We start from the raw sequence: 72,089 nt of genomic DNA, 5'->3' as shown, positions 1-72,089 counted from the left end.
TGGAGAATGAAGTAGTTGACTCGGAGACTCGGGTCCTCAATTTAAAAAAAGGAAACTATGATGGTCTGAGGAGCGAGTTGGGTAGGATTGATTGGGGAATGGCACTCAAAGGGTTGATGGTGGATAGGCAATGGCAAACATTCAAAGACCGAATGGATGAACTACAGAATTTGTTTATCCCAGTTTGGCATAAAAATAAAACAAAAAAGGTGACCCAACCGTGGCTAACAAGGGAAATTAGGGATAGCATAAGGTCCAAGGAGAGGGCATATAAATTGGCCAGAAAAAGCAATAATCCTGAGGATTGGGAGTAGTTTAGGATTCAACAAAGGAGGACAAAGGGATTAATTAAGAAAGGGAAAATAGAATATGAAAGTAAGCTTGCAGAGAACATAAAAACTGACTGTAAAAGCTTTTATAGATATGTGAAGAGAAAAAGATTGGTGAAGTCAAGCGTAGGTCCCTTGCAGTCAGAATTGGGGGAATTTATAATGGGGAACAAAGAAATGGCAGACCAACTAAATACATATTTTGGTTCTGTCTTCACAAAGGAGGACACAAATAACCTCCCAGAAATGCGGGGGAACATAGGGTCTGATGAAAGGGTGGAACTGAAAGAAATCAGTATTTGTAGGGAAATGGTGTTAGGAAAATTGATGGGACTGAATGCCAATAAATCCCCACGGCCTGATAATCTACATCCCAGGGTACTTAAGGAAGTGGCCCTAGAAATAGTAGATGCATTGCTGGTCATCTTCCAGAACTCGATAGACTCTGGAACGGTACCCATGGATTGGCGGGTAGCTAATGTTACCCCACTATTCAAAAAAGTTGGTAGAGAAAAGGCGGGGAATTATAGACCGGTAAGCTTGACATCGGTAGTGGGGAAAATGCTAGAGTCCATTATAAAAGACGTAATAGCAGAGCACTTGGAAAGCAGTGACTGGATCGGACAAAGTCAACATGGATTTACAAAAGGTAAATCATGCTTGACTAATCTACTGGAATTTTTTGAGGATGTAACTGGTAAAATAGATAAGGGAGAACCAGTGGATGTGGTGTATTTGGACTTTCAGAAGGCTTTCGATAAGGTCCCGCATAAGAGATTAGCGTGCAAAATTAAGGCACATGGGATTGGGGGCACGGTATTGACTTGGATAGAGAACTGGTTGGCGGACAGAAAGCAAAGAGTTGGAATAAACGGGTCGTTTTCCGAGTGGCAGGCAGTGACTAGTGGGGTACCGCAAGGATCAGTCCTAGGACCCCAGCTGTTCACAATATATATTAATGATCTGGACAAGGGAATTGGATGTAATATCTCCAAATTTGCAGACGACACAAAGCTGGGGGGGAGGGTATGCTGTGAGGAGGATGTCGTGAAGCTCCAGCACGATTTGGACAGGTTGGGTGATTGGGCAGAAACATGGCAAATGCACTATAATGTGGATAAATGTGAGGTTATCCACTTTGGTGGCAAAAACAGGAAGGCAGATTATTATTTGAATGGTAATAGATTGGGAGAAGGGGAAGTGCAAAGAGACCTGGGTGTTCTTGTACACCAGTCGCTGAAGGTAAGCATGCAGGTGCAGCAGGCGGTTAAGAAGGCAAATGGTATGTTGGCCTTCGTAGCAAGAGGGTTCGAGTACAAGAACAAGGATGTCTTGCTGCAGTTCTACAGGGCCTTGGTGAGACCACACCTTGAGTATTGTGTGCAGTTTTGGTTGCCTTACTTGAGGAAGGACGTTCTTGCCATGGAAGGAGTGCAGCGAAGATTCACCAGGCTGATACCTGGGATGGCAGGAATGACGTATGAGGAGAGATTGTGTCGATTGGGCTTATACTCACTGGAGTTTAGAAGATTGAGAGGGGATCTCATCGAAACCTATAAAATTCTGTCAGGCCTGGACAGACTAGATGCAGGAAGGATGTTTCTGATGGCCGGGGAGTCCAGAACCCGGGGTCATAGTCTAAGGATAAGGGGTAAACCATTTAGGACAGAAATGAGGAGGAATTTCTTCACCCAGAGAGTGGTGAACCTGTGGAATTCTCTGCCACAGAAGGCGGTGGAGGCCAGTTCATTAAGTATATTCAAGAAAGAGTTGGATATATTTCTTAAGGCTAAAGGGATCAAGGGCTATGGGGAGAAGGCAGGGACCGTGTACTGAATTTGGATGATCAGCCATGATCTCATTGAATGGAGGAGCAGGCTCGAAGGGCCATATGGCCTACTCCTGCTCCTATCTTCTATGTATCTATGTAAGATCCCCCGGCACATTGACAGCTGTTCTCTCCTTGGCGAGAATGCTGGCAACAGTGAGTCGCCATGAGCTGGCCATCCCTTCACCGTCAAATCATAGACCCGAGAGAGTGTCGGGTCATTTCGGGTTTCCTTCTCTATACTTGAGTTTGTAATGGGCAGACATTTGGCTATGGTCGCATAGAATATCTCAACAGGGTCCACTGCAGGTGCTTCCTCTACTGTAGGCAACGGTAGGTGCGACAGCCCATCAGCGTTTCCATGCTGCTTCATACCCTTGTATTCTATGTCGTACTGATGTGCCCCTAGAAAATGTGACTATCTTTGCAGCCGTTGCGCCGTCATCACCGGAACGCCCTTCTTTGGGTTAAAAATGGAGACCAGGGGCTGATGATCAGTCAGTAGGGTGAATTTCTGCCCGTGCAGATAGTGATTGAACTTCTTCACCCCCCACACCAGGCTGAGGGCCTCCCTGTCAATCTGGGCGTAATTATGCTCGGCTGAGGTTAACGAGCGCGACGCAAAGGCTATTGGCCTCTCTGAACCGTCAAGGAATTTGTGTGACAGCACCGCTCCAATGCCGTAGGGAGAGGCATCACATGCCAACCGAATCGGTAGTGTTGGGTTGTAGTGGGCCAATACTTCTTTTGAAGTGATTAGGCATTTACATTTCTGAAAGGCACGCTTACACTCATCACTCCATTTCCATGTTACTCCAGTTTGCAGCAGGGCATTCAGTGGGTGCAGAGTTGTAGATAAATTTGGCAAGAACTTATGGTAGTAGTTCACCAGCCCGAGAAACGACCTCAGTTGCGACACATTTTCCGGTGCTGGAGCCTTGACTACAGCCTTAATCTTGTCTGGCGACTTGTGCAACCCTTCCTCATTAATCATGTGGCCACAATACAAGATTTGTCTCCTGAAGAACTCGCATTTGGGGCGGTTGGCTCGTAGCCCATATTCCTGCAATCTAGTGAACACCTGCACCAGGTTGGCAAGGTGTTCACTGTCATTTTCGCCCGTCACCAGGATGTCATCCAAATAACACTGGGTCCCTGGGATCCCTTGCAGGACTTGTTCCATTGCCCTCTGCCAAATAGCCGGGGCTGATGCTACCCCGAATACCAGTCGATTGTACTGGTAAAGGCCTTTGTGAGTGTTTATCGTGAGGTATTTCCTAGATGCTTCTTCCACCTCCATTTGTAGATACGCTTGGGCCAGATCAATCTTCGTAAAGCGTTTCCCTCCAGATAGTGAGGCGAAAATATCTTCTATCCGTGGAAGTGGATATTGTACTGTGTGCAGGACTGGGTTCACAGTTACCTTGAGGTCCCCACAGATGCGAACCTTCTTCGGCTCCCCAGGCGTGCTGCTCAATGATTTCTTCGTTACAGGAATGATTGTTGTGGCCCACTCGCTCCAATCCACCTTGGACAGCACACCCGAACATTCCAGACTCTCCAGTTCTGCTTCGACGGCTGGGCGGATCGCGTACGGCACCGGTCTGGCCTTAAAAAATGTTGGGGTTGCGTTATCTTTGATTTTTATCATTGCCTTTACTCCTTTTAGAGTCCCAAGTCCTTGTTGGAACACCTCTTTCGCGTCAATTAGAATTTGTGACAGACGTCCAGGTGCGACGTCATCATCCTTTTCGTCAGTCACAGTTAGCGCCTGAAAGGAATGCCAATCCAATTGTATATTTTGGATCCATTCACGTCCCAATAATGGTGGTCCTCCATCTTGTAGCATATATAGATACAGTTTCTGGCCTAGAAGTTCATTGACGCCACTTTTGGGGCGCTAAAGTGGGGCGTCCGCTAAAGTTAGCGTCCGCCTCCAAATCTAGGCCACTTCTCCGATATTCATTAGCTTCGCCCTACTAGTTCGGGCGATCGCTAAAACCGCTGTTGGACGCCTTCTTTGGGCGCTAAGCCGGAGACGGTGATCGATAGTGCCTAGGCCGGGCGCAGCGCAGGTGCGGCCATCTCGTGACTGACAGCAGACACCCTGGCGCCGGCCAGCTCTTAAGGGGGAAGGGTCGACTGTGTCTGCTGCCACGCCCTGGATAGTGGAGCCCTCCAGCTAGACCTGAACACTGCTGCTGGACCCAAATAGCACCTGAAGACATGGAGAAGGCCCGTGAACGTGCGCAGCGCTTCTCAGAGCGTGATCTGAGTGTGCTGCTTGCTGCTGTGGAGAAGAGGCGCCATGTTTTGTACCCGGACAATGGCAAGAAGGCGACGGTCCGCGTCTACAGGAGAGCCTGGAGGCATGTCGCCAGCAAGCTGTCAGCCAACAGCGACGTCCCCAGGACCGGTGCCCAATGCCGCAAAAAGATAAATGACCTCACACGCATTGTCAGGGTGAGTACCCTTTCCAATGACCTCCTCATCCTTGCATCTGCACCTCACATTATGGGCAAAGGGACCTGAAAGCTCTAATGGCCAGCCTTCATCCAGCAGCTATGGCACAGGCATGAGCATCAATTGCACATTCTGCGCTGAACACACTGGCCAAGCTATTCCACCATGGGAGGCAGTGCACAGCAGATCATGGCGACACACTGGCCAGGCTATTCCACCATGGGAGGCAGTGCACAGCAGATCATGGCGACACACTGGCCAGGCTATTCCACCATGGGAGGCAGTGCACAGCAGATCATGGTGACACACTGGCCAGGCTATTCCACCATGGGAGGCAGTGCACACCAGATCATGGCGACACACTGTACTTAGAGGCCGTCCTTTCTCTTGCAGGCCAAGCTGGCGAATAATCGCAGGAGCCGGACTGTGACCGGGGGAGGACGACCCCATTTCCAGCCACTCACTGACCTGCAACATCGCGTGGAGCGCCTCATGGGTCGCCGGGTGATTGGGCCCGTTGCATGTGGAGACGCCGACCCTGTTCTGGGAAGCAATGGTAAGGACATCACCTTTTGCACCTCTCTCGTCCCACTTGCGCATCAGATCTACATCCTTTGCCACTGTCCGACCAATGCGCTGAATGCCACCACTCATGCATCCCGCACTGACGCCCTCTCCTCACTCTAAAGCTACTCTTGTGCCTTCCTGCTTTCAGATGGTCAAGAGGAGGCCCCTCAACTTGCCAGTGACAGACCCTCCGAGGAGGAGCAGGAGGAGGAGCAAGAGGAAGGCGGCCCATCAGGGGAACCCTCAGCCGCGGCCACCCAGGCCAATGTAGGGGACACGTCTTCCCTGGAGGGCAGCGTGGCGGAAGTGTCGAAGGGGAGGGGAGCACCTGGGACCTGCGTGTTGCAGAAAAGCGGGAGGGGGGTGGAAGCTCGGCTGTCTTCTCCCCAGAGGGGGGATGCGTCGGAGGGGAGTCCAATTGCTGGGCCCAGCGGCCTCCAGCAACGTAGGAAGGGTCGGCCAGCTCGGCGGCCTTCTCCCCAGAGGGAGAGTCCGGCCTCCAGTCAGGAGATGCTCTTCGCCAAGGAGATGGAAGGCCTCGAAGACTTGTCCGCGGACTCGGAGCGCCGGCACACGGAGCTCATGGCGGTAGTGTCACGGTTGCCTGAGTCCATCGATTCCCTCTCTCGGAGTGTGGCCGAGTTCGGGCCCTTCGAGGCCACCAGTCGGGCGGAATACCGGGCAGATCTTGCAGCGACTGGCCAGGTGATTAGTGGTGCCGTCCAGTCACTGGCTGCTCTGCTGCGGGCAGTGAACAGGTCCACACGGGCACTCACTGCTGCCACACTCGCTGTGTCAGCCAGGCATCGCCAGGGCACCCGGCGCGCTGCAGCAGCACATCGGTCTGTCCCTCGGCAGATTGGTGCGCATGCTGCAGTGCTGGCCCGGGCGAGTGCCAGTGTCTCAGGCGACCAGCGAGCGCCTGCCATCTGCCAGCTTGCCGCCATTCCTCCAGCCGCCACTGCCACTCCCCCAGTGGAGCTGCCAGGAGCTGCTGCAGCGACTGATGCTGGCCAGCCACAGCTGCAGCAATCAACAGCCGGCCGCTCGACGGCCAGACCTCGACTAGGCCGACCCCCAAGGGCATCTGCCGTCACGACATGTGCCCCTCAGGAGCCTGCCCCCAGCCTTGCAGCAGCCAATGGCCTTACTTTGAGGCGGAGCAGCAGGGCGGGCAGTGGCCAGCCAAAGTTGGCCAAGGCATCGCACTAGCGGGCCAAATATTCGAATGTGTGGCCATTTGTGTTTGTTTCTTGAGGCCGAGAATTGGATGTTAGTTTTTTGAAGGCCGATGATGTGATGTTTGTTTTGGACGAAGGCCGACAATGACGGCCATTTTAGTTGCCCTATTTTGTTAATCCTCCCCAGGTTGTGGGAGCGAATAATGAGTTTGAGTGTTTTTTGTGGGTTTCCTCTGTTTTTGGTTTTCATGTGGGAAGGGCCCAGAGTTTGTACAATAAAGCATTTTATTTATTCACATTGTCCATGTTTGATCTTTGAAGTGTTTGTTGCCTTAACCGGCTGCGGGCTTGCGGAGCGGCTGCAATCATGTTCTATCATTGGCGCAAGCCATTCCCTGACAGGGGGCCTAGAAGTGACGTTCAATAAGCCGACGACGGGCGGCCCTTGGACCTTGTGCGTCCCTCCTGGGCTGGTACTCCTCATCCTCGTTGTCCTCATGCTCCTCCTGCTCCTCCTCCTGAGGCGGTGGTCCAACGTGAGGTGGCAGTGCCTGAGTCTTGCGGATAGCCAGGTTGTGCAGCATGCAGCAAACGACGACGAATTGGGAGACTCGATCCTGCGAATACTGGAGGGCTCCCCCGGAGCGATCGAGACAGCGGAACCGTTGCTTGAGCACGCCGATTGTTTGTTCTATGAGGTTCCTCGTCGCTTGATGGCTCTCGTTGTATACCTCTTCAGCAGGGGTCGTGGGCGCGCGGAGCGGGGTCATGAGCCAGGTACACAAAGGATAACCTTTGTCCCCGATAAGCCATCCTCTTGGGGGAGGCTGTGCCTGGAACATGTCAGCCACAGTTGTCTGTCGCAGGATAAAGGCATCGTGGCTGCTGCCTGGAAAGCGGGCATTGACAGCTAGGATGCGCTGCCTGTGGTCACACACCAGCTGTACATTGAGGGAATGGTTGCCCTTCCAGTTGCGGTAATCCTCGGCATGCTCAAGAGGTGCCCGCAAAGCCACATGCGTGCAGTCAATGGCGCCCTGCACCATGGGGAAGCCCGCTATTCTTGCATACCCCAGTGCACGCTGCTGCTGCTTGTCCAGGGTCATGGGGAAGGAGATGAATTGATGTCTCCTTCTGAAAAGGGCTTCGGTCACCTGGCGGATGCAGCAATGCACGGTGAACTGGGAGATGTCAGCGATGTCCCCAGTAGCGGATTGGAAGGAGCCGGAGGCATAGAAGTTGAGAGCCACCGTCACCTTCACTGCCACCGACAGAGACGTCCTGCGCATCAGCTGTGGCTGCAGATCTCTCTGAAGCAGCCGACAGATGTCTGCAACCACCTCCTTTCGGAATCGCAGCCTCCTAACACACATCGCGGCAGACATGGTCAGATAGGAGGTCTGCTGGCGGTACACCCTGCATGGGTAAGGCCTCAGTTGGCGACGCCTGTTGCCCCCTCTGCGTCTAGCCAGGGCTGCCACTCTCTCACGGCGTCTGTAAGCCCTTCTGGCATAAGGCTGAAATTCAGCGTTGCCACCCAATGCAGCCCCCATTATATGCTGGCAAACACTGAGCTCTGAATGAAGGCTAAGATAATTGGTAAGCTCTGGCCTGAGCCAAAAATACCTGTCCAAGTGTTGGTCCAAACCAGTAAACTCTCCTCCTTGGTCTCTGTCCAAAAAACCGTTGCACAAGAGTGAATGCTGCAAAATGGCTGGCCTTTATACTGCTGGGTAAGTGCCCTTTAATTAGCGCTCCCCCCGGCCCGGCTGGCCTGTGTACCATTCCACTTCACAGTCGCTCGGGACGCCCGGCGCACAATGGGCCGGCGCGAGTGAAGTTCCGGTTTGGGGCGCACAAAGGGCGTTGCACTATTATATGACGTCATGATCGGCGCGCGCAGCAGGGCGCGCGCTAAGACTTTGCGCCGGCGCTAAATGTGTCCTGAAGTTGGGGAGAGGCGCAGATCGCGCTGCGCCCGGGCGATAAGCGCCTAGCGCTCGAGATCTACTCCCCCTAAGGCGCTAACGGCTGGCGCGCCCAACTGAATTTCTAGGCCTCTGTGTTCCCTTGCCGTTATATTTAACTGGTACCCTTATTTTTCCTCTGGGGTAGACTTTTTGCCCCGTGTATGTCTTCAATACAATGAACGTGTCCTTTAAGGGTGTGTGTGAGAATAGCCGCTCATAGTCTCGTCGATTCATGACAGTTATGGCTGATCCTGTATCCAATTCCATCTCTACTTGGGACACTGCTATCATGAGGGTGACCCAAATGGTTCGGTGATCCTCCTTTGCGATCACGTTGTGTAACTTTAGACAACTTAATCTCCTGCTCCCGGACTTGTTATCACTCTCCTGATCTTCCGAACTACTGTCTGTCATTTTTTTTACTTTCTTGTACTTTTCCTTAGTAGTTCTTGTAGTGTTGGTTTTCTTTCCCGACCTGCAGACTCTTGCTATATGTCCCATTTTCCCGCATTGCCTGCATACTTTGTCCTTAAACCAGCAGTCCTTCTGATCATGGGTTGTTCTGCCGCAGCGATAGCACTTTTCTGCTCCATACGCCATTTCGTTAGCGCTGTATTCTTGTGGTTTCTGTTGTATTTCCGCAGCTCCCCGTGCTGCTGCTTCATCGGATACTGCCACGCTGAAAGCCTGTTCTAGTGTCAGGTCCTTTTCCGAAAGTCGTCGTTTCTGGGTTCCTTCACTCTGGAGCCCACAGACAAACTTATCCCGTAAAGTGTCTGCCAGTCCTGCTCCGAACTGGCAGTGCTTTGATAACTTGCGTAGTTCCGTAAGATAGTCAGCATTGCTCTCATCTTTGTGCTGGTTTCTTTTATGGAACTTGAATCTTTCTGCTATCAGCAGCAGTGTAGGGATTAGGTGTTCCTGTAAGATATTAGCAATCTCCTCAAAACTTTTCTCCATTGGTTTAGCTGGGGTAATTAAATTCCGCAATAGGCCGTACGTTCTCGCGCCCATCAAATTTAATAATACCGATGCCTTCTTTCCATCGGCCACCTCATTTGCCTTGCAGTACACTTCAATTCTTTCCACATACGTGGTCCAGTCTTCTACCTCATTGTCGAAAGCAGTGATACTGCCACTTTTCGGCATCTTGGGTGATTTAAAATGGCACCTCCCGCGCTTTTTCTTCTTCCCCAATGGAATAAAATGGCGCCTCCCGCGCTTTTCCTTCTTCCCCAATGGAATAAAATGGCGCCTCCCGCGCTTTTCCTTCTTCCCCTTGCTGCCACGCTGCTCCTAGCATTCTACAGGGTAATGGCAGCGACCCGCGGCTTCAGCGCGTCTCACTTTTCCTTCCCCTCGTTTATTTTTTCTCCGCTGCCCGGTTCTTGAGCACCGACCGCGCCCTGTGCGCTCCACCCTCTCTCTCTCTCTTTCCTCCCGGCGACGCTGCACGGCCCCTTTTGCAGAGCCGCTCGATCGAGCTCGAGCCTGCCGCAGTCCGGAAGGGTCAGCGCACTACCTGCTACCAGCACGATTTGCTGGAACAGCTTGACTGGGGAGCCAAGCTCAGCTCTCCACAGCCTCTCCCGCAATTCTCCGAACACCGATGGATCCTTGGGCGGTTGCCCGCGGTCGACGCCCGTTGCTCTGACTTCGACCTCCAAGAAATTTCTTCTCAGGGAAAGGTCCCCGTGAGGTGATGCAGTACTGCAGGTGAGTTCAAACTTGCTTGTCGCCACTGTAAAGTTCGCACCTCAATAATACACGGACTTCGGGAGAACAATTAAACAGTTATTTTACTGAACTGAGGATAACGTCAGACTGAAGTACAGAAGCCTGCTAGGGCCTTTTATACAGGGGTGGTCACTGCCGGTACTGCAGTATAAAATCAGTTCTTCTCTTAAAGGTACATACACAACAGTACCGACACCATTAAACCGGAAGTGGGCGGGTTGGACGCGTGATCATGTCGGGAATCCCATTTTTAACAATTTAACTGCCCCCACACTCCAACTCCCCCACACTCCACCCTGATTTTTTAGGGGAAATTTCTGGCCTTAGTTTCAAATAACACTGACCTCAGGAAACCAGACTGGATCAGGGGCAAAGGCCAAGGGCTTGTGACAGTCCCACTCCCACTGAAATGCCACCCCCATTGTGGGCAAGAAAACACTCTGTCCCTATACGTTGCTGCGAACACATATTGGAAATCTAGGAAAACATTGTGCAGAATGTTTCAATTAAAGTTTGGAAAATTGTCCTGCGGGGGTGTCCAAATATCCGTTAGCCATGGTCGGCAGTGAAGGTGCCCTGCTGAGAGGGCAAAGTTAGAAAATTACTTCTCAAAATGGTGTCAGCTGTAGTTCAGTCGTAGCTTCTCTCAGCCCTGAAGGTTGTGGTTTCAAGTGTCCCCTCCAGGTACTTGAGCACATAATCCAGGTTGACACTTTAGTGTCAAATTGAGTGAGTGCTGCACTGTCAGAGGTGCTGTCTTCTGGATTAGATGTTAAACCAAGGCCCTGCCTATCCTCTCAAGTGGCAGTAAAAGATCCCATGGCACGATTCAAATAAGAGATGGGGAGTTCTCCCTGGTGTCCTGGCCAATATTTATTCCTCAATCAATGCCTAAAACAGATGATCTCATTTCTGTTTGTGGGACCTTGCTGTGCGCAAATTAGCTGCCACGTTTCCTACATTACAAACAGTGACTACACTTCATAAGTACTGCATTGACTGCAATGTGCTTTGGGATGTCCTGAGGTCATGAATGCTGCTGTATAAATCCATGTTCTTTCTTTCTTTTTACCACCCCATTGTTCCTATTTCTTCCTCTCTTTAGCTGTTCCAAGCATACATGAGTTATGTTTTTCCATTTAATCTATATGCTGCCAGTAGCAGAGAATTGTAGGTGGAAGATACATTGCAATTTTTATTCTCAAAAGGTATTTTTACATTGATTAATTGTCATCGACTGCAATGGTGTCCGTACCCTCTAATATAAATGACCTGACCTACGACAACAGGGGCCTACATTCTCCTGGGTCCCATAAGAGGGAGGTCACAGCTGTGGAATGCAAATGGCTTTTTCTCTCACTGGCTCTTCCCTCGCAAAAAATTGTGGCATGTTGATTCAAGTAAAGAAGATCAAGGGACTCCACATCAATGCTACTCTTCCAAAACCCAAGCAGATGTGAAAGTACCACAAGATAGCATGCTGGAAAAATATAACTGCAACAGAAGGAATCAATAGGAAAAAAATTAGCTAGATATAGCAATACCAATGGAAGTGATCCTAGAGCTTATATTTTTCTCGGGGTTTTCATATTATGCTGTCATTCATTTGTATCTCTATTATCTCTTTGTTGAATCCTGCCCACCTGGCAGGAATGGTGTGAGTGGTGGGAGGGTTTAAGATGGAGGGACGGGTGTTGCATCATGTTCCCCGATGAATTTCCACCTCCCACCATCTTAACTTACCTCCAATCAGGCGCTTGAATGGCGTCCACCCCAGGCAGATGGAAGTCTACTTTACACAGAAAACTCACGGCCCAATGACATCATTTGCACCATCACCCCATTTTAACTTGAAATCCCAGGAGGCCCATCTGGCAACAGAGTGGCCAGAAGAGGCCATGGTAAGTCTTATTTCTTTTTCATTTTTTATGAGGATTCCTTGTGGATCAAAACATAAGAAACATAGGAAATAGGAGCAGGAGTAGGCCATTTGGCCCTTTGAGCCTGCTCCGCCATTCAATAAGATCATGGCTGACCTTCTACCTCATCTCTACTTTCCTGCACTATCCCCATATCCCTTGATTCACTTAATATCCAAAAATCTATCGATCTCTGTCTTGAATATACTCAACGACTGAGCCTCCACAGCCCTCTGGGGTAGAGAATTCCAAAGATTCACCCCCCTTTGAGCGAAGACATTTCTCCTCATCTCAGTCCTAAATGGCCGACCCCTTATTCTGAGACTGTGACCCCTGGTTCTAGACTCCCCAGCCAGGGGAAACATCCTCCCTGCATCTACCCTGTCAAGCCCAGTAAAAATTTTGTATGCTTCAATGAGATCACCTCTCATTCTTCTAAACTCTCGAGAATATAGGCCTAGTCTACTCAATCTCCCCTCATAGGACAATCCCCCCATCCCAGGAACCAGTCTGTTGAACCTTCATTGCATCTATGGCAAGTATATCCTTCCTTAAGTAAGGAGACCAAAACTGTACACAATACTCCCGGTGTGGTCTCAGCAGGGCCCTATATAATTGCAGTAAGACGTCTTTACTCTTATAATCAAATCCTCTTGTAATAAAGGCCAACATAACATTTGCTTTCCTAATTGCTTCCTGGACCTGCGTGTTAACTTTCAGTGATTCATGTACAAGGACACCCAGGTCCCTCTGAACACCAACATTTCCCAATCTCTCACCATTTAAAAGATACCCTGCTTTTCTATTTTTCCTACCAAAGTGGATAACTTCATATTTCTCCACATTATATTCCATTTGCCATGTTCTTGCCCTCTCACTTAGCCTGTCTATATCCCCTTGAAGCCTCCTTGCATCCTCCTCACAACTTACATTCCCACCCAGCTTTGTATCATCAGCAAACTTCGATATCATTTGGCCCCCTCATCCAAATCATTGATGTAGATTGTGAATAAAAAGGAGCAGGAGTGGTCCTCTGGGCCCTGCAAAGAATCATTGGGCTTCCCCCAACCCTGGCTTTTCCTCTCCCTCACACCACTGGCAGTTCTTTGGAAATCTCCCCTCTCCCAATACTAATTTTATGCTGGGGGTCATTCCCTTGGGTCGTCAGCAGTGTTGGCCTCCCGCCTGATTTCCTATACCCATCCCTCAGCTCTTATGTCATTCGCATTGGCTTTGGGTGAGAGGCAGTGCAGAATCATTTAAATCAGGACCTCCAGTTACAATGGCCCAGGCCTCACACTAACAAGTCCCTGGAAGGACTCTCACCCGCCCCGCACCCTTCCTGCCCCAAATGCTCCCCGAGTTAAAATTGACTCTTTGTTTCTTGCATTCATCCCGCTTCAAGACCTCTCCCATGCAATAAATATTTGGCACTTAGCAACACTGGGCACGAGGATTTGATCGTATTCAGTAGGATGCAAAACCCTGGAAGAAAACGTGCATCTTCAGCTGATGCCACCGGTCACGTTACACTGCCGCACGTTGCTCAGACTTTTCCTTCCCCCACTGCCTGAGATGGGCTGCCCGGCGGTTGTTGGGACAACTCCAGAGCCCACCCAAATTATTCAATGACCCCAACCCCAGGAAATTGACCATGATTAGGGCATAGGTCTAGGGCAGGCAGAAGTCCAGTATCCGCTGAAATTCCACTGCTATTGAGTCCAAAAAAGATCATCAGCCCCTACGTTTGAGCCACAGTGTAAACATAACAACAGTTTATCGTATGTTTTCTGTTTCTGGCAAGATTGTTACTGCTTGGTTGTTTTCCTGGAGGTCCTACCATTTCAACCGCTAGAGTTCCTGCAGGAAATGGGTCGAACCCCGCACAATTTCAGGGCCAATATGTATTGACAGATTGTTGTAGTAAGTGGTGCAAATCATGGAAAATAAGATTAATATGGTACATCTGTGCATCTTTACAGTCTCCTCATGGCCAATTAATTCTATAATTCTAAGCTCCAATGAAGTTAAAGGTTTCTTTTAGAAGGTCTGCCACTTGATGCACACAGTGCATAGGTGCTTTGGGGGACAGTTTTTCCCTGAGTTATAAAAGCAGTCAGGATTAAGTCAGAGTAATTCAGTACTTAAAAATGGCTTCCTTATTTTCCATGATGGCATTGTATAACATAATTTATATTAGTAAGCTGTTCATACTTATAGATCATTTGTCGGTACATCCTTCTTAACATTGCTCAGTGTAACTGCAGACTTTTTTCCCAGATATCTTTAACAACTTCATCTCCAACCCTGCCCATGTTACTACTTTACAATAATATTCTTGCCTTTAATGGTATACTTTTTCATGCAGTGAAACTCCCTCAGGACCTCTTTCTATCTCTTCACAGTAGTCAACACCAATTTCACACAATCTGCTTTGTGCTGCCACCCTCTCTACCTGTGGAAATGATTGTGGCCTGCCCTCCTGTCCAAGACATTTGATCATATATCTCCATAATCCAATCTGCTGGTATCTCCAGGGCCTGGTCACTGAAAAAGGATGTTGGAACTTGACCCTGATTAATTACTGAAAAGTTCTACACACTGCACAACTGGATGCTGGAATGTTTTGTCACATTGGGTAAGTGGTTGGTTAGCTGCTTGAGAAGTACTAAAGGATTATAGAGTAAGCTGTGGCTCAGTAGTAGCACTTTTACCTCTTAGTCAGGAGGTTGTGGGTTCAAATCCCACTGCAGCAGCACAATTTTGCTCACCTAGGCTTCAAGGCAGGAGAGCTCGGCGGCGGGGGGTTGGGGGGAGCGACCCTGCTGCTGTGTGGATCACATTGTTAAATCGAATCTAGCCCTAATGGGCCTTGTTAGGCCCTGCGCATTTCTCAGCCCTACTAAAGGGTGCGGGTCTGGTGACGTCACCGGATGACGCGATTATTGCCGATTTATTTAAAGGGCCATGGCCCCAGTTACTGTCAGTTGCAAATTGATAGCATTCAGTCCTGTCAGTGGTTGAGTCTCTGCACTCTGAGCTTGCAGCGCCAACGAGCAGCACCTCGCTTCACAGGTGAGTCCCTCCATCACCTTGTGGAGGGAGAGAGAGCACGTAGGGAGGTTCTTTTCCCTGCAGACGGCAGGAAGAGGCCTCCCCAGCAGTCAAAGGCAGCGTAGCTGCAGATATCGCAGGAGGTTACGGTGCTGTCAGTGGTGTTTCGCACCTGGGTGCAGTGCCACAAGAGGTTCAATGATATAGTGAGAACAGGAAAAGTGAGTATTAAGCCACAATTACCTTGATGCTGCCGTGCGTCTCATCACATTCGCACCACTCTAAATTGCACCCCCCCTCCCAACTCCTGCACAACGCTACACACCCCAACACCCCTTGTACCTTCATCCATCCCTCTAACTCTATCTACATTATCAGGTCGCCATCTTACTATGCAGCCCTCACACTGAGCCTCATCATTATGCAATGACAGCAACTAACAACACAAAAGGAGGCAACTTGGTATTGCCAACCCACTCCATCAAATTGTCAGTGTAAAGCTCTATGCCATTCCATTCCCTACACTCATACCATCACTCTTACTGAACCTTCTCTTCTTTCCCGCCTTGCAGGAAAAGATAGCCCACAATAAGAGGGAGAGGGAGAGAACTGTAGGAACAAGTGCAGGAGGCTCTGACTGGTTTCGCGACCGCGGTGACTGCGAGTGTGCAGAGAATGGAGGAGTCCATCTCCAGCATGAGCAACACCGTGACGCACTCACTGGCAACTATAGCTTCCTCCATGGATAGGATGGCCACCTGCATGGAGGAGACATGGCGCCAGTCGCATGAGAACATAGTTTCTCTACAAAATAGGTGCTCATCTATGGAGGAGAGATGAGGAAAAATGGAGGAGAGATGGGCATCTATGGAGGAGAGAAACCAGAGGCTCGTATACATCCTTTGTAGGAGGTGTTATGTTCATTAATAAATAGACATTCTTATTATGAACACAGCTAGCTTCTAGCTCGTCATTTATTCAGTACACGCTCTCTAGGTACAGTATCTGTAGAGATGCAGCATGTGTGCTCCTGTGTGCAGGCTGCCATCTTGACTGTTGCCTTGTGGGTAGCCTAGCCTCATGGGTAATGTAGTCTTAATATATGTACAGCTGGGTAGAGTAGTCTTATACATACAGCTATGTACAGCTCTACACAGCTCTACGGCTCCACCTAGTGTCCACTATAGAATGACATGTTATTGATCATTACATCCCCCTTTCTTTGAGGTTTAACAAAATCAATATCAGTCAACTTTCAAGAAAACAATAAAGATAATATCAGTAACACTTTTGTTAGTGCTCTATAAACATGAACATTTTCAAAACAGTCAACACATTTTCAAAGCTTTACATTGTACTCAAAGATTAAGTCAATCAGGCTCTTTTACTTCACGTGTGGATCTTCTCAACACGGGTAAGTCTGATGTTTCTTCATGAGATTGTTCTGGCGGTGAATGACAAGATGCAGTTGTGGCATTGTCATCAATCTGCTCTTGTATAGATCGAGGTCTCCTTGCGATCTTTGCTTGGAGAGGGTTTCAGTGTTTCCTTCACTCTTCATGCCATAACTCTCAAAGTAGTCAATGCACTCTCGAAAAACTGCTAGCAGCTGGATCCCATCATACAGCATAGTCCTCTCAGCAGCCTCGGCTAATGGAACACCAAAGATTGGCCTGAGGAAAGAAGTAGTATCCACCGGAAATGCTTCCTGCTCTGGTGCAGGCTTCTTCTTTTTCTTTTTCTCTTTCCACTGCTTAACAACATCTGCTGCGGTTATATCTTTGGACTTTTTCTCCTTGTGTTTTCTCTCTTTGTGCTTTTCTTTGACCTTAAAGTCTTTTTCTTTCTTCTTGGAGAAACTAGGCTTTTTGAAGACATGGATACCCTTTGGCCTTTTCATCCTTGATGGGCTCTCTGCTTCATCACCTGAGTCATCTGGTCTGCTTATGGCACAGTTTATACGGTAGACTCTCTTGACCAGTTCTAAGTCTTCACAATCTTTGTCACCTAGTATCGAATCAAGTCTTTCAGCCACAACAGAAAACATGAGATGATGCACTTTGTCTTTGACTGTCACTTTAAGTCTGCATACACCTAAGCTATCTATTTTCTGTCCATTATAGTCCTTCAGTAGTACTGACTTTTTCTGTATTTTGGGCTTTTCTTTCATATTTTTTATGTCACTCATACTGATTAAGTTTGCTTTTGCCCCAGTGTCCAGTTTCAATGTAACTAATGCTCCATTTATCTGCAGTGGGATCATCCATTTGTCCACTTTTACTGCATTGACTTTATATTCAGCATTGTCCATTTCTGAGGGCTGCACATTTTCTGTATCTTTTTTGATATCGTCACATGACACCATTCCTACAAAAAATGTCTCACTTAAATCAGTGTCCTCAATTACATTAACTCGTTGCCCTTTCTTAGTTTTTACTTTTGAAAAGCATTGTTTGGCAAAGTGATTCTTTCCATTACACTTTGTGCACATTTTTTCAAACGCTGGGCATTGTCTTAACTGGTGTTTGTAACCACAGCGTTTACAATTAATAATTTCATCCTCCGATTGCTTTTCATTTCTGTTCTGCCCACGTTTCTTCCCCTTGTAGGACACAGCACCGACAGCAGCATTATCACTCATTACAATCGCATCATTATTGATTTCACTGAAAGTCTTCGCGTGCTTTCGAGCTAGCTTGCTGGCTTGGCATATTTTCATCGCATTTTCCAAATTTAGTTCGGTTTCTCTCAACAGACGTTCCCTGACTTTTTTATCATGAATACCAAACACAATCTGGTCACGAATCATGGACGCTTTGAGCTCAGAGAAATTACATGTCTGTGCTTTCAGTTTCAGATCAGTTATAAAGCTATCAAAAGTCTCATTTTGTTGCTGTGTCCGAGAACGGAAGATGTATCTTTCATACGTCTCATTCTTTTTGGGAGAGCAATGAGCATCAAATTTTTTTAGCACATCTACTAATTTTCCTCTGTTCTCCTCTGGATTAAATACAAATGTATTAAATACCTCTATCGCCTGTGGGCCTGCAACCGTAAGCAGCAACGCTATCTTCCTTGCGTCTGGCTTCGTACCGAATCCGATGGCTGCAATGTAGAGTTCGAATTGTTGTTTAAAAGTCTGCCAATTGTAGTCGATTTTTTCTGTGAGATTCCAGCGCTCTGGTGGCTTCAAATTCTCCATGTCGCTTTTCACAATTTACAGCAGATCTTCACCACCCTGGTACCATGTTATGTTCATTAATAAATAGACATTCTTATTATGAACACAGCTAGCTTCTAGCTAGTCATTTATTCAGTACATGTTCTCTAGGTACAGTATCTGTAGAGATGCAGCATGTGTGCTCCTGTGTGCAGGCTGCCATCTTGACTGTTGCCTTGTGGGTAGCCTAGCCTCATGGGTAATGTAGTCTTAATATATATACAGCTGGGTAGTGTAGTCATATACATACAGCTATGTACAGCTCTACACAGCTCTACGGCTCCACCTCGTGTCCACTATAGAATGACATGTTATTGATCATTACAGGAGGGATGTCAGTATAGAGTTGGGCCCTCATGGCCCCACTGAAGTGCAGCAAGGTGCTCTCCAGCTACTTGCTAGCAGGGAAGTGCGGGTGACCCATGAGAGGGATGATGGTGGGAGGGGAGATGGAAGTTTGGGCTCTGTTCCTAATGCTCTGACTTCCACCCCCTTGCCAACCCCTCAGTCAGAGCACCAGATGTCTCCCCAGACAGTGATGTCTGAGTCTGCGCATGCACAGTTGCAGGAGGAGCGGTCTTTGGCGGAGCCATCAGTGGCTCCAAAATCCAGAGGACGACCACTAAAGGCATCTAAGCAGGTGCAGCACAGAGATCAGGAGGCTGCCTCTACTTCTGCTGAAGCTGCAGGGGTAGCACGATGTAGAAACACCCAGAAAAGAAAGATCCCACATCTCTGTTTCTCTCTCCACGGATACTGCCTGGCCTGCTAAGTTTTTCCAGCATTTTCTGTTGTTATTTCGGATTTCCAGCATCCGCAGTATTTTGCTATTGTATTAGTGTTTGGTTCACTGCCACCTCTCTTCTAGGAATGCCCACCTTGAAGAAGTTCTGCTCTTCTCTTCGATGGGATTTCCATTTGTCTCTTCAACTTTGTTCTCTCAATGTCTTTTAATCTCTCCTGCTTTCTATCCTATCACTGACCTTCCCTTTTGTTCTTTCATCCCCTCCCCCTTTTCCCAGCCCCTAAACTTGCTTTCCATTCCCTGCTTTTTTCCAGTTCTGACGAAAGGTCTTCGACCTGAAACATTAACTCTGTTTCTCTCTCCATGGATGCTGCCTGGCCTGCTGAGTTTTTCCAGCGTTTTCTGTTGTTATTTCGGAGTTCCAGCATCTGCAGTATTTTGCTATTGTATCATAAAGATTTGTTTGCCCAGGAAAATACCTGTTGCAATAAAAGGCAGGAACTTGACAGCGGAAGGTAATTGATCTAGCAAGTACATCAACACTTGGAGTATCAAGCCTAGTAGTCATCAATATCCTGGTAAGTATGAATCTAGAGATTTCAACAGGAAAAGTCACTATCCAATAATTACCATTGAAGAAATATTATCAGGTTTAAGGAAAATGAAATTATCCACTGCCTTAGATTCAAATAACCAATTTTAGCACAAAGATCTTGATGAAAAAAATCTCCTAATTTATACTTATAATAGATTCATACTCTATTTGGCAGGTGCAGATGGTTGCATATACCTTTCGGTATATCTAGCACACCAGAAGAATTTCAGTGTAGGCAGGACCAAGTAATTGCCAGTAGTAAAGAATGTTGCAGATAACATATAGTGAAGGTGGCACAGTTGAAAATGGCAATGGTCATGATGGAACATTCATGGTCTTCATGGAAGGATGCATGAGAAAAATCTAAAATCAACAATGATGAGACTACGTATGGCTCCAATAAGTTTTGATCTTATTACAAATCAAGATTTTTTTAATTTGTTTATGGGATGTGGGCATTACTGGCGAGGCCAGCATTTATTGCCCATCCCTAATTGCCATCGAGAAGTTGGTGGTGAGCTGCCTTCTTGAACCGCTGCAGTCGGTGTGGTGAAAATACTCCCACGGTGCTATTAGGGAGAGAGTTCCAGAATTTTGACCCAGCGAGGATGAAGGAATGGTGATATATTTCCAAGTCAGGATGGTGTGTGACTTGGAGGGGAAATTGGAGGCAGTGGTGTTCCCATGCACCTGCTGCCCTTGTCCTTCTTAGCAGAAGAGGTCGCGGGTTTGGGAGGTGCTGGCAAAGAAGCCTTGGGGAGTTGCTGCAGTGCATCTTGTAGATGGTACGTACTGCAGCCGAGGCACGCTGGTGGTGGAGGGAGTGAATGTTTAAGGTGGCAGATGGGGTGCCAATAAAATGGGCTGCTTTGTCCTGGATGGTGTTGAGCTGCTTTGTCCTGGATGGTGTTGAGCTGCTTTGTCCTGGATGGTGTTGAGCTGCTTTGTCCTGGATGGTGTTGAGCTGCTTTGTCCTGGATGGTTGTTGAAGCTGCACTCATCCAGGCAAGTGGAGCGTATTCCATCATGCTCCTGACATATGCCTTGTAGTTGGTGGAAAGGCTTTTGGAAGTCAGGAGTTGAGTCACTCGCTGCAGAATATCCAGCCTCTGACCTGCTCTTGCAGCCATAGTATTTATGTGGCTGGTTCAATTAAGTTTCTGGTCAATGGTGACCCCCCAGGATGTTAATGATGGGACATTCGGCAATGGTAATGCCGTTGAATGGCAAGGGGCAGTGGTTAGGCTCTTGTTGGAGATGGTCATTGCCTGGCACTTGTGTGGTGTGAATATTACTTAACACTTCTCAGCCCAAGCCTGAATGTTGTCCAGGTTTTGCTGCATGTGGGCATGAACTGCTTCATTGTCTGGGGAGTTGTGAATGGAACTGATTACTGTACAGTCATCAGCAAACATCCCCACTTCTTACCTTATGATGGAGGGAAGGTCATTGCTGAAGCAGCTGAAGATGTTTGAGCTTAGGACACTGCCCTGAGGAACTCCTGCAGTGATGCCCTGGGGCTATAACCAGATCCAGATGAGATCAGAGTAGTTTTAGAGATTCCCCAATCTATGAATGTTACAGAAATACAATACTTATTTTACTAGAACTTTGCCTATAGGGTGTCAACCTTGTCTCATTGGTAGCACTCTCATCTCTGAGTTAGAAGGATGTTGGTTGAAATCCGACTCCAGAGTCCTGAGCACATAATCTAGGTTGACACTCCAGTGTAGTACTGAGGGGATGCTGCACTGTCGGAGGTGCAACTTTTCAGGTGAGACATTAAACCGAGGCCCCATCTACCCTCTCGGGTGGATGTAAAAAATCTCATGGCACTAATTTGAAGAAGAGCAGGGGAGTTCTTGCTGTTGTTCTGGTCAATATTTATCCCTCAACTAGCAACAATAAAACAGATTATCTGGTCATATATCTCATTGCTGTTTGTGGGACACTGCTGTTCGCAAATTGGCTGCCGTGTTTACCTACTGTACAACAGTGTCTACTCAATTTGCTGCAGTGCTTCCTGCATAAAAGTACTTCATTGGCTGTAAAGCACTTTGGGATGTCCTGAGGTCTTGAAAGGTGCTATATAAATGCAAGTTGTTTCTTTCTTTCTTTACTCCAAGATTTCCATGTGAAATGTTGATGTAAAATTGTAACCAAAAATTGTGGCAACAGGAAATTGGACAGGAAGTGCATGTATTTATTTTTATTCATTCTCTGGATGTGGGCGTCACTGGTAAGGCCGACATTTATTCGTCATCCTTAGTTGCTCTAGAGAAGGTGATAGTGGGCCTTCTTCCTGAGCCGCTGAAGTCCTTGTGGTGAAGGCACCCCCACATGGGAGTTTCAGGTTTCTGACCCAGTAACAATGAAGGAACGGTGATATATATGCAAGTCAGGATAATGTGTGACTTGGAAGGGAACTTGAAGTTGATGGTGTTTCCATGCACCTACTGCCCTTATCCTTCTGGTTGGTGGAGGTCATGTGTTTCTGAGGTGAAGCCTTGGCAATTTGCTGCAGTGCTTCCTGTAGGTAGTACACACTGCAGCCACAGTACGTTAGTAGTGGATGTTTAGGCTTACACAAGATTTTTAATATATAGATATATACACAAATGGTTGGCCACAGAGCAAGGGAGAAGTTCCAGCTCTACCTGTTCAATTCTGTCATTTTACAGATGAACTTAGTATTCAGACAAAAATTAGAGTAGAATGAGCAATCATTCTAAAGACACCAAGAAAGGATATGATGCAGCATATTCCTCCATCCCACAGGAATGTGCTGCATCATATCCTTCAGTGAAGTAAAGGGTTGCTTGGGAAAGGGATACAAATATGTTTATTGGAAAGTGTAGTGGCGCTTCTTAGTTTCCAAACAGGCAGGCCACTGGGCTGTGGGGCTTCTAACATCGAGTAGACGCGTGTCGAAATAAAACGTTCCCAAACGTAGCTTTGTCTTTTAAACGGTTTACTATAACACTTAACAAACAGGATTACAAAGCAAACACGTATAAATGAACACGGTCAAAAACTGTACTGCTCCAAACCTCACAGCTTCTGCCTCTTTCACCACGTGCAGTTTAAAACTGTAAGATGGCTGCACCCATGTGTGGCTTAGGGACTGTTCCATTGTGGCAAGAATGAAGGGGGTGTCGGACTATACTACTGGAGCAAGAAAATAGGGGGTTTCTTAATACAATAAGTCGTTCAGGTAAATTAACTGTATTATGCCATTTAGCCACTATTTTAAAGTATTTTCTTAAGCTTTTATGGCTCTTACATTCCGGCCCCTAATTGACTAGGCACATGAAGCATATCAATTACTCAAACATTAAGAGTCATAAACTAATGAGTTCAACATATTTACAATACAAGTGTCCACTTTTTTCTTTCGTTCAGGAGCTTTTCACGCTGCTTCTTGTAGCAGGCAGAGCTTTGTGATCGGTCTCTCCAGGGTACTGGTCTTGGTTTGCAAACAGACGCGATGAACGACGCCTCTGGAGTCTGGCATGGTCTTAATTATTTTTCCCATCAACCAAGAATTTCTAGGGGCTGAATCATCCACAATTAAGACGATGTCTCCGACGATGAAGTTCCTCTTTATTTTGGACCATTTTTGACGCTCCTGTAGCAGAGGTAAGTATTCTCTTGTCCATCTGGTCCAGAAGAGGTCTGACATATACTGAACCTGCCTCCACTTCCGACGGGCATACAGATCTTCCTTTTTGAAGACTCCCGGGGGCATGGCTGGCTGTGTTTTCAACAACAACAGGTGGTTCGGAGTCAGGGCTTCGAGGTCATTGGGATCATCTGATGTCTTAGTTATCGGTCGGTCATTAATGATGGCTTCGACCTCGCACAGAACGGTTTGGAGTCCCTCGTCGTCCAGCGCTTGCTGCTTCAGTACAGAACTGAGTAGTTTTCTTACGGTGCATATCTGTCTTTCCCAGACACCTCCGTGGTGGGATGCAGCCGGAGGATTGAAGATCCACTTAATTCCTGTTTGCATCATGGCTTCCTGTATTTTAAGCTGATTCCAACCTTCAATAGCTTCCCGTAGTTCTCTCTCCGCTCCGACGAAATTAGTGCCATTATCAGAACGCATAATGGACACCTGTCCTCTTCTACAGACAAAGCGCCGCAAGGCGTTAATACAGGAATCAGTGTCAAGCATGTGTGCCACCTCAATATGAACTGCTCTGATGGTCAAACAAGTGAAAAGCACACCATATCTCTTGACAAGGCTCCGTCCTCGCTTTACCTCGAAAGGCCCGAAATAGTCCACCCCTACGTTTGTAAATGGGGGCTTGTCTGGTAACAAACGGTCTTCAGGCAGGTCTGCCATTTTCTGCTCCCCAGCTCTAGCGTGTAACCGTCTGCAAACAATACATTCGGAGAGTATTTTTCTTATTACGGAATTAGCTCCTGGAATCCAGTATCTTTGTCTTAGCTTCGCAAGCACGTGATTCCTCCCACTGTGTCAAATACTCTGGTGTATATGCTGAAGAATGAGAGTAGCAACCCGGAGGTCCTTAGAAAGGATAGCAGGATGCTTGGCCTCCTCTGGCATAGCAGATTTGTTTAGTCTCCCTCCCACCCTCAGTACTCCATCTTGCAGTGTAGGGTCCAGCTTGTAGATATGACTACCTTTCTTGATTGGAGTATTTTGCTGTAGAGCTTCGGTTTCTTCTGGGTATCTTTGTCTTTGACTGAAGCAAACTATCTCCTTCTCAGCCTTGGCCAAATCCTCCACGGTCAATGAATTCTTGCTCAATGTGGTCTTGTGCTGATGCATATACTGCTGTAGAAGCATTCTCTGCTTATCAGGGTTACTTTCAGACTGACTGATAGTGGCTCGGTACTCTTTTCTCTTACCGCTCAGGTGTAGCAGCAACTCTTTCAACCTTAGAAACCATGCAACTGCTTTCCTCAACTGGTGCCATCCTGAGAAATGGTTAACAAGCTTGTTCACTGTGTCAAAGTTCTGTTTCGTAGTTATGAAATTTACTGTGACTGATCTCTTGACTTCGACGTCGTCTTCAGTAATCTGACTTGGCATATCTGGTCTTTCTGGCCATGATCTCTCTGTTTCCAGCAGATAACTTGGGCCTTGTATCCAAGTTTCACTCCTCATGAAGTTTTCAGCCTTCAATCCCCGTGAGGCTTGATCTGCTGGGTTTAATGAGGTGTTTACATACCTCCATTGAGATGGTTGTGTAGCTTCTCTAATGGATGAGATTCTGTTTGCTACAAAGGTCTTGAAGCGTATCTTCTCATTCTCTATATACTTCAGCACCATCGTGCTATCCGTCCAGAAGACAGATTCTTCTAATGGGAGCTGTAACTCTTTACGCATCACCTGGTCAACTTTAACTGCAACAGCCGCTGCCGTCAATTCCAGTCTCGGGATGGTGACCTGCTTCAGCGGAGCCACCCTGGATTTTCCCATGAGGAAGGCACAATGTTTCTGGCCCTGTTGATTTGTCAGCAAGAGGTAGGTAGCCGTGCCATAGCCGTCCTCACTGGCGTCCGAGAAATGATGCAGTTGAGCCGTCTTTGTAACTCCAAAACTCGCGGGCTTGATGCATCTACTGACGTTGAAGCTAGAAAGTTGTTGCAAATCTGTCAGCCATCTGTGCCATCTCTGAGCTTGACCTTCTGGGATATCTTCATCCCATCCTCTCTTGTCTCTACACAGCTCTCGTAGCATCAGCTTCACCGGCAGAATGAGTGGTGCCAGGAATCCGAGAGGGTCGTAGATGGAACTGACCACGGAGAGAATCCCTCGTCTTGTGGATGGTCTTTCGTTCACCATTATCCTGAAGTTGAACGTGTCTGACTCGATGCACCATTGTACACCAAGAGCTCTCTCGATAGGAAGGACATCGTGGCTCAGGTCCAGATCTTTGACTTCAGTGGCTCTTTCCTTTTCTGGGATAGAAGCTAGAACTGCTCTGCTGTTGCTTATCCACTTAGTCAGATGGAATCCTCCATTCGAACACAGAGTTCTAAGGTCTCTTGACAGTGCGATGGCATCGTCTTCTGTTGACACGGACTTCAGACAGTCATCGACATAAAAGTTTCTGAAGATTGTCTCCACAGCCTCGGATGGTGCTTTGCCCTTGCCATCTTCTGCAGTTTTTCTGAGAGCGTAGCTTGCACAGCTGGGAGATGATGTGGCTCCAAACAGGTGTACGGCCATTCTACATTCCACCATCGCTTCACTAACGTCGCCATCTGGCCACCAAAGGAAACGCAGAAGATCAGCATCTTCATCAGGGATTCTGACTTGGTAGAACATTGATTCTATGTCTGCCATCATGGCAACGAGCTCTTGTCTAAACCTAGTCAAGACGCCAATGAGGGTATTAGTAAGATCAGGACCTTGAAGCAGCTGGTCATTCAATGAAGTTCCTCTGAATGAGGCGGCGCAGTCAAACACTACACGGATCTTTTTCTTCTTTGGGTGATACACCCCGTGATGAGGAATGTACCAGACCCTTCCATCGTCTCTGTTCAACTGTTCTTCGGGCACTTTTACAGCATAGCCTTTCGCTATGATGTTTCTCATGAAGTCTTTGTAGTCTTCGTGAAAGTCGGGGTTCTTGTTCAGCTTTCTCTTTAGACTGATGGCGCGTTGCTCTGCTATGCAGCGATTGTTCGGCATCTTCGCGGTCTGTCTTCTCAGTGGCAAACCAATGTGATAGTGGCCATCAATGAACTGTGTAGGCCTTGTCATCAAACCCATGAACTGATGGTCTTCTTGTGACATCTCTGTCTTTTCCTCACAGCTGCGTTCTGAGAAGTCTGCGTTGAACTGCTGTATCAACAGCTCTTCAATGCTTGCGATAGAGATGCGATTAACTGTGACGTTTTGTCGTTCCTCCTTGTTCGACTTGTGGCCATCATCTCTCCTTACCGGTCCATTGATTACCCATCCACGGGCTGTCCTGACGGCGTAGGGTCCGTCATCCTTGCTGTTTATCACCTGCCATGGCTCCATAGTTTTGTAGGCATTGGTTCCAATTAATAGGCCAATTTCTGCTTCAATGTATGGGAGACGCACCTTTTCTAGGTAGGGCCATCTATCCACATCCTTCTGCAGGGCTAGGTTCCCTATTCTAGCAGGAATCTCCCTCTGTGTGAAAACATTAGGCAGGTCTATGAAGTCCTTCTCTTCAAGTCCACACACTTCTAGGTCTGACAGGATATAACTTTGCATTGACTTCTCATGACCCATGGTGCGTAATAGGATTTCTGTTCTTCTGCCTCTAACGTTCAGCTGTCGCATGAGTGATTCTGTGCAGAACGTTGCTGAACTACCTGGATCCATGAAGGCGTAAGTCTCCACAACCTTCTCACTCCTCTTAGACTTGATCCTTACTGGTACGATGGCAAGAATACAGTCACTGTCACCGGCCCCAGTGAGTCCACAAGTCTCTGGTTCTAGCGACACCAGAGCACTTGAAACAACCTTCTTGTCGGTATTGTTTTCTTCACTCTTCTTAGAGACTTGTTCTTCTTTATGGATATGCAGCAGACTGGGATGTTTCCGAGTGCACTCTCTGCATGTTGTTCTTTGCTTACAGTTTCTACTCAGGTGCCCCTGAGAGAGACATCCAAAACATAGGCCGTTGTACTTCAGGAATTCGATTCTGTCCTTATGTGGCTGTGCTTTGATGTCGCTGCAGAAATCCAATGTATGATTCTTCTGGCAGAATAAGCATGGCTTCTGAAAGGCATTAGCAGGCGTCACTGTGCTGCTCTTTTTGGGAGATGAGTTCTGGGGCCTTTCTTCCTCGGCCTGAGTGATGATAGTTGCAAAGCTGCTTCCCCTGGAACCACCTTTCCTGAGAGTCTTTGATTCAGCAGGCTTGGCTTTCACTCTTCCATCGGTGGTCGGGCTGGCATCCTGGATGTTTCCAAACAATGGGTCCCTAGCAATTTTAGCCTGTTTGTCTATGAAATTCACTAAGTCTGCAAACCTGGCTCTACTTTTCCGTCTCTCCATTATCTCAAAGGCTGTTCTTCTCCATTGTTCTCTCATCCTGTAAGGAAGCTTTGAGATGACGATTCTCATAGTCGTAGGATTGTCCATCTCTTCCATGAATTCAACATCCTCCATGGTGTTGCGACATCCTATGAGGAAGAGAACATATGCGTTCAATGCCTCTCCGTCTTCCGATCTGATCTGTGGCCACTTGGTAGCCTTTTCGATATATGCAGTGGCTATCTTCAGCTCGTTACCATAGTGCTCCTGCAGCAACTTCCTGGCTTCTATGTATCCCCGGTCCGGTCTCATGTGTTCACAGCTTCTGACCAGGTCTTGTGGTTTACCACTGGTGTACTGTCCCAGGTAGTACAACTTATCACTGCTGCTCTCTGTCTTGGAGTCAATGGCTTGTTCAAAGGATCTGATGAAGGGCTTATACTTGAGTGGGTCGCCTTGGATCACTGGTATGTCTCTTTGAGGGAGTCGAAACAGATTCTGTTGTTTTACAAGCATCTCTGTAATTTCGTTCTGACATTGCATCACTCGGTATAGGCTTCTCCCTGTGTCTTCAGGCCTCTGGTGGTCATCAGCAGGGTCTAGTCTAGACCGTCTGATGTCTGGGGTAGCATCACGTGCTCCTGTTAGTGGAGAGGCCACTCTTCCATGCTGTAATGCCGGGGAATTGCTTTCGGGCTCTGTTGTAACTCTTGAAGGTGCCCTGGATCCAACTCTATGTGGCAACGTTGACTGGCAGTGGCTCCCGCCGTCCCGTGAGCCTTCATAATCTTCGTACGCACTCAACCTGGCATCTGAGACCTCGATAGCTGTTTTCATCTCCAGCCATTCTTTCTTTGCCTGCACCTGGGCCCGCTGGGCCTGCACTTGGGCCTGTTGGGCCTGCACTTGGGCCTGCAGTTGGGCCTGTTGGGCCTGCAGTTGAGCCTGCAGTTGGGCCTGTTGGGCCTGCAGTTGGGCCTCTTGGACCTGCAGTTGGGCCTCTTCCCGTTCAAGAGCTTGCTTCTCATCTAAAGATGCTGCGCGCGCCATCAACGCCGCCCGTTCAGCCTCCGCTCTCATGCGTCGCGCCGAGCTTGTGGTAGAAGCGACTGACCTGCGTCCAGAAACAGAGCTACCTTCTTTTCGATTTTTGCTCGGTCTGGCGGAAGTCTCTGAAATGCTATCGTCTGGTCCGACTTCATCGTCAACCTTATCTTTCTCTGCTGTATCAGCATCTTGACGAATTTTTAACATCCACTGCTCCGTGGCCTTGATATAGTCCTTAATGCTGGTTGATTTAAGATCAAACCAGTCGTGCTGATCAGTGTTTCCCTCTTCTTCAGACAGAAGTGCTAATACATCTTCATTGAGTATATTAAATTCTTCATGCAGCTTGGAGAAATCGTAATACATCATGTCTTCAGCTTTCTTAATATTAGCATTATCTTCCATGAGACGATCAATTATCTTCATTTTTCCAGTTATCTGAACTAATTTAGCCTTCCTTGCACCTATGCTTCTATGTAACTTCTCTTCCCTTGCCTTTGGGGTGAGCTTTATTTCCCTCTTTTGGCCAGCAATCCTTCTGGCTGGGGGAAGCTCCTGGCTCCGTAAGGCCTCGGCCATTTTACCCGCAGCTCTTATTTAGCTTCTCAACAGAATGAACAAAGCAAGTAACAGTCACTGTACCTTCGCTTTCTTAAATTGTCGTCTGGCTCCGTGACCATTCATGTATACGTTTGCCGACGATTCCGTCCCTTCCTTCTTAGGGAGCTAGTTTTTGACTAATGTAGTGGCGCTTCTTAGTTTCCAAACAGGCAGGCCACTGGGCTGTGGGGCTTTTAACATCGAGTAGACGCGTGTCAAAATAAAACGTTCCCAAACGTAGCTTTGTCTTTTAAACGGTTTACTATAACACTTAACAAACAGAATTACAAAGCAAACACGTATAAACGAACACGGTCAAAAACAGTACTGCTCCAAACCTCACAGCTTCTGCCTCTTTCACCACGTGCAGTTTAAAACTGTAAGATGGCTGCACCCATGTGTGGCTTAGGGACTGTTCCATTGTGGCAAGAATGAAGGGGGTGTCGGACTATACTACTGGAGCAAGAAAATAGGGGGTTTCTTAATATAATAAGTCGTTCAGGTAAATTAACTGTATTATGCCATTTAGCCACTATTTTAAAGTATTTTCTTAAGCTTTTATGGCTCTTACAGAAAGGATGCATGCAGAAAAGGAAGATTATTTTGAGAAATGTGATCTTTGTCAGACACTAGAAACTAGACAGTGGAAGAAGATCTGATTGCCTGTGGTGAAGAGTTGGCATCAATTTTGTTTGTTTTTGGTGATAATGACTATCTGATCTCTGTTGATTATAATTTGAATTGCTGAGTATTTATTGATTACACTGTATCTAAATGTTAGAATAAGAAAATCCAGAAGTTAATTTACAAGACAATGAAATACTGGATTTTTATTTTTCAGACAATAGCCACAGTTTACCTCAGAGAATGGAATTTGGATCATTTTACTTCATGGTCAGGATATCCACAGTATAATAGAAAAGCTGAAAGGACACTCCAAGCACCAAATTCACTAAAGAAAAAACAACAAAGATAGTGAAGGCAGACTTTTACTTAGTGATGTTGAATTACAGGAATGCATTTATACAAGGAAAGGAATGTGACCCGGTCCAGGGGTGAATCAATGGTAGAAGGAAGATTCTAGTAATGACAATGGCCCATTTTGTCAAACTGAAAATGTACAAAAAAAGCTCCGTGACAGTGAACACAAACAGACATTTTATTAAGTGGCAACCTTGGCTTAACTCTCAACTCTGAGTCAGAAGGTACTGCATTCATGCCCCACTCGAGAGACACAATCTAGGCTGACACTGGAGTGCTTTCAGATCAGACGTTAAACCAAGATATCTGTCCTCTCAGATCTCATGGCACTATTTGAAGAACAGGGGAATTATCCTGGCCAACATTTTGTCCTTCAAGCAACATCACTAAAACAGATTATCTGGGCATTTATCTTATTGCCGTTTGAGGGATCTTGCTGTGTGCAATTTGGTCAACCATCTGTACATATCTATATATTAAAATTCTTGTATATGCCTAAATATCCGCCCTCTCCACCACCACCATACGGTGGCTGCAGTGTGTACTATCTACAAGGCTTCTTATCAGCAATTCCCAAATCAGTGAACTCCACTACCCAGAAGGACACGAGTAGCAGGTACATGGGAACACCATCACCTCCATATTTCCCTATATTACCCAACAATGACTACATGTTAAAAGTACCTCATTGGCTGTGAAGTCCTGAAGTTGTATAAGATACTATATAAATGCAGGTACTTCTTGTTATAAAATTGGAGGCAAAGATCTTTCATCTTTTGAGGGGGAGATATGCGGTAACTAGTGATACTACTAGATCATGTGAAATAATGAAACAACACAGAGATCCAGAAAGAAATAGATATGAGATCCAATGAAATTCTTACAGAAGGTGAACAGGTATTGAGGAGAAATTGAACAAGATCTGAGAGGACTGCATAACTCACTAACCTCGTAGACATGAAAAACTTGGACTCAGACATTTCAATCAATATTGACATAACAAGGTGAGAGATACAAATCAGCAGCAAAGGAACATCATACCTGTTCCATAAATAATAGCCAATCAAAATTGCAAAATATTGTAACAAGGCCTGGAAGGTCAGTTAAATGACCAGCTGAGGGGTTGAAATTGTTGCACCCATTTTAGGGGTGTAAAATGGATGCAACGTAGCCCCATTTCAGGAATCAATGATGGCTGAAAGATGTCCAACCCAAAATTAGGTCAAACAATTTTCAGGCATCCTTGGCAGCTTCCAAAAACAGGTATTAACCCCTTACGTATGACAATTAGAAGAATAAAGGCTTTTTAGGGAAATTGATGTCCCAAGGAGCGAAGCAGATGCTGGGCCTGCTCCGCTCAGCTTCACCTGGAATAGATGCAAACCAGGAACCGACCACCACCGAAAAAGTAAGATTGATTATGTTTTTAATTCATGTGGTGACAGGAGGAGCAGATGTGCACCTCTCATCTCCTCAGCACTCGAGACGGCCATCCGCGTGCATCCCCCTGTTTTTAGTGATGTTGGTTGAAGGATAAATATTGGCCAGGACACAGGGGAGAACTTCCTGCACTTTTTTCAATATTGCCATGGAATCTTTTGTTTACCTGAGAAGGCAGATGGGGCATCTGCTTCATTCAAAATACAGCACCTCTGGCAGTGCAGCACTTGCTCAGTACTGCACTGGAGTGTCAGTCCAGATTAAATGCATAAGGCCGGAATTTTCCCTTAAAAAAATGGGTGGGTTTGGAGCGTGGGGGCAGTTAAAGTGTTAAAAAGGGTATTCCTGGCCTGATCCCGCCTCTGACACGCCCACTTCCGGTTTTGACAGAGGCGGGGCGAGAGTGGGCGAGCAATCCGTTCCTGGAGGGGTGGTTAACGCAATTTTAATATTGTAATGAAGCTGGAAGCCTCCTTTCTCTCTGCCATTTAGTGTTTAACTGCCGGTGGATGGGTTTTGCACAATTCGTGAAACCCGGCAGTTAATCAGAGGCAGGGACTGCTGCATCCAGGAGGTAAGTGGCTTAATACCGACCTCCTCGATCCAGGGTCCCCTCCTAACCAATCCCCCACGATTGGAGATCCCACACACATCCTCCGATCACCTCCCCAGGCCTCCCCCCACCCCCAGCCAAGGCATCCCCCACCCCCGGCCTCCCCTGCCCCCAGGCCTCAGGCCTCCCCCCCAACCCCCAACAATGATGATGAGGCTGGCGATAATCCTCCAGTGGTCAGGCCTGATCCTTCTGACTCAGAGGCAAGAGTGCTACCTTTGAGCACAGCTGGCACGAAGGCTGCTAAATTCTTACATTACAACAGTAACTACAACTCAAAAGTACTTCATTGGCTGTAAAGTGCTTTTGATGTCCTGAGGCTGTGAAAGACGCTATATAAATGGAGGCCTTCTTTTCTTGAAAGCTTTGAAGATTAGTAAGGGGACCAGATGGATTCTAAGCCCTGCACCTTAACACTCATCAAAGATGCACAGGGAGATTTATCATATCTAGGGTTCACATCCTGCTTATTAGAACCATCTTACATTAACTGATCCAAATAATCTGAACAGTTATACAACCGAATCACCCTTTTAGAAGGCATGGTACATAAGAGCTTAAGAATTAGGAGCAGGAGTAGTTCATATGGCCACACAAGCATGTTCCACCATTCAGTAAGATCATGGCTGATCTTCGACCTCAACTCTACTTTCCCGCCTGCTCCGCATATCCTTTGATTTCCCTAGAGTCTAAAAATCTATCTATCTCAGCCTTGAATATACTCAACGATTCAGCATCCACAGCCCTTTGGGGTCGAGGATTCTAAAGATTCACAACCCTCTGAGTGAAGAAATTCCTCCTCACCTCAGTCTTACAAGGTCGGCCCCTTATCCTAAGACTATGCCCCTTAGTTCTAGACTCTCCAGCCAGGGGAAACAAATTGCCTTTGTAAACATAGGGCTATTAATTCAATTAGTTAATAACACTTGAGTACCTTTAATGTCCCTGTCAATCCCCCTCAGAATCTTATATGTTTCAAAGAGATCACCTCTCATTCTTCTAAACTCTAGGCCCAATCTACTCAATCTCTCCTCATATGACAACTCTCTCATCCCAGGAATCAATCTAGTGAAACTTTGTTGCACTGCCTCTAAAGCAAATATACCCTTCCTCAGATAAGGAGACCAAAACTGTGCACAGTACTGCAGGTGTGGTCTCACCAAAGCCCTGTACAAGTGTAACAAGATTCCCTTACTCTTGTTTCCTGTACGAGGACACCTGAATCTCTCTGAACATCAACATTTGATAGTTTCTCACCATTTAAAAAATATTCTATTTTTCTGTTCTTCCTAGCAAAGCGAATAACCTCACATTTCCCAACATTACACTCCATCTGCCACCTTACTGCCCACTCACTTAACCTGTCTATATCCCTTATTACATTGCTGAGTAAATGAGTTAACCCTTGCCAATGTCATCAAAGAAGAAACCAGACAACAAAATTGTGAAATAATCTTTTTTATTATCACACTTATGATAATATGATTAACACTATCTTAAGACTAACATTAAAGGTACACAAGTATTTCTGTAACCAGTCAATGAATGGCGCCTGCCATTAGTTAGACATGCCCTTGCCCATTTAACGATGACGATATTTTGCACTACAAGTTGCTGGTGTAAGACGTTTCCTTTCGGGACGTCATGTGTTTAAGATTCTGACCCGAGAATTATAAGTGAGCAATTGACACAAACGCGGATTCCAACTTAACTCAACTTTATTGAGATGTCAGAGATCAAAGGTTACAATATAATGTCAAAACTAAACAGGTTGCAATACAATGCCCGTCACCACTAACATATGTTGTGGATATACATACGATCACCCACAGATGGTCAGTTTGTGTTGATTGTAGGTTCTTTGGGCTGACCGACGAAGTCACACCCCTCTTCCGACTGCAGCAGGTCCTCATGGGTGAGATGACTGGACAGGCCACCTCTTTCTGACTACAGTGAAGTTATTGTTTTGGGCGTTGTCTTTTATTCTTCTTGGTAACCCACTCTGTGTTGCAAAGGGGCGTTCCCTCCTTTCTCCGGTATGTGGGAGGAGTTGGTCGAGTTGGCATTCTTCCATTATTTCCTGAGTCCACTGGCTATTGTCAGCTATTAACATCTTTATCTCTTTATCAGATTCGAGGTCACTTAAACAATATCTGAGAGTGATGCAAAGTTTGCAGAGGTGATCAGCAACTCAATATGCATTGTGCAAAGGTTGTTGACTTGTGTTCTGTCTTGCAGGCTTCCTTTCAGGATATCTTGATTGTAGCTTCGTAACCCCTCATTGTCTACTTCCTTATCTGTAAATAGCTTGTAGCCGCAAAAGTTCGATTGTTGATTACGGAATTTGCCCAGCAACACGGCCTTCGATCAAGCATAATGACAGGCAGTCCTAATCAGCAAAATACTTTTTGCTACACTGGAAGTGCGAGATAGAAATTGTACGGCACCCCCTACAGGGCATCTGGGTCCTAAGTGAACAGGGAAAGAACTGTGCATCTCCTTAACCAATCAGATTGAAAGATTGTGAAACAAACAGCGCAAGGTCTGAACGAGGAAGTGTAAGCTAGATTGGTAAATCCAATGGCAAATCAGGTACAGAAACAGAAATAAAGAGAAGGAAAGAAAGACTGGATGAAGAGAGAGAGAGAAAAAAGAGACAGAAAGAAAAAGTTAAAAAACTTTTTTTTTACATCTCCAACAATTAAAATCTGAAGGAATGAACTCCACACTTGTAATAGTCAATTTTCAGAGCTGGAGAGGTTGAATGGCAGTAAGTAAAACTTATCATGCCGTTAAAAGGGTAATTAGACTGATAATGACTTGACTTAATTTCTATGGTGAGTTTATTCAAATCTACTGCACAAGTACAGGAACTTCATGCCGCTCAATGTATTTGAATGTGGAGCCAGACAGCGAGATGCCATTTTTGTGTAGCTAAGGGCAGAGCAGCACATCTCCAACAGCAACTTTTCAATTTCTGTGTTTAATCATGCATCTGCCCTTACCTGAAGTTGCTATGGCATTTGGGCATAAGTCATGGCAAGCGCCATTAGCTGCGCCATTATTGTGGCAACAACTTTTGGGCCATTAACTGAGCATGAGCTTGGTTCTATTTCATACAAAATAATGTTGTACTCAATGCCCAAGATTGACATAAAATTGGTAAGAAATAACAACAGAAAACGCTGGAAAAACTCAGCAGGCCAGGCAGCATCCGTGGAGAGAGAAACAGAGTTAACGTTTCAGGTCGAAGACCTGTCATCAGAACTGGAAAAAATTGGTAAGTTTCATTTCTGGTTAAACTCCCTGTATTGCTGGCAAGTTAATAACTTTGAATAACAAGTCAATTGGATATGTTACAGTCTAATTCAGTATATTGCTGGTAAGCTCGTATGTTAAACAATGATTCCTTGCTCTCATACAACCTATCCCTTCCAAGTCAGCATAGTGGAGTTGTCTCTCTTGCGGTCACTCACATTCACCACTGGGGACATCAGTATGATAAATCTCCATCAGTGGATGTGGTATCCATTTCCTCCTGCATCATCTGCCTTGCTTCTGGGTAGATTCAACCTTGCACGTCTGATATATTTGGACTAGAGCCAGTTATAATTTCTGTTTCCTTGTGGTCATGGAAGCTTAACTTACGTACAAGTTATACATTTAAATATTTGTCTACTCTGGCCAGACTTCCTAAACTTGAAGTCTCACTCTTAACATTTTTATCAGTTTCAAAGTCTTGCTCCACAAGTTATTCCTTTCTTTAACTTTCTGAACTCTTCTCCAGATTTATCTAAGCCTTGCTGAACTTCTCTCTTTCTCCAACCAGCTATCAGTCTAGTTTGAGAGTTCTAAACACAGCCTAGAAATTTGTCTCGGGCAGTAGTGCAGAACAAGCGGTATCGGATCAGCTGCCTGTTATACACAGTGCCTGATATTCAGTTCCAATGTGGAATTAAATATCAAGTGCTGGAACTGAATATCGGGTGCTGCGTATAATGAGCGGCTGATCCAATACCACCTGCTTAGTGCCACTGCCCGAGATGAATTTCTAGTCTACCATCTTTTATAAGTTGATGATAGACAGCCGACACCAAATAGAAGCATTTCTTTGAGCTCCCCCAGTTAACTGACTTGAAAAATGTAACGTATACATTGGGCTTTGGACCTTGGCAGGCTAGGTCTATCTGCTCTGATAGTGAAAGGCCATTTTTCCTCAAACTACTGTTTGAAATACCCATGATTCTTAGCATTAAGACATTCTGTTTTCCCTGAGTTCAGCAGGATTGTTGCAGACACCATTTTAGCGCGGCCAAGCCTGTCGCAATTGTGGAAAACAAAATCACTTTTCCAATGTCTGCCGCTCTGCCCCGGTTGCTACAAATGAACACTTTCAGTCCTCAAGCACTATAATTCACAACGTGAGCTCTGGGCCAGTAGTGGCTTTCAAGTCATGCACAATTAACCTGAATGATATGTGCATCCCGCTGTTGTTGGATACCGGTGCCAGCGTCTCACTGCTGAATGTGTACACATTCAAATGCTTTTGCAGCTCCCTGCCACTCTCTGCGCCCTCCACTACCCTTTGCGGTTATGCTATTTCGAAAATTGGACTAGTGGGCTCAGTCAACCTCACTGTACACTATGGAACAAAAGTTTTGCCAGATTTTTGTTTTCATGTGGCACGCCAAGGAGCTAACCTGATGGGACTGGATCTTTTCACTGACCTGGGTTTTTCTCTCTTGGACACCGGCGGGTCTGCGATTCTGCACGTCACCTCACCGTGGCACCAAACATGGCCAGCACTCTTCGAGGGTCTGGGCTGCCTGACTGCCTTCACCCACCAGCCCATGGTTGACTCCACCATTACCCCTGTCATTCAGCCACTGCGCCGCATCCCACTTGCTCTCCGTGACGGGGTCACAGCTGAACTAAAGCAGCTACTGGAAGCCGGCATCATCGAACCAGCTGATGCCTCCCCATGGGTCTCCAACCTGGTGGTCGCAACGAAAAAGTCAGGTGGTCTACGCGTCTGTGTCGATCTTCGAGCAGTGAAAAAGGCCATAATCCCTGACAAGTATCCACTGCCCACGTCAGAGGAACTCACAGCGCAGTTCTATGGTTCCATCCTGTTCTCGAAACTGGACCTTCTACAGGGCTATCTACAGGTTCCCCTCCACCCCAGCAGCAGGGACCTCACTGCTTTTGTGACACATGCTGGCATCTTTCGGTACGCCAGGATGCCATTTGGACTTAGCTCTGCACCCAGCTGCTTCCAAAAGGTGATGTCCTCTGTGCTCGTGGGCATTCCTGGGGTGGCCATCTACCTGGATGACATTGTCGTGCATGGGCCCTCGACCTCCACTCACGACGAGCGCCTTCACAGAAAACACAAGCTCACACTGAATGGCGAAAAGTGTGTCTTTGCTGTTTCAGAGATCGAATTTGTGCGGTTTCGGTTGTCGGCTGATGGTATATCCCCACTCCAGTCAAACGTGGATGCCATTCACAGCATCCCAGAACCCAACTCTGCAGCACAGGTTGCCTCCTTCCTTGGCATGACTGGGTACTACCTGAAGTTTTTGCCCCAGTACTCAGCCACCACAGCCCCACTGCGCCAGCTCCTGCGAAAGGATGAGCCCTGGGTGTGGTCACAAGCCTGTATGGAAGCTGTTCGCCTCCTCAAATCGCAGCTCACGTTGCCTCCGGTGTTGGCTCACTTTGACGTCGCCAGCCCCACCCTCGTCACCTGCGATGCATCTGCTGCAGCTGTGGGGGCGGTGTTATCGCAGATACAGAATGGAGTGGAGAAACCAATCGCCTTTGCCTCCCGAGCCCTTAGCCCCACCGAACAGAAGTACTCAGTAGGCGAGCGTGAGGCGCTGGCGTGCGTCTGGGCATGTGAGCGGTGGCACCTGTACACGTATGGCCGTGCCTTCTCCCTGCGAACCGAGCACCAGGCTCTCACTGCCCTGCTGTCGACATCCGGCACGGGCCACAGACCACTGCGTCTACACCGCTGGTCTGACCGCCTCCGCCAATACAATTTCAGTCTCCAGTTCACACCAGGACGTGACAATGTTGTTGCAGATCTGCTCTCCCGCACTGTCTCTGCCCCAGCCCCACTCATTGGGTCTGAACATGTGGAACAGGATATCGTCCAGATGCTGCACACGCCTCTCCAAACCACAGACTCTCTCCAGGAGCTCAAAGAGGCCTCTGAACAGGATCTGGCCCTCTCCCAGCTGTGCACCTTCATCAGAGATGGCTGGCCTCGCAAGGTGCCTGAGGAACTGTCTGCCTACTCCAGAGTAAAAGAGGAGCTCTCCTGCTGGAATGACTCCTGTGTTGCACGTGGGCTCTGCACTGTGGTCCCAAGTGCCCTTCGTGCGCGTGTTTTATCCATGGCGCATGAGGGCCACTTGGGCATAGTGAAGCTCAAACAATGATGCCGAGACCTAGTGTGGTGGCCGGGTATCGACAGGGAAATCGAGGCCCTGGTCAAGGACTGTGCAGCCTGCCTTGTAAGTGGCAAGACTGGCCACCAAGCTCCCCCACCCCTGCAACCCCTCTCAGCCCTGGGAGCACCTGCAACTGGACGTCTGCGGGGAGATCCATGGTGTCCCCCACCATCAACGGTTCCTAGTGGTGACCTATGACCTGCACTCAAAATGGCCAGAGGTCACTGCCGTGGGCTCCGTCACCTCTCGGGTCATCATTGATATCTTTGAGTCCCTCTTCTCCCGCTGGGGGCATCCAAAGACCAACACCACAGACAATGGCCCCCAAATGGTCTCTTCGGAACTCTCCTCTTACCTTGAGAGCAAGGGCATCCGTCACATTCACACAGCGTACTACCACCCCGAGTCAAATGGGGGGGTGGAGCGTTTTAACCAGACACTGAAAAATGGCCTCAGAGCACACCTATCCCAGGAGTGTGCGTTTGACAAGGCCCTCCTCCACACACTGCTGCACTACAGAGCCTCCCAGCATTCCAATACAGGGGTCTCACCCGCATCCCTCATGCTAGGCCGTGAGCTCATGCTGCTCCTTGGCAGGCTCCGCCCCTCGCTAGCTCAGAGCCCTGCTCCACCGGCTCAAGCCACAGTCGCTAGGCAGCAGGAGAAGATAAAACTCTGCTTCGACCAGTCGAAGAGGGCCAAGGCGCCCAACATCTCAGTCTTCGATTGGGTCAGAGTCCGCAGGCCTCACCGCAATAATAAGATGGCATCATTCTGGTCCTCCCCTCTCCAAATCAGCCGCCAACTTGGACCAGCCACTTTCTGCCTCACTGACGGCTCTCGGTGGCATGCCAGCCGCCTTTGGAAGGTGCCAGCACCCCCTGATGCGGGATTATACGGACCAACCCCCAAGCCTTACCCCCAGAGTGGCGGGATGCACATGTGACTCAGCCAGCCAACCCCCAAGCAGATGTTGTGCCTCAGCCTGCTCCTCAGCAGTCCCCACTTCGGCCTGCTCTTCACCAGTCCACACCTCGGCCTGTTCATACATGCTCTCGCCCTGGCCACCTATAGGACTTTGTCATTACATTTCAAGTTTGAAATTCTGTGAGGGGGGAGGAAATGTTGGCCCAGAAATTAGGTTCGGGGGTTTGCCGCGCGTGCAAGCCCCCGATGTGCACTCACCCGGCGCGCCGACATCTGAAGCCTGGGCCTGCTTGGAATTCCTGTCACTGGCCCAGTTCAGATGTCGGCGCGCTGTGCTTGCCTGATCCAGCGGCGTAGTTAGTGCGATGTGCCGGCTGCGATCAGGTGAGCACTGTGCAGCCAATCAGGGGAGGGGAAACTTCATTCATGAATTTGATAGTAAGAACTGTCAAACTCATGAAAAGTACGGGCGCCCAAAAGACTAGTTTAACTTTCAATAAAATTTTAAAAAACATCCCAATAATTAAATAAACTATAAATAACTTTAAAAAAACTATTTTAAACAATTAATCAAATTTTTGAAAAAAATAATTTTTTTTAAAATCGGCTCTAAAACTACACTTACCTTACTGTAAAGTCCTTAAAAACAATAAAGCTGTGGAAAAAATGTTATAATTTTAAGTAATAGACCAATTACCTTAAAGAATGAAGTCTTTACGTCTCCTTTTTACATTCGTAAAAAGGAGAGGCCCTTACACACGGGCAAACCTGTGGAAAAAAAGGAATTTCAGCGCGCACGCGCAGACTCCTGCGCGCGCGCGTTCGTCCTCTGAACCGCTTGGTTCAGAGGATAGGAAATGCCGGTTTCCCGCGCATGCGCTGTGCATGCTGAAATCCGACACTTCCAACGGGCCCACGCGTGAGTACCCCGTCCGTACTCACGCGTTGGGACCGGAATTACTGGCCCTATATGTCTGACATTGGTGATAGGTACTCGATTACCTTGGCCTGAGCACATGGAGTTTGATAGTGCTGTTATCATTGTATTGTGTATAGGTATTCAATTGTTTGTGCCTGGAAGTGTGTGTGTGTGGCAGCCATTATAAAAGCACCATGAACTGAACTCTGCTGACGGTCTCTGGATTATCTTTGCAAACGCAACAATCGTATCCAGTCAGCCAGACACAAGGGGGACATTCATGTGAAAGCAGGACAAGGGGATGCAGGTTGAAATTATTAAAGGAAAAATGTAAGATTTCTTAACAGAAAGAATGATCATTACATCGAATGGACACCCAGATAGCGGTCCTCAGATAAGTGGGTTGCGGAGTCCGGTTAGGGCCGCAGGTCAGGTTGGGGCCGTGGGTCAAGGTCGGGGGTGCCTGGAGGTCATGATCAAGAGCTGGGGGAGGGTGATTGGAAGTCGAGGACAGAGGGGGAAGATCGAGGGTCGGGAGTTGTGGTGATGAGGGGGGTTGGGAGTGACGATCATGTGCTTTAATGTGGGGTCAACAGGACCACATTCAGGTCAGCAGGAGTTCCATAGGGCTGGTTTCCCTAAGTGCAGCCCTCGATGGCATCAGCTGCCTCATGGCAAACCAATGTTGGAGCAGGGACCTCAAGCAGGCTATAGGCCCCATGTTAGCAAATGCAAAAGACTTAATGCCCACTTCAAGCATGGGTAATCGACACCTCTTGTTTGTCCTTACCCAATATGGTGGTCGGTGCACTTCTGGTCGGATGTGTGCGCGCTTCCTGCCTGCCAGTTTTAGGACTTAGTAGGCTGCCGAGCGGGCACTAAATGTCCCAATTTCTAGGCCTATAATGCAACACCCTCAGACAAATCTGCTAACCAGATATACCAGAGAAACTGTTCTGTACGGCTGGGTCATTCCCAATCTTCTGATTCCCTATCCCTCATCTACAGTACAATCACTGCCCTGGAACAATGTAGGATAACTCCCTGCCTATCAACTATAAACATCCTGTTAGCTATCAATAAGTGCCATGTGATAACTTTATATATTACTTTAGAGCAAACGACACAAGTTTAATATTTTGAGAAGTTTCATATTCCTGTATGTAGTGTCCGAGTAGCAATAATACACGGACTGCAGGAGAACAATAATAAGAGGTAATTACTGAACAGAGGGTAAGTTAAAAACTGAAATACAGAAGGCTGCTATGGCTTTATATACAGGGGTGGTCACTGCCGGTACTGCAGTATAGAATAAGTTCTTCTCTTAAAGGTACATACACAACAATTCCTCCCCTTTTAGATAAACAGTACATAACATTCATTTAACAACTAAATAATAACTAATTACAATTACAATTTTCTCTGTACTATATACATCAACTGAAATAATCATTTATAAGTTCAGTCTTTGAGGAGGCTTCCTGATCCTGACTGGATAGCGCCTTTCTCGAGTATCCTGTTCTTGCGGCGGAGTTGATTCTGGCTCATTGTCATTGGTTGGTTCATCAGCTTCCAATACCACTGCTTCTGAGGTAGACACAATCTGTACTTCGGGTTGATTACCATGTGCACCTGCTCGTGGTATGGGTTTGGCTTGTTCCTGTGACTCTAGAATCTGGTCAGCATGGCGTCTCACGATGCTCTCTCCAACGTCCACTATGTACATTAGTGGTCCCTGCTGTGTGCATATCGTTCCTGGCTGCCATTTTTCTGTTCGGTAGTCGTGGGTCAAGACTGGTTGCCCTATCTTGAAGCTCCTGGTTGGCTTCTCATTTATGTGCTGGAATTGCTTATCCTCAACATCTCGTCTTATGTTTGGTTTGAGCAAATCCAGGCGACATCTTAGCCTTCGGTTGAAGAACATTATGGCTGGAGCTTGGTTGGTGACTGCATGTGTCGCATTCCAGTAAGCAAACAAGAAATTATCCACCTTGTGTTGTAGTGGTATGTCGTCATTATGCATTGCCTTTATTGCCTTTTTAAAGGTCTGAACAAACCTCTCAGCCAATCCATTTGTGGCTGGATGATATGGGACAGATGTGTAATGCTTCACTCCGTTATTCCTCAGAAACCTCCGGAAATCCTCTGACACAAACTGTGGCCCATTGTCGGAGCAAATCTGTTCTGGCAAGCCATTCCTGGCGAAGATGGTCCGTAGGACTGCAATAGTTTTCTCTGTGGTGGTGGAGGACATTTTGATGACCTCTGGCCATTTTGAATGGGCGTCCACAGCGATTAGGAACATTGAGTCCATAAATGGACCAGCAAAATCAATGTGTACCCGTTGCCATGGAGATGAGGGCCACTCCCATGGATGTAGCGGGGCCTGTGGTGGAGCGTTTTGGACCTTCTGGCATCCTGTGCATCTCTTGGTCATATCCTCGATTTCTTTATCAATTCCCGGCCACCACACAAACGCCTTGTCTAGGCTCTTCATTTTTACCCCTCCCAGATGACCCTCATGAAGCTCATTGCGCACTCTATCTCTCAACTTGGGTGGAATTACCACTCGGGATCCAGACATCAAGGTCCCCCGGCACACTGACAACTGTTCTCTCCTTGGCGAGAATGCTGGCAACAATGAGTCGCCATGTGCTGGCCATCCCTTCACCATCAAATCATAGACCCGAGAGAGTGTCGGGTCATTTCGGGTTTCCTTCTCTATACTTGAGCTTGCAACAGGTAGACATTCGACTATGGTCGCATGGAATATCTCAACAGGGTCCACTGTTGGTGCTTCCTCTACCAGAGGCAACGGTAGGCACGACAGCCCATCAGCATTTCCATGCTTTTTTGTACCCTTGTACTCTATGTCGTACTGATGTGCCCCTAGAAAAAGTGACCATCTTTGCAGCCGTTGCGCCGTCATCACCGGAACGCCCTTCTTTGGGTTAAAAATGGAGACCAGGGGCTGATGATCAGTCAGTAGGGTGAATTTCTGCCCGTGCAGATAGTGATTGAACTTCTTCACCCCCCACACCAGGCTGAGGGCCTCCCTGTCAATCTGGGCGTAGTTACGCTCGGCTGAGGTTAACGAGCGCGACGCAAAGGCTATTGGCCTCTCTGAACCGTCAAGGAATTTGTGTGACAGCACCGCTCCGATGCCATAGGGAGACGCATCACATGCTAACCGAATTGGTAGTGTTGGATTGTAGTGGGCCAATACTTCTTTTGAAGTGATTAGGCATTTACATTTCTGAAAGGCACGCTTATACTCATCACTCCATTTCCATGTTACTCCAGTTTGCAGCAGGGCGTTCAGTGGGTGCAGAATTGTAGATAAATTTGGCAAGAACTTTTGGTAGTAGTTCACCAACCCGAGGAACGACCTCAGTTGTGACACATTTTCCAGTGCTGGAGCCTTGACTACTGCCTCAATCTTCTCTGGGGACTTATGTAACCCCTCTTTATCGATAACGTGGCCACAATACGAGATCTGTTTGCCAAAAAAACTCGCAATTGGGGCGGTTAGCTCGGAGCCCATATTCCTGCAATCTAGTCTGCACCTGCTCCAGGTTGGCGAGGTGATCACTGTTACTTTCGCCCGTGACCAGGATGTCGTCCAAATAACACTGGGTCCCTGGGATCCCTTGCAGGACTTGTTCCATTGCCCTTTGCCAAATAGCCGGAGCTGAAGCTACCCCGAATACCAGCCGGTTGTATTGGTAGAGACCTTTATGGGTGTTGATTGTGAGTATTTTGTTGATGCTTCTTCTACCTCCATTTGCAGATACGCCTGGGCCAGATCAATTTAGTGAAGCGTTTCCCTCCAGATAGCGAGGCGAAAATATCTTCAATCCGCGGAAGTGGATATTGTACGGTGTGAAGGACTGGGTTCACTGTTACCTTAAAGTCCCCACAGATGCGAACCTTCCTTGGTTCCCCAGGCATGCTGCTCAACGACTTTTTCATCACAGGGACGATGGGTGTAGCCTACTTGCTCCAGTCTACCTTGGACAGTACTCCTGAACGTTCCAAACTCTCCAGCTCTGCTTTGACGGCTGGGTGGATCGCATAAGGTACCGGTCTGACCTTAAAAAATTTGGGGCTTGCGTTTTCTTCAATTTTAATTGTTGCTGTCATGCCTTTTAGTGTTCCGAGTCCTTGATGGAAGACTTCTTGCGCGTCGGTTAGGATCTTTGACAGTCGCCCAGGTGTGACGTCGTCATTCTTTTTGGCAGCCACAGTCAGTGCTTTTATGGAATGCCAATCCAGCTGTATTTTCTGGATCCATTCACGTCCCAGTAATGGTGGTCCTCCATCTTGCAATACATACAGGTCTAGTTTTGGTGTTTCCTTACCGTTATATATAACTGTCACCCTTATTTTTCCTTTGGGGTAGACTTTTTGCCCCGTGTACGTCTTCAAAATAATTTTTGTGTCTCTCAAGGGTATGTGTGAAAATAGCCGCTCATAGTCCCGTCGGTTTATGACTGTTAGGGCTGATCCTGTGTCCAATTCCATTTTTACCTGGACTCCTGCTATCTTGAGAGTGCCCCAAATGGTTTGGTGATCCTCCGTTTTGATCACATTATGTAGTTTCAGACAACTCAGCTCCCTGTTTTCGGAGTCGATATCACTCTTTTGTTCGTCTGAACTATTCTCCTTCACCTTATGTACCTTCTTGTACTTTTCTTTTGGAGATTTCTTATTGCTGGTTTTCTTTCCCGACCTGCAGACTCGTGCTATGTGTCCTACTTTTCCACACTGTCTGCACACTTTGTCTTTGAACCAGCAATCATTGTGGTCGTGTGTTTTTCTGCCGCAGCGATAGCACTTCTCTGTTCTGTATGACATTTCTTTTGTGCCATATTCTTGCAGCCTCTGTTGTATCTCTGCAGCGCCCCGTGCTGCTGCTTCATATGATACCGCAATGCTGAAAGCATTGTCCAGCGTAAGGTCCTTTTCAGATAGATGCCGTTTCTGGGTTCCTTCACTTTGAAGCCCACACACAAACTTGTCCCTTAAGGTATCTGCCAGCCCCGTTCCAAAGTGGCAGTGTTTCGATAGTTTGCGCAGTTCTGTTAAATATTCAGCATTGCTTTCATCCTTATGCTGGTTCCATTTGTGAGACTTGAATCTTTCTGCTATCAGCAACGGTGTGGGGTTTAAATGTTCCTGTAGTATCGTCACTGTTAGATCCGTGATTCTGAGAGTATGATGTTTTTCAATAACCACACGGATGCTGTAACTTAACAATCAACAGGTATTTACTGGAGGAGGGTAGTCTCAAGACTGGGGGTACAGAGGCATGCGCAAGGCTTATATACAGGTGTGGTCACTGCCGGTACTACAGTATACAGGAGCTGTAAAAGTAGTTCTGTCTTAAAGGTACATACACTACAATTCCTCCCCTTTTAGATTAGTAGTACCCCTAATATTCAAATAACAATTAAAACTTTAACATGTACACTAAACAACAATAGTCCATTTATAGATTCAGTCTTTGGGGCGGCTTCCTGATCCTTTCGGGATAGCGCCTTTCCTGAAGTTCTTGTTCTTGGTGCGGAGGTGATTCTGGCCCCTTTTCATCGGGTAGTTCATCGGTTTCCACTGCTACTGTTTCTGAGGTAGATGCTACCGGTATGTCGGGTTCATCCCCAGGTACTCGAGACATGGGGTTGACTCGTTCCTGTGAAGCTAAGATCTGATCGACGTGGCATCTCACAACGTTCTCCTCGACATCCACTGTGTACATTAATGGCCCCTGCCTTGTGTATATCGTTCCGGGTTGCCATTTCTCTGTTCGGTAGTCACGGGCCAAGACTGGTTGTCCTACATTGAAGCTCCTTGTCGGCTTCTCATTGATGTGCTGGAATTGTTTGTCCTCAACATTTCTTCGCACATTTGGTCTGAGCAAATCCAGACAAGATCTCAACCTTCGGTTAAAGAACATCATGGCCAGGGTCTGGTTGGTAACTGCATGTGTCACGTTTCGGTAGGCTAATAAGGAATTGTCCACCTTATGCTGTAGTGGAATTTCATCATCATACATGGCCTTTATCGCCTTCTTAAAGGTTTGTACGAACCTCTCAGCCAATCCATTTGTGGCTGGATGATACGGGGCGGATGTGTAATGCCTTACCCCATTCCTTCTCATAAATTTTCGAAACTCTTCGGACACAAACTGTGGTCCATTATCAGAGCAAATCTGCTCTGGCAAGCCGTTTCTGGCAAATATGGTCCGTAGGACAGCAATCGTTCTTTCTGTAGTGGTTGAGGACATTTTTATCACCTCAGGCCACTTCGAATGAGCATCCACTGCTATTAAGAACATTGAGTCCATGAATGGACCAGCAAAATCAATATGCACCCGTTGCCATGGAGAGGAGGGCCACTCCCATGGGTGTAGAGGGGCATGTGGTGGTGCATTTTGGACCTTCTGGCATCCTGAGCAGCTCTTGGTTAGGTCTTCGATTTGTTGATCGATTCCCGGCCACCACACATAAGCCCTAGCAAGGCTTTTCATTTTCACTCCCCCCAGATGACCTTCATGTAGCTCATTTAGCACTCTCTCCCTTAACTTGGGTGGAATCACCACTCTGGATCCACACATCACTGTCCCCTGGCATACTGACAGCTGTTCTCTTCTGGACGAGAATGCTGGCAACAGTGAGTCGCCATGTGTTGGCCATCCCCTCACCGTCAAATCATATACCCGAGAAAGCGTCGGATCATTGCGGGTCTCCTTCTCTATATCCGCGTTCATTACTGGCAATCGTTCAATTATTGACGAATAAAATATCTCGATAGGCTCCACTGCTGGTGCTTCCTCCACAGTAGGCAGTGGCAGGCGCGATAGCCCATCAGCGTTTCCATGCTGTTTCGTGCCTTTATATTCTATTTCATATTGATTCACCCCTAGAAACAGGGACCATCTTTGTAACCGTTGTGCAGTCATCACTGGAACGCCCTTCTTAGGATTAAAGATGAGACAAGTGGTTGGTGGTCAGTCAGCAAGGTGAACTTCTGCCCATGCAGATAGTGGTTGAATTTTTTTACTCCCCATACTAGGCTGAGGGCCTCCCTGTCAATCTGGGCGTAGTTGCGCTCGGCTGAGGTTAGTGACCGAGACGCAAAGGCTACTGGCCTCTCCAACCCGTCTGGGAATTTGTGTGACAGCACCGCTCCAATACCATAGGGTGATGCATCACATGCCAAACGAATTGGTAGTGCTGGTTTGAAATGGGCCAACACCTCTTTTGATGTGATCAATTCTTTACACTTCTGGAAAGCTCGTCTACATTCATCATTCCACTTCCATGGTACCCCTGTTTGCAGTAGTGTGTTCAGTGGGTGTAATACCGTCGACAAATTTGGTAAAAACTTGTGGTAGTAGTTTACCAGCCCGAGGAACGACCTCAGTTGTGACACATTTTCCGGTGCTGGAGCCTTGACTACTGCCTCAATCTTTTCAGGGGACTTATGTAACCCCTCTTCATCGATGACATGGCCATAATACGAGATCTGTTTCTGGAAAAACTCGCACTTGTTGCGATTATCTCGTAGCCCGTACTCCTTTAATCTGGTGAGCACCTTCTCCAAGTTGGCGAGGTGATCACTGTCATTTTCGCCCGTGACCAGGATGTCGTCCAAATAACACTGCGTCCCTGGAATCCCTTGCAGGACTTGATCCATCGCCCTTTGCCAAATAGCCGGAGCCAATGCTACCCCGAACACTAGCCGGTTGTATTGATAGAGACCGTTATGAGTGTTAATCGTCAGGTATTTATTCGAAGCTTCTTCTACCACCATTTGCAAGTACGCCTGGGCTAGATCAATTTTAGTGAAGCGTTTACCTCCAGATAGCGAGGCGAAAATATCCTCAATTCGTGGAAGTGGACATTGTACCGTGTGAAGGACTGGGTTCACTGTCACCTTAAAATCCCCACAGATGCGGACCTTCTTTGGTTCCCCAGGCGTATTACTCAACGACCTCTTCATTACAGGAACGATGGGTGTAGCCCACTCGCTCCAGTCTACTTTGGACAGTACTCCTGAAAGTTCCAACCCTTCCAGCTCTGCTTCGACAGCTGGTCTGATCGCATAAGGCACTGGTCTGGCCTTAAGAAACTTTGGGCTTGCATTTTCCTCTATTTTAATCATTGCTGTTATGCCTTTTAGTGTTCCGAGTCCCTCCTGGGACACTTCTTTTGCGTCAGTTAGCATTTTTGACAGTCGTCCAGGTGTGACGTCATCATCCGTTTTGGCCTCAACCTTCAGTGCCTGTATGGAATGCCAATCTAATTGTATCTTCCGGATCCATTCACGTCCTAGCAGTGGTGGTCCTCCATCTGGCAATACATATATATCCATTTTAGGTATTTCCTGGCCTTTATATATCAGTTTCACCCTTATTTTTCCTTTGGGGTAGACTTTTTGCCCCATGTACGTCTTCAAGACAATCTCTGTAGCTTTCAAGGGTGTATGTGAAAATAACCGCTTATAGTCCCTTTGGTTTATGACTGTTAGGGCTGATCCTGTGTCCAATTCCATTTTCACTTGGACTCCGTCTATCTTGAGTGTAACCCAGATAGTCTGGTGATCCTCCATTTTGGTTACCTTATGTAGTTTCAGACAACCCAGCTCCTTGCTTCCGGAGTCTGTGTCACTTTTCTGTTCGTCTGAACTACTGTCCATCACCTGGTGTACCTTTTTTTACTTCTCCTGTGGAGATTTCTTACTGTTGGTTTTCTTCCCAGACCTGCAGACTCTTGCTATGTGTCCTACTTTTCCACACTGTCTGCACACTTGGTCCTTGAACCAACAATCCTTCTGGTCATGTATTGTTCTGCCGCAGTGATAGCACTTCCCTGTTCCATAGGACATTTCATTGGTGCCATATTCTTGCAGTCTCCGTTGTATCTCTGCAGCGCCCCTTGCGGCTGCTTCGTGTGATACTGCCATAGTGAAAGCCTTGCCCAGCGTAAGATACTTTTCTGATCGAAGCCGTTTCTGGGTTCCTTCACTTTGCAGCCCACACACAAACTTGTCCCTTAACGTATCTGCTAGTCCCGCTCCAAACTGGCAGTGTTTCGATAGCTTGCGCAGTTCCGTTAGGTACTCAGCATTGCTTTCGTCTTTGTGTTGGTTCCTTTTATGGAACTTAAATCGTTCTGCTATCAGCAGCGGTGTGGGGTTTCAGTGGTCCTGTAGGTTTCTGCTATGCTTTCAAAATTCTTATTCACCGGCTTCTCTGGGGTTATTAGGTTTCACAGTAACCCATAAGTTTTTGCACCCATGGAATTTAACAAAACCAGTGCTTTCCTACCATCTGGCACTTCATTCGCCCTGCAGTACACCTCAATACGTTCCGCATATGTCGCCCAATCTTCGACTTCATTGTCGAACGTAGAGATACTGCCACTCTTCGGCATCCCTGGGTGTGATTTAACTGTCAAAAATGGCATCTCCCGTGCTTCCCCTTCTTCTCCGCTGGCACAAAATGGCGTCTCCCGCGCTTTCCTTCCTTCCCGCGCTCGGCCTTTTTCTCCGCTGCGGCTTCTAAAAATGGCGTCTCCCGCGCTCTTCCTTCTTCTCCGCGGCTCAATGGCGCCTCCCGCGCTCTCCCTTCTTCTCCCTGCAGACACTGTTCAGCCCTTGAGCCCTGGCCGTGCTCTGCGCATTTTATTTTTTTTCCGTTTCCGCTGCTTGGTCCTGAACCCGGCTGTTGCTTTACACTCTCTCTCTCCGTTTTTTTTTTCTCTCGACGCCGCTCAGTTTTCAACCCTCGGCTGCGCCCTGTGTGCTTCACCCTCTGTCTTACTCCGTCGACGCTGCTCGGCTTTGTCTCCGCCGTCGGTCGGCTCCAGCCGCCGCTGTCCGGGAAGGGTCTGCGCTGTACTTGTCGTCAGTCTCTTGCTGATCGTCTTGGCTGGGGAACCAAGCCCGGCTCTCCACAGCCTCCCCTGTGATGTTCACTCTCTGCCGGACGACTGGGCGCTTGCTCATGGTCGACGCCCATGTTCCTGGCCTGGACTTTCTTACACCGCCCTCCCGGAGCGAATCCTCGAAGGGAAATGCAGAGTTGCAGGTAGATTCGAATCGACACTCGTCGCCACTGTTAGATCCGTGATTCTGAGAGTATGATGTTTTTCAATAACCACACGGATGCTGTAACTTAACAATCAACAGGTATTTACTGGAGGAGGGTAGTCTCAAGACTGGAGGTACAGAGGCATGAGCAAGGCTTATATACAGGTGTGGTCACTGCCAGTACTACAGTATACCGGAGCTGTAAAAGTAGTTCTGTCTTAAAGGTACATACACTACAGTCACTATATCTCCAAAACTCTTTTCCACTGGCTTCGCTGGGGTTACTAGATTTCGTAATAAGCCATACGTCTTTGCACCCATTAAATTTAACAATACCGGCGCTTTCTTGTCATCTGACACCTCATTTGCCTTGCAGTATACCTCTATTCGTTCGACATATGTAGTCCAATCTTCGACTTCATTGTCAAATGCGGTGATACTGCCACTCTTCGGCATTTTGGGTGTGGCCTAAAATGGCTTAAAATGGCGTCTCCCCCGCTTTCCTTCCACCCCCGCCGCTGCCAACGCCACTCTCGGTGGTCCTCGTGGCAATGGCGGTGCCCTGTAGGTTTTGCGTGCTTCTCCTGCGCTGCTGCCAACGCCGCTCTCGGCGGTCCTCGTGGCAATGGCGGCACCTCGCGGGTTTCTGCGCGTCTTTCTCCCTCTCTTCGACGCTGCTCGGCCCCTGAACACTGGCTGCACCCTGTGCGCTCTGCCCTCTCTCTCTCTCCCCCATCGACGCTGCTCAGCCCTTTGCTGTGCCGCTCGGTCGGGCTCTCGCCCGCCGCTGTCCGGGAAGGGTCTGCGCACTACCTGTTGCCAGCCCGTTTTGCTGGACCACTGCGACTGGAAAGCCAAGCCTGGCTCTCAACAGCCTCCCCCGCAATTCTCGAGTTTCTGCTGGATGACTGGGCGGTTGCCCGTGGTCGATGCCCGTGTCTCTGGCCTTGACCTCCAATCTACTGGTCTCCAGGAATGAATCCCTGGGAGGTGATGCAGAGTTGCAGGTAGGATCGAATTTGTCTCATCGCCAATGTTGTGTCCGAGAGTAATAAGACACAAGACGGCAGGGGAACGGTACAACAGGTGTTTACTCAACGTGGCTCACTCTGGAACTGAACTGTAGAGATTACTACTCAGTGCTATATACAGGTGTGGTTACTGCCGGTACTGCAGTATACATGAGCTGTAAAAAGTAGTTCCCCCCTTAAAGATATATACATTACACTAGTCACTCTTCTGACTCTGGCCTCTTGTGCACCCCCTGCCGCTCTACCGTCGACAGCTGTGCCAAGGTCCCATACTCTAGAAATTCCTTTCCTAAACCTTCTGTCTCTCCACCTTCTTCCCACATGGACTGTAACCTCTGGCATTCCCCTCCACCTGCCCCCCGCCCCCCAAAAAAATGTTCTGCAACCTCTCAGTAGTTTTCTTTACCCAGGGAGGCAACACACCATGTGGGGTTCATGTGAGCGGTTGCAGAAACAACTGTCTATCTCCTGAAATAAGGAATCCCCTATGACCACTGCATTTCTACACTTTGGTGTGCCCCCTGTGCAGTCATTTGTCCCACAGTGCCATGGATGTGCTCCAGACTGCATTCCCCTGAGGTGTAGTCACTCTCACTGGTATTCAGCGCTGGAAACTGATTTGAGAGTGCCACACTCCCGGAGGATTCCTGCACTGCCTGCCTCTTCCTACCTTGCTGGATGGCCACCCACTTACTATCCTCCTGAACTCTCTGTAGCTATAAACATATAACTGTTATACATTACTCAGTTCCTCAGTTCAGATTTAAAATATTTCTTCCTGGGAGTTCTATGTAGACCTTATGTAATGGTAAAGAAATTACAATGTAGATTTTAATATTACAGTGTTGTGTATGTACCTTTAAGAGAAGAACTGATTCTATACTGCAGTACCGGCAGTGACCACCCCTGTATATAAAGCCATAGCAGGCTTCTGTATTTCAGTTTTTAACTTACCCTCTGTTCAGTAAATACCTGTTATTATTGTTCTCCTGCAGTCCGTGTATTATTGCTACTCGGACACTACACTGGCGACGGGCAGGTTCGAACTCACCTGCAGTACTGCATCACCTCACGGGGATCTTTCCCTGAAGAGAAGCTTCTGGGAGGTCGAAGTCAGAGCAACGGGCGTCGACCGCGGGCAACCGCCCAGGAATCCATCGGAGTTCGGAGAATTGCAGGGGAGGCTGTGGAGAGCTGGGCCTGGCTCCCCAGTCGAGGTGTTCCAGCAAATCGTGCTGGTAGCAGGTAGCGCGCTGACCCTTCCGGACTGCGGCGGGCTCGGGCTCGATTGAGCAGCTCTGAAAAAGGAGCCGTGCAGCGTCGTCGGGAGGAAAAGAGAGAGAGAGAGGGTGGAGCGCACAGGGCACGGTCGGTGCTCAAGAACCGGGCAGCGTAGAGAAAATAAAACGAGGGGAAGGAAAACTGAGACGCACCGAAGCCGTGGGTCACCGCCATTACCCTGTAGAACGCTAGGAGCAGCGTGGCAGAAAGGGAAAGAAGGAAAAGCGTGGGAGGCGCCATTTTATTCCATGGGGAAGAAGGAAAAGCGCGGGAGGCGCCATTTTAATCCATTGGGGAAGAAGAAAAAGCACAGGAGGCGCCATTTTAAACCACCCAAGATGCCGAAGAGTGGCAGTATCACTGCTTTCGACAACGAGGTAGAAGACTGGACCACGTATGTGGAAAGAATTGAAGTGTACTGCGAGGCAAATGAGGTGGCCGATGGAAAGAAGGCGTCGGTATTATTAAATTTGATGGGCGCGAGAACGTACGGCCTATTGCGGAATTTAATTACCCCAGCTAAACCAATGGAGAAAAGTTTTGAAGAGATTGTTAATACCTTACAGGAACACCTAAACCCTACACCGCTGCTGACAACAGAAAGATTCAAGTTCCATAAAAGAAACCAGCACAAAGATGAGAGCAATGCTGACTATCTTACGGAACTACGCAAGTTATCGAAGCACTGCCAGTTCGGATCAGGACTAGCAGACACGTTACGGGATAAGTTTGTCTGCGGGCTCCAGAGTGAAGGAACCCAGAAACGACTACTTTCAGAAAAGGACCTGACGCTAGAACAGGCTTTCAGCGTGGCAGTATCCTATGAAGCAGCAGCACGGGGAGCTGCGGAAATACAACAGAAACCACAAGAATACAGCGCAAACGAAATGGCGTATGGAGCAGAAAAGTGCTATCGCTGTGGCAGAACAACCCATGATCAGAAGGACTGCTGGTTTAAGGACAAAGTATGCAGGCAATGTGGGAAAATGGAACACATAGCAAGAGTCTGCAGGTCGGGAAAGAAAACCAACACTACAAGAACTACTAAGGAAAAGTACAAGAAAGTAAAGAAATTGACAGACAGTAGTTCGGAAGATCAGGAGATAGATAAGGACTCCGGGAGCAGGTGCTCACGACATTACAGGAATATGGGCTACGAGGGGCTACGAGCCAACCGCCCCAAATGCGAGTTCTTCAGGAGACAAATCTCGTATTGTGGCCACATGATTGATGAGGAAGGGTTGCATAAGTTGCCGGACAAGATTGAGGCTGTAGTCAAGGCTCCAGCACCGGAAAATGTGTCGCAACTGAGGTCGTTCCTCGGGTTGGTGAACTACTACCATAAGTTCTTGCTGAATTTATCTACAATTCTGCACACACGACCACAATGATTGCTGGTTCAAAGACAAAGTGTGCAGACAGTGTGGAAAAGTAGGCCACATAGCACGAGTCTGCAGGTCGGGAAAGAAAACCAGCAATAAGAAATCTCCAAAAGAAAAGTACAAGAAGGTACATAAGGTGACGGAGAATAGTTCAGATGAACAAAAGAGTGATACCAACTCCGAAAACAGGGAGCTGAGTTGTCTGAAACTACATAATGTGATCAAAACGGAGGATCACCGAAACATTTGGGTCACTCTCAAGATAGCAGGAGTCCAGGTAAAAATGGAATTGGACACAGGATCAGCCCTAACAGTCATAAACCGACGGGACTATGAGCAGCTATTCTCACACATACCCTTGAGAGACACAAAAATTATTTTGAAGATGTACACGGGGCAAAAAGTCTACCCCAAAGGAAAAATAAGGGTGACCGTTATATATAACGGTAAGGAAACACCAAAACTAGAACTGTATGTATTGCAAGATGGAGGACCACCATTACTGGGACGTGAATGGATCCAGAAAATACAGCTGGATTGGCATTCCATACAAGCACTGACTGTGTCTGCCAAAAAGGATGATGACGTCACACCTGGGCGACTGTCAAAGATCCTAACCGACGTGCAAGAAGTGTTCCAGCAAGGACTCAGAACACTTAAAAGCATGACAGCAACAATTAAAATTGAAGAAAACGCAAGCCCAAAATTTTTTAAGGTCAGACCGCCCAGCCGTCGAAGCAGAGCTGGAGAGTTTGGAACATTCAGGAGTACTGTCCAAGGTAGACTGGAGCGAGTAGGCTACACCCATCATCCCTGTGATGAAAAAGTCATTGAGCAGCACGCCTGGGGAACCAAGGAAGGTTCGCATCTGTGGGGACTTTAAGGTAACAGTGAACCCAGTCCTTCACACCGTACAATATCCACTTCCGCGGATTGAAGATATTTTCACCTCGCTATCTGGTGGGAAACGCTTCACTAAGATTGATCTGGCCCAGGCGTATCTGCAAATGGAGGTAGAAGAAGCATCAACAAAGTACCTCACAATCAACACCCATAAATGTCTCTACCAATACAACCGGCTGGTATTCGGGGTAGCATCAGCTCCAGCTATTTGGCAAAGGGCAATGGAACAAGTCCTGCAAGGGATCCCAGGGACCCAGTGTTATTTGGATGACACCCTGGTCACGGGCGAAAATGACAGTGATCACCTCGCCAACCTGGAACAGGTGCTCACTAGATTGAAGGAATATGGACTCCGAGCTAACTGCCCCAAATGCGAGTTTTTTAAAAAGCAGATCTCGTATTGTGGCCACGTTATCGATAAAGAGGGGTTACATAAGTCCCCAGAAAAGATTGAGGCAGTAGTCAAGGCTCCAGCATCGGAAAACGTGTCACAACTGAGGTCGTTCCTCGGGCTGGTAAACTACTACCATAAGTTCTTGCCAAATTTGTCTACAATAATACACCCACTGAACACCCTACTCAAACGGGGGTGCCATGGAAGTGGAGTGACGAATGTAAACGAGCTTTCCAGAACAGCAATACACTAATCACATCGAAAGAGGTATTGGCCCATTTCAACCCAGCACTACCAATTCGGTTGGCGTGTGATGCGTCACCCTACGACATTGGAGCAGTGCTGTCGCACAAATTCTCGGACGGCTCAGAGAGGCCAATAGCCTTTGCGTCACGATCACTAACCTCAGCCGAGCGTAACTACACCCAGATTGACAGGGAGGCCCTCAGCCTAGTGTGGGGAGTGAAAAAGTTCAATCACTATCTGCACGGGCAGAAATTCACCTTGCTGACTTACCACCAGCCTCTTGTTTCCATTTTTAATCCGAAGAAGGGCGTTCCGGTGATGACTGCGCAACGACTACAAAGATGGTCACACTTTCTAGGGGCGCACCACTATGAGATTGAATATAAGGGCATGAAGCAGCATGGAAATACTGATGGGCTATCACACCTGCCACTGCCTACTGCGGAGGAAGCACCAGCAGTGGATCCTGTCGAAATATTTCATTCGACTATAGTTGAATACCTACCGGTAACTAACGCTCGTACAGAACAGGAGACCCGGAATGACCCGACACTGTCTCGGGTATATGATTTGACGGTGAAAGAATGGCCAGCACATGGCGACTCACTGTTGCCAGCATTCTCGACAAGAAGAGAACAGCTGTCAGTGTGCCGGGGGACCTTGATGTGTGGATCCCGAGTGGTAATTCCACCCAAGTTAAGGGATAGTGTGCTCAATGAGCTTCATGAGGGTCATCTGGGAGGGGTAAAAATGAAAAGCCTAGCCAGGGCTTATGTGTGGTGGCCGGGAATCGATAAACAAATCGAGGACCTGACCAAGAGCTGCTCAGGATGCCAGAAGGTCCAAAATGCACCACCACATGCCCCTCTACACCCATGGGAGTGGCCCTCATCTCCATGGCAATGGGTGCATATTGATTTTGCTGGTCCATTCATGGACTCAATGTTTTTAATAGCCGTGGATGCGCACTCGAAATGGCCTGAGGTCATCAAAATGTCCTCCACCACCACGGAGAAAACTATTGTAGTCCTACGGACCAGTTTTGCCAGGAATGGCTTGCCAGAACAGATTTGCTCCGATAACGGACCACAGTTTGTGTCCGAAGAGTTCCGGAGGTTTATGAAGAAGAATGGCGTAAGGCATTACACATCCGCTCCATATCATCCAGCCACAAATGGATTGGCTGAGAGGCTCGTACAAACCTTTAAGAAGGCCATAAATGCTATGTACAATGACAACATTCCGCTGCAGCATAAGGTGGACAATTTCCTGTTCGCCTACCGGAATGCGACACATGCAGTCACCAACCAGGCCCCGGCCATGATGTTCTTTAACCAAAGGTTAAGATCTCGCCTGGATTTGCTCAGACCAAACGTACGAAAAGATGTTGAGAGTAAGCAATTCCAGCACATCCATGAGAAGCCAACAAGGAGCTTCAATGTAGGGCAACCAGTCTTGGCCCACGACTACCGAACAGAAAAATGGCAGCCAGGAACGATATGCACACGGCAGGGCCCACTAATGTACACAGTGGATGTTGGGTAGAACATCGTGAGACACCATGCTGACCAGATCCTAGAGTCACAGGAACAAGTCAACCCCATGTCTCGCCCATACGTACCTGGTGAGGAACCCGACGTACAGGTCGCATCTACCCCAGAAACAGTAGCATCGGAAGCTGATGACCCAACCGACGACAGGGTGCCAGAATCGCCTCCGCACCAAGAGCAAGACACTCAGGAAAGGCGCTATCCAGAAAGAATCAGGAAGCCTCCCCAAAACTGAAAATATAAATGGACTACTTTCAGCTAACGTTGTATGTTAAAAGTGTTAATTGTAATTAGTTTGATATTTAATTGTTAAATAAGTGTTATGGTACTGTTAATCTAAAAGGGGAGGAATTGTAATGTATATATCTTTAAGGGGGGAACTACTTTTTACAGCTCATGTATACTGCAGTACTGGCAGTAACCACACTTGTATATAGCACTGAGTAGTAATCTGTACAGTTCAGTTCCAGTTGAGTAAACACCTGTTGTACCGTTCTCCTGCCGTCTTGTGTCTTATTACTCTCGGACACAACAACTAGTACGAGGGGAAGGAGCCTTGTAGTATGCAGAATTACAGTACGCAGATGACGCTTGCGTCTGCACTCACTCGGAGGTCGAACTCCAAACCATCGTCAACACCTTCACCGAAGCATACGAGAGCATAGGCGTTACACTAAACATCCGTAAGACAAAGGTCCTCTACCAACCTGCCCCCGCCACACAGTACTGCCCCCCGATTATCAAAATCCACGACAAGGCCATGGACAACGTGAACCACTTTCCATACCTCGGGAGCCTACTGTCAACAAGGGCAGATGTCGACGACGAAGTCCAACACCGCCTTCAGTGTGCCAGTGCAGACTTCGGTCGCCTGAGGAAGAGAGTGTTTCAAGACTAGGACCTCAAACCCGGCACTAAGCTCATGGTCTACAGAGTGATACCCACCCTGCTGTATGCCTCAGAGACATGAACCATATACAGCAGGCACCTCAAAGTACTGGAGAGGTACCATCAATGGTACCTCCGCAAGATCCTGCAAATCCATCGGCAGGATAGGTGCACCAACGTCAGTGTTCTTGCTCAGGCCAACATCCCCAGCATCGAAGCTTTGACCACGCTCGATCAGCTCCGATGGATGGGCCACATTGTCCGCCTGCCCGATACGAGACTCCCAAAACAAGCACTCTACTCGGAGCTCCGGCACGGCAAGAAAGCCCCAGGTGGGCAGAGGAAATGCTTCAAGGACACCCTCAAAGCCTCCTTGAAAAAATGTAACATCCCCACCGACACCTGGGAATCCCTGGCCCAAGACCGCACAAAGCGGAGGAGAAGCATCCGGGAAGGCGCCGAACTCCTCGAGTCTCTTCACCGCGAGCAAGCGGAAGCCAAGCGCAGGCAGCGCAAGGAGCGCAAATCAATCCAAGCACCCCACCCACCCACCCCTTCAACCACTGTCTGCCTGTAAGGTTCGAAATTTTCAGCAAAAGTCACGTAAGAAAACTGGATAAAATAAGACTGTTTATTGACCAAAGTATGCTTGCACAGAAAAACCTTTGATAAAAGGGCATACAAAATGGCCGCCAGGCCCCGTGATCAGTTTCTGAACCATTTTATTTCTGTTACTGCAAGCCAGACAGGCTTGTGGATTGAAGACAGTAAGCCCGCGAAAGCCAGTATCTGGGAACTGAAACTCAGAGAAACAGCATACATATTCAATGGATTCTAAGTACAGGATGGGGCCCATCAAGATATGGGCGGACAATGCAAAAAACACTTATACCCATTTATTGTACAAAGGAAAAACCGTTTAGCAGCCATCAAGGAAAATCTCCGGACCGATCAATATGCGAACCGAGCAGCGGTGACAATGAAAAAGACATTAAAAGACATTATCGGCCAGGAAGGCCAGTTTAAGTTATCACCGGCTCCGTTACAAGACAAAGCGCCCCTGCAGAGATTTCTGCCCGCCAAAATTAATACAAAGACAGGACTATGATTTGGCGGGAGATAAGACTGTCCCAAAAGAGTATAACTATGGATTGAAAGTCCATCTACGTGACTACTTCTTCGACTTCTACGTTACTTTGCTTCTACTCGGAACAACTTCGAACTTGACTTTTCTTCAAGGACTTCTCCTACAAGGAACGAACGAAGGACGGACGGTGCCAGGATCGGCGCCTCTTCCACTTCGGCAGATGCAGAATCGATGAAAACGTTTTCGTCTTTTTAAAGACGGACAGTTTCGGTGAAAAGACAACGTGGTCGGTGTTCAGCCAAACAAGGCTCGGCCACGACGAGAAGACGACGAGGGTGGCCCGGATACTGAGGTCGGGAGATCATCGACGACCCAGGCCGACGGAGAAGAAACCCTCTGGAGGACCGGCGATCCAGGCCAAAAGATTCTCCCATGTGCATGCACTTCTTCAGCAGCCTGCATCTAAGTCTGCTCCATGAACCCAAATAGTGGATCTCAACCTTGACGAGCACTCATCAAGGCTGTGTCTACCCCATCGCCTCGAGGGAGAGAAAATATCGACTGCGCCAGAAGCTTCCAAATCCACGTGACGACGGAAAGCGGTGCCAAAAGGCTGCGAACCCCCTTTTTTCGTGATTTCGAGAGTGGTGAGCATGATCCCAAGTTCCCCAGGTCGAAACTTAGTTTAGGTATAGGGGAGGGAGTTAAGGGTAATCGTAATGTGTTTCCCCCTTTTCGATGTGCCGTGTGTTCCCCATTTCCATAGAGTTAAGTTCATAAATTTGTGTATGATTGTAGTATCTTTAATCTGTGCCTATGACATGTATTTTGTAATGCTTCAAACTGTTTAAAAATAAAAGCATCCATTTCGTGCTATTTAACCTGGTCTATTGAGTTCTTTCTCTGCACTACTGTTCTCTGCATCTAAGTCCAAGGTCTAGAACCGTAGGGGGAGTGGGTCGAACCACTCAAGGGTAATTATTGCACGAAACCTGGCAGGAGACCAGAACGAGCAAGAGAAACCCCCTACAGAAATGGCGACCGCGACAGGACCTTGGCAGCAGGAAAGTCGTGTGTTAGATCAAGGTCTGAATAAAGGAGATGTGATGGACGAAAGAATAGCCGATTATGTTTTTGGAAAAGTTAACCTCACAAAGCAGTGGATATCTGACCTGTTGAGAGATAGGCGCCCGCTAGACGCAGCCATCTAGTGGACAGCGGGTAAAGAGCATAAGAAATCTGTAGAGAAGGCGGTCTGGCTGATGTGCTAAAGAAAGCAAGTCCAGCTTTTGGACCAGGTCGTTGCAGCACAGACAGCCCAGATCAACGGCTTGCTTAAAGACGTAGAGGAGAAGGTTGCGGGAGGTCAGCAACTGATTGAAGCACTTAATGCGCTGAATCAGGAACGCCACTCCATAATTCGCTGCCATGAGACCCGGGTAGAATATATAAAATGTCAGGTCATTGAAGCCAAGGCCAGTGAAGGTAGAATGAGAGAGAGGTGTTTCCGTCTAGCTAAGCAAATAGAGGCCCAAGAGGAAAAACTTCTGGGAGCCAGGGCAGCATATAAGATGGCCATGGAGGATAGATCTGAGAGCACCGACCACAGCGCTTGCCGCCGGGAGCAAGAGGACCTGAGAACGGCCCTAGCCAAGGCAAATGGGTTGGTGTGTCTCATAAATCCACCAGCGAGTCAGTAATTGCTAGCCAAGGAATCCAAAAGACCGATCCCACAAGAGGCAGTTGGGGTACCAACTCCCGAACCCTCTGCGCCTCCTGCTTATGAGGAGTCTTGGACTCTGGGACAGGAGACGGAGACAGTAGAGGAAGAGAGTTCTGAGGTAGAGCAACCCCAGATAGTAGAGTCAGGGCCGGCGCCGATGTGTCCAACGAGACACCGGAGGCTCGGTCCAAATGAAGCGAATGGCGATGACGGACCCCTTGAGAGTCAGATCGTAATGCCCCATAGCGCACGACAGCTAAGAGAAATGATAAGTCACATCCCAAAACTCTCCGAGTCAGGAGATCCCTCCGTGCATTTCAGGGACGTGGAGCAGACCGCAGCAGTCAATGACTGCGACGGGGTTGAACAGTCTAAAATGTTACTGTTCTCCCTGGACAGTTCGCTCCTCCAGTGTCTCCCTGACGAGAGCAAGAGAGGGCACAGGGACTATGAGTTGCTACGGGATGAGATTCTGGAGATCATGGGAGAGGGGGACGGAACTCCGTTCCTCCGTTTAGAAAAGACAGTGCAGCTAGAGGGAGAACCCCCACGGGTTTTCGCCGACAGGTTGTGGCCAGTGTATCGGCGCAGCTGCCCGGGCGGGCCGGCCCAGGCCGGGCTGGATGGTGAACAGAGAGCTCATTGGCTTCGATGCCTGGTGGCAGGTTGCTTGCCAGTAGTAAGGGAGCAGGCCAAAGCATGGTTTGACCCCACTAACGCCCGCTCCACGGAGGATCTAGTACTAGACCAGCTCACGATCAGTTATAGGAACAACAAGGGCAAGAAAACGCCTGTTGTGAAAGGAAAGGTGCATGAGATGAGGCCCGCAGCTTCTGCTAAAAGGGAATGGCGTCAGGAGGGAAATCGCCCTCCCCAAGCCAATAGCAGTTGTTACGGGTGTGGGAAGGAGGGTCATTGGCGCAAGGACTGTAGGAATCCATGGAAGGATAAGAGAGAGAGAGCGTTCGCCGCAGCCCAAGATCGAGCCCAAGCCCAAGTCACCCACGGTCCGATCTTTTACCCAGCACCAGCACAAGCACAAGTGCAGACCGCTGCCCCAACACCGGTCCAGAACCCGACCGTGGCCCCCGCCCCAACCAAAGGGGGTGGTGCGGTTGTGGATCCCGCTGCGATCGAGTCAGTCTTGGAGGCTATGCGGTCTCTGATGACCTGGCAGGGGAAGGTAGCGGTCGCTAACAGCCCTATCGCTCCCGAGACCCCAGCCGAAGCACCTAAATGACTGACGCCCGCGCAGCCCGTCTACTTGTGTCCGCTCCGCTATGACGCCTGGAGAAGACCTGTGGTGGAGATGGAGGTGGAAAGGCAAAAGGGTAGTTACCTGTTGGATACGGGAGCTTCGTGTACCGTGATCCACACAGATAAACCTTTTGCCTCACCTCTGTCCCCCCAGGCTCCATACTCAGTAGCGGGTTTCACAGGCAGAGAACAGGCTGGCGCGTACTCCATCCCGCTCTCCATTCAATTGGGAGCACTCCACACCACCTGGACGTGCATCCTATTAAAGTGGAAGGAGGGGGGTGGAAAAGGCATCCTCGGGGCTGATTTCTTGGTGGAACACGGGATCCTCGTGGACCTGAGAAATCACTGTCTCTGGGGAGCCGAGAGCGGTTTAGGTAAGGTAGTCGTTATCCCAGGGAAGGAAGAAAAGGGGGCCCTATGTACCATGAAGCCGTCAGGAGGTTACGATCTCGAGCTCATGGTAGGGAACGTCCCAACGGACTTGCAGGCGTGTGTGTCGGAAAATCTGACCGCGTTTGCCACCCACAAGCACGACTGTGGGAGAGTCACTGGGTTTGAAGTCAGCGTAGACGGGGACCCCATGATCCGACCCCAAAAGCAGTATAATTTCCCCAAGGAGGCAGAACCCGACATGGAGACAGCAATATCTTCATTGGTGCAGCAGGGCGTATTGAGAACGATAGCCACTCACGTGAACTCCCCATTATGGCCGGTAAAGAAGCCGGACAATTCCTGGAGAGCCACGGTGGACTACAGAGTCCTCAACAGTAACATCCCAGCCTGCGCGCCCACGGTAGCAGCAGTTGCAGACCTAATAGGGAGCATTCCAGCATCGGCGACCACGTTCACGGTGCTGGACATCTCGAACGGTTTCTGGTCCATCCCGCTGCGGCGGGAGGATCAGTACAAGTTTGCCTTTACTTTCAAAGGGCAACAGTACACTTGGAACTGCTTACCACAGGGTTTTCACAACAGCCCCAGCATTTTCCATCAATGCATGGCGGGGAGTTTAAAAGAGTTTAGCCAGCCCAACCAGATAGTACAGTATGTGGACGACTTACTCCTGTTCACGGACACCAGGGAGGAGCACGGCCCACTATTAGCCGAATTGTTGGAACTGTTAGAAAGGAAGGGTTTCAAAGTAAACCCAAAGAAAGCCCAGATCGGCCAGCAGGAAGTCAAATTCCTAGGTCTGGCCATCCGCGCTGGAGAAAGAGCCATAGATAAGGCCAGAAGGGAATCAATACAAGATCTGCCGATTCCCAACACAGTAACGGGTGTAAGGTCTTTTTTGGGATTGACCGGGTACTGCAGAGATTTCATCGAGGACTATGCTGCCACAGCAGCCCCGCTACTTCGGCTCTTACACAAGGGAGTCGAGTGGTCTTGGGATGAGGGGTGCCAGGCAGCATTCGAGAAGTTGAAAAGAGATCTGCAGACCGCGCCAGCCCTAGGGGCCATAGATGGGGGAGAGGAGTTCTTCCTGGAGGTAACCGCTAGTGGGGACAGCCTGAGCGCAGTGTTGCTCCAGGAGCGGCACGGCAAGCTGAGACCAGTAGTTTATTCCTCCAGGGTGCTCACGGATGTAGAGAGGAGTTTCTCCAATTGCGAACGGCATCTCCTGGCCACGCATTGGGCTGTGAACAGATCAGTGATCTTCACGGGAACCTCTCCCATCACGCTCCTCACCCATCACACCCCCACAAAGATGCTTCTGGATGGAAGGATTAAGGATGGGACCGTAAGCAGCGCTCAGATTGCGCGCTGGACCCTCCTTCTTTCCCAGATGGATCTCAAAGTTAAAGGCCTCTGCGCGCCAAGGCTCGCAGCCAATATGGCATATCCTGGGACAGCCCATCGATGTTCCGTAGAAGGGGTATGGGAGGTCAACATAGGTTTACGGGCCGGGATACACCCCACAGGCCGCGAAATCTACGTAGACGGTTCTAGCACGGTATCTGCTGGTGAACGACTCACAGGGTGTGGAGTTTATGACCCTGCGGCAAACATTGCCCTGGCAATTAAGCTCCCCAGCACTATGAGCGCACAGCAGGCTGAACTGTCCGCGGTGGCGTACGTGGTTACCCACCCCGAGATTTTCCCAACCCCATACACGATTTGCTCAGACAGCATGTTCACATGCAATTCGTGTACAGAGTACCTCGCCATCTGGTCCCGACGCGGATACACCTCCGCGGACACACCTCCGCGGACGGGCGGCCTTTAACAGTTAAGCCCTTGCTGGAAAAAATCCTAGCAGCTGTGGGTGAGGAAGGGGAGGTGTTCATCCATAAGGTGAAGGCTCACTCCACCACAGAGCCCCGCAGCCAGGGCAACCAGCAGGCGGATGCGCTAGCCAGGGAGGGGGCCCGCAACGGCATTCTCTGGGACCCCTATGAACCCGGACCCATGGCGGCGATCCAAGGCAGGGAGGGAATTCCAGGGAACACAGGGGTGACACCGCCCCCAGACCTAAAGACCGTCCAAACCCTGGATCCCGCCCTAAAAGCAGTCCTAAAAGCCATCACAGAAGGCAAGCAGGTAGAGGGTCCGTACAGTGCGGCAGCCCTCACAGTCAAAGAAGGTATGCTGTTCCGAGAGGAGCAGTGGGCTGTGCCGCAGCAACACCGGAGGGAATTCCTGCAACTGGCCCACGAGGGTCCAGGAGCGGGACAACCTGGGCCTGAGGTCACCTGGCAACGGGTAGAGCAGGCGGGATGGTGGCCGGGACTTCGGGACGATGTCCGCGAGTTCTGCACAAGCTGTCTTGTGTGCGCTGCTAACAACCCAGACCCCCACAAAAGGAAGGTGCCCATGGGGCACATCAGGAGGGTAGAGGGACCATGGCAGTTGATTCAGGTCGACTACATAGGGCCCCTGCCCGCCGCCCAGGGAGGCTATAAGTACTGCCTTGTCCTGGTAGATGTGTTCACCAAATGGGTAGAAGCTTTCCCGTGCAGAACAGCTACGGCACTGGGTACTGCTAAAATCTTGATTTGGGAAGTGTTCTCACGGTGGGGACTTCCCCGTTTTGTAGAGTCCGACCAAGGGAGTCAGTTCACCGGTCAAGTAATGCAGAACGCCCTCATGCTCTTGGGCATTGAGGGGAAGTGGCACGTCGCATACAATCCCCAGTCATCCGGGATTGTTGAGCGTATGAATCGGACCCTAAAGGAAAAGCTGAGGAAAGAGACAATGGGCTCGCCCCAGAAATGGGCGGAGGTCCTGCCTTTAGTCCTCATGGGGATCCGAGCCAGCCAGTCCAAAAGTACGGGGTATTCCCCGCACGAATTAATGACTGGAAGGATCATGCGAACACCCACCCATGTACTAGCCCCGGTGCTCACTGAGGGCCAGCTCCGAGAGGTGAAGCGAGACAAATTCGTCCAAACCCTTTTGGAGCGCCTGAGACAGATTTATGGGCAGGCGGCTGGGAACGTGGGAAGACAGCACCAGGGAAATAAGCTGTTGTTGGAACCTCGGAAACAACAAGAGTGGGTAGTCGGAGACCAGGTCATGGTCCGAAACTACGCCAGGGTAGGGAGTTTTGAACCACTGTACATGGGGCCTTACAGCATTGTGGACAAGGCCAGCCCCATGGTTTATGCAGTGAAGATGCCCCGACGTACCAAATGGTTTCACATCAACCAGTGTAAACTGTTTAAACCGGGTGCACAAGGGCCATCAAAGGGGACCAGGTCTGAGAACAAAGATCCTCAGCCTGTAACAGAGTCACAGACCACACAGGCTGGAACAGTAGCCTGCGTGAAGGGAGAGGCCATCCCATTGGAGTGGGAGGTCTCATCTTTTGAATGGGATTTAGGCAGGAGAGAGCCCGAACAGCTCAACCTCGCTTTAGACCCAATCACGGAGGAGGAAGAGTCAGAGGACGACGATCCCGCCCTCGACTCAAGCTTGGGGGAGGTAGGGAATGGGGGCGGGGACTCACTACCTGTAGGGACAGGTGAGGTGGAGTCGGAAGCCACAGATCCCGACCCCCAGGGGGGCGGAGCCTGAGGGAGGGGAGCTGGAGCCGGCAGCTGTGGAGGAACCACAGGCTGTGACGGTGACAGTCCCAACCCCCGGTCCATCGGCCCCGGGAGCCCAACCCAAAGCAGCCCCTCGTAGGTCAGCTCGAGCGCCCCAGCCCAGAAAATCTTGGCCAGATTCTCCCCATCTTTCCCAACCACGGTTTAGAGCAGCCCCAGGAAGGCATGATCCCCGTTCAGCAGCGACAGGCTGCGGGGGATCAAAGCCAAAAATCAATGCAGCCCCACCGCAGGGTGTGGCGCACGACAGACCTCACAGGGATTAGGCAAGCCGCCCCGCGGAGGGCGGCGCTGTACATAAGTTAAGTTAGGTAATTATGGCGATAATTTAAGGAAATGTATATAGCGTTAAGATGTGTTAAAAGTACAATTTTCAAAGTCTGCCCGATATGTGTGTTTGTTTGGGAGCGGGGTCCAGGAACCCGCGCGTCCAGTTAATTAGGCCAGCACCTATTGGGAGCCCGGCTACATCATTTTATTGGTTACAGAAACCTGGGATATGATGGAAAAGATTCTCATCGCGTTCATGGCGATCGGGTGCGGGTGGGCCTACCGAGGCCGCACCAAGGACGTCATCATTTTCGGGTGCTCCGGGGACACGGCCCCCATCGCAACGGATGGGACAGGGGAGCGAGAGGTTGAGGAAACCGCCACCTACTTCCACCAAGGGAGATGGCCAGGTTGGCTGGGAATGAATTCTACGGAATATTCCAGCCATTTCGGTTTCGCCTACCAAGAGACTTCGTTAACGTGCCCTCGGGTGAGGATCCTTGCACCCAGAGTCAGCGTTACCGTGGGAAAGAGGATTTGTCTGGTGTGCAATGGGAACGTACCACTAAGGCGATGGTGGTGGCTACGAAAGCTGGGAAAGGACATGAGAAACTCTACGGTCGAGTGGGAGCGACTGGGTAATAATACCCATCGGACTATTACGGGGACTCACGGACAATTACGTGTGTGTTGGGACAAATGGTGGGAACCAGATGAAGGAATATATGTCTGTATGTGGGGTTCGAGACACGTCTGCCCCAAGGGCGTATCCATCTTCTTCCAGAGGCAGTGGCAGGATGAAGGAAAGGGGATGAGATGGGATGTTAGCACTCGAGCGTGTGGAGCCCCATACTCGCCTATTCCGGTAAACGCCACTGAACTCATCACCCGCCCACGCAAGCCCCTGCCCACGCTTCCGCTAGCACTAGCCCAGAAAGGAGGGTGCCCAACCACCACCAAGGGACCCGGGAACGGTTTAGTATTGGTACCCACCGGTCAGGTGCTGTACCAAGGGGTACACTACGCGGTGGCCTCAGTGATTTTAAATCTCACTGAGGTACGACTGCCGGAGTGGTGTCCCAAAGAAACGGAACAATTATACCAGGTCCTGTTAACCCGTATGTTTAGACAATTTTACGAATTTGACTTTGCCGACATCGACAGAGACAAATTATACACCACACCGCCAGAAGTTTTGGATCGAGTCGGGAGGCAAAGAAGGGGTACTGTAAATGACATATTCACTGCTTTTAATACCGGGACATCTGTCGTCAATGCTCTAGATAACGTGGAGCTGCAGACACAGATCAACGGTTTAAAAGCCCAGTTAAGAAACATACTGACAGACGAAAACAAGGTAGTGGGTTCTGAGTTGCATGAGGACCAGGCCATGACACTACACTTTAAGGACATAATTGCTGAGCTGGAGAAACACGCGAGAACGGTAAATGCGCTCATTAAGGAGGATCGGAATGCGTCCGATCAAGCTGCGCAAAACGAGGCCTGTGTGCTGTACGGGGCGTGGTTACTGGGCGAGGGCCACAGTAATCTTGAGTATTTAAAACAGGGTTTGGTCCCGTCCTGGATCAGCAACAAGCACTTGCAAGCGCTCCACCCGTTTGAGAATGCATTAAGCCCGTGCCAGCTCAGACTAGCCGCAGAGGCATACCCAGTCCCAGTGGACTGCGGACATTCGAATCACACTATCATGGGAACAGTAGTAAGAATGCCAGTGTTGGGTCCCGCAGCAAAGCCCGCCCCGGTATACAAAGTAGAGAACATTGGAGTCATTCAGGGGGGCGCACACATTCGCTACGCAGTGGTCCCGCCTTACGTCATCAGATGGGAGCGTACGATGACAGGCACCGACCTCTCGGGATGTCGGAGCCGGGGAGCACACATCATCCTGTGTCCCCAGCACTTGAACGCCTTTTTGAAACCACAGTGCGGGTTCAGAACTGCTAGCGCGAAGCCAGTAAATTGCACCATGGAGGCAATGGCAGAGGACCATGTGGCCCCGCAGGTAGCATATATCGGGGGTGGGACATACTGCGTCACCACTGCAGCGCCTCAGTACCGATACGGACAACACGAGTGGTGTTCGATCAGTGATAGCAGTTTCTGTTTCAAACCCAGGGCCGAGGTTCAAGTGGCACAAGAGCGAATTGTCCCCATTCCTGCGCCCTCCACCGTACACATCACTATCAAAGAGAATTTCACAGACTTACAACGATTTGTCGCGCATTTCGGTTATGTCATTCCCCCTCTTCCCGAACACCTCACTAAGATTTTAAAAGCCGTTATAGTTTCACAGAAACATTTCTACACACTGGAGCAGAAGACTTTAGAGACAGGAAAAGACATATTGGACATAACCGTCCCACCATGGTGGGACTTGTTCACCAACATAGAAGTCCCAGCCTGGATTAGAATAGCATCCCATATCCTAGTAGTGTGTCAGGTTTTAATTGTGATAGTTTTGCTCTTCGTGCATTGCAAGAGAGGCAAACGCCTCCAGAGGCACGAGAACGCGGGCGAATGGAGAGAACGCTATGTGCGAATGGGGGAAGAAGACACCCCACTTTAAGCTGCTAGTATAAGATTAAGCGTCCCTCCATTTTAAAATTTTTCTCTTTTTGACCATTCGCGTTTTCTTTTTGTGTTTGTTTTGGGTTATAAGGAAATAAGTGTTGTTATGTTATTAGTCGTTCTTAAGTTTTTTGGATTAATAAAAGGTGTATGCAGATGGCGCAAGAGGATATCAACCCCTGCACATCTGACAGGTGAATGTGTTATAGTTTAAGATATGCTGTCTATGATTGTCCAAATGTGCGAAAGGTAATTTTCGTTTTCTTCGGAAATGGGAACAGCATGTGTCGTGAGGGTCATAGATAGTTAAGTGCCAGGAATGTTTGGATGTGGGGAATCAGGGAAAATTTGCTCACCAAGGATTATTGATACTTTAAGCAAGCTATCAGTATCACAGGGGGGCCTGTAAGATTCGAAATTTTCAGCAAAAATCACGCAAGAAAACTGGATAAAATAAGACTGTTTATTGACCAAAGTAAGCTTGCACAGAAAAACCTTTGATAAAAGGGCATACAAAATGGCCGCCAGGCCCCGTGATCAGTTTCTGAACCATTTTATTTCTGTTACTGCAAGCCAGACAGGCTTGTGGATTGAAGACAGTAAGCCCGCGAAAGCCAGTATCTGGGAACTGAAACTCAGAGAAACAGCATACATATTCAATGGATTCTAAGTACAGGATGGGGCCCATCAAGATATGGGCGGACAATGCAAAAAACACTTATACCCATTTATTGTACAAAGGAAAAACCGTTTAGCAGCCATCAAGGAAAATCTCCAGACCGATCAATATGCGAACCGAGCAGCGGTGACAATGAAAAAGACATTAAAAGACATTATCGGCCAGGAAGGCCAGTTTAAGTTATCACCGGCTCCGTTACAAGACAAAGCGCCCCTGCAGAGATTTCTGCCCGCCAAAATTAATACAAAGACAGGACTATGATTTGGCGGGAGATAAGACTGTCCCAAAAGAGTATAACTATGGATTGAAAGTCCATCTACGTGACTACTTCTTCGACTTCTACGTTACTTCGCTTCTACTCGGAACAACTTCGAACTTGACTTTTCTTCAAGGACTTCTCCTACAAGGAACGAACGAAGGGCGGACGGTGCCAGGATCGGCGCCTCTTCCACTTCGGCAGATGCAGAATCGATGAAAACGTTTTCGTCTTTTTAAAGACGGACGGTTTCTGTGAAAAGACAACGTGGTCGGTGTTCAGCCGAACAAGGCTCGGCCACGACGAGAAGACGACGAGGGTGGCCCGGGTACTGAGGTCGGGAGATCATCGACGACCCAGGCCGACGGAGAAGAAACCCTCTGGAGGACCGGCGATCCAGGCCAAAAGACTCTCCCATGTGCATGCACTTCTTCAGCAGCCTGCATCTAAGTCTGCTCCATGAACCTAAATAGTGGATCTCAACCTTGACGAGCGCTCATCGAGGCTGTGTCTACCCCACCGCCTCGAGGGAGAGAAAATATCGACTGCGCCAGAAGCTTCCAAATCCACGTGACGACGGAAAGCGGTGCCAAAAGGCTGCGAACCCCCTTTTTTCGCGATTTCGAGAGTGGTGAGCATGATCCCAAATTCCCCAGGCCGAAACTTAGTTTAGGTATAGGGGAGGGAGTTAAGGGTAATCGTAATGTGTTTCCCCCTTTTCGATGTGCCGTGTGTTCCCCATTTCCATAGAGTTAAGTTCATAAATTTGTGTATGATTGTAATAACTTTAATCTGTGCCTATGACATGTATTTTGTAATGCTTCAAACTGTTTAAAAATAAAAGCATCCATTTCGTGCTATTTAACCTGGTCTATTGAGTTCTTTCTCTGCACTACTGTTCTCTGCATCTAAGTCCAAGGTCTAGAACCGTAGGGGGAGTGGGTCGAACCACTCAAGGGTAATTATTGCACGAAACCTGGCAGGAGACCAGAACGAGCAAGAGAAACCCCCTACATGCCCCACCTGTGACAGAGACTGTAGTTCTCGCATTGGACTCATCAGTCACCTGCAAACTCATTTTTAATGTGGAAGCAAGTCATCCTCAGTTCCGCGGGACTGCCTATGAAGAAGCGGCCTGAAAGAGGTTGCAGAGAAAGGGAGGGGTGAGGTCATGGAGGGATTTAACCATGAGGATTGATTTGCTGTGAAACACCCCCTGGTTTTGGGGAAAAACTTATGATGTGGCAGAGCCACCAGGGGACTCTGATCTAATGTACATAATTATCTTTAACAAATTATTAGCTACAGAATGAATCTGTATCTTTGTTCAAATTATTGCATGTACATAGCGCGGTCCCTTTAAGAATGAGACCAAACGCGATGACGTCATCACGTTGATCACGTGATCCTCCAGCGGCAGGAATACGTGATGATGTCATGACGTCAGGCTGGGGAGCTGCCCTAGCCAGTCCTCGTGGAGCCAGCAAAGTGTACAGACCTGTAATTTAGTTCTCCTGTGTTTTCTTGTTAAACTCTGTTGAATAATATTAAACATCGTTTGTTTGATAAACTGACTCGACCTCAGTCCTTTAGTTAGGAATCTAGCCTTCCTACAGTGGTGACCCCGAATTTTCGTGAACAATTTTCGCGGAAGAAGCGAAGCGAAACGAAACATGGAAGCGAACTCCGTGGCTTTGAAGCTCCCACAGTTTTGGGAACAACAGGCGGCCTCCTGGTTCGTACAAGCAGAAGCACAATTCGAACTCCGAAACATCGCAGCAGATCAGACCCGTTACCTTTACGTGGTCTCCGCAGTC

This window comes from Somniosus microcephalus, chromosome 10 (assembly GCF_052327205.1).
Source record: "Somniosus microcephalus isolate GS21.2 chromosome 10, FLI_Smic_1.0, whole genome shotgun sequence".
In the NCBI taxonomy this organism is placed as follows: domain Eukaryota; kingdom Metazoa; phylum Chordata; class Chondrichthyes; order Squaliformes; family Somniosidae; genus Somniosus; species Somniosus microcephalus.
This window is presented reverse-complemented; position numbering follows the sequence as displayed.